Raw genomic sequence first — 57,876 nt, 5'->3', positions numbered from 1 at the left:
CGCTAACATTTATGGCTTGTATATTTCCACCAGGGTACTATAGAAGTCCAGAGTAACAAAGCATGATAAACAAATCTGTACATTGTTTTATCTTGTCAGCTGGAACATCTTACAACCTAGAGCTTGCTTGGTAGAGCTTATACTTCTACAGTAGCTTTCTGTTCAGTAGTATGGTATATTTAAAGACCCCAGGGGCACATATGGATTAAAATAGACCATACACATTTAAAAATTAAACTATACTATAGATAAAAACATTAATATTTAATTAAAACTAAAAGTTGTATGTGTATTCAGATTTCTTCGATTTAAACCGTTTCTGTACGATTTCAGTTGAAAGCAACTTGAAACTTAGATTTTATAGGTAACAACGCCAATCGGCAGTGACCTTCTGTTACTGTGCTATCAATTGCATGGACGATAATGGAACCTAAAGACCAAGAATTGGTATTGTATCACATGTATACTTGAGTTCGACGGCTAGTCATTATTTTACATATCTATAGAGGCGGAAGTAGCCATGGGTTCAGATAGCGATAACATACAAGTTACCAGGGTCTCCTGAGTCAACGTTCAGGCAATGAGCTTTCGAACTTTTATGATATTTTAGGAAAGTAACATTTAACTTTCTTTAGATTCCTGCCTTCGAGAAAGTTGTATTTATGATCATTGGCTGAGCATTAGTGAAGCATAAGTCACCTAACACTGTGACCTACGTACACCTGAAATCACCCGATGAAGTGATGACTGGAGCACAGAAACATGACTACAACACTCGGTATGCTGCAAACTACCATCTTCCAGCTCACCACCTAGCGTCCACGCAGAAGAAGCCAACGTATGTCGGAGCAAAGCTGTGGAACGCCCTCCCACTAGAACTGAAGAGGAGAGACCGACTGCAGTTTGGACACTAAAAACTAAAACTCTGGCTTCAAGACCATCCATTCTACACAATAAATGAATTTTTAAACAGAACTTTCTAACCTGCTGTAACAAAATAAAATCTGACGATTGTACTGTTCTCTACGAATATGTTCAATAAAGAATATTCAATTAAGCCGGGTATATTTTTCGAGTGCTATTCAAGGCACTGGAAAATTTCCATTTTAGTATGTCTGTCCGCCCGATATCTTGAAATTTTGCACGAAAATGTATTTATATATAGGCAACGCCGTATTTGATCATGTCCATGTCACTCCACAGGATTATTTTGAGAGTTTACATGGCCTAACTATCCGAAGGATACCTCAAGAACAATTTCAACAGCTGTAGACTGCAAATTTCTATCTCCGTGATTTGTCTAGACTTCATTGAAACCTATCTTACAGTAGGCTGACGCGATTTCCCTTCTGTCTGCCTCTAGGAAGTAAACATTTCTTTTCTGTCTAATTGTCTGTCTGTGCGCAGAACATTTCGAGTGTGAAATGAAACACTATAGAATTTACATTTCTCATACAACTTCATTGAAGCCTGCAACACGTCATGAGGACTCGCTTAGCTATACCTTGTAAGTAATCTTTCTTTATATTAAAGTTTATTTACTCTTAGTACATAAATCCTTGAAACGTAGTAATATATTTCTTTAAACACATAACAAAAGAAACTGTCCGAAATCCGAAAATCCTTTCAGTACTATTTAATATTATTTATAGATGCAACATCCACGGTTATTTTTAATAATTAAAATATATAATAAATACATTGAATAAGCTTCTAATTGGGACAGAATATGACATGAGTCTAAGAATATTTCTTGTAAATTCGTGAGCATAGGTAAAGAAGAAAGAAGGAATAATGTATGGCGCAGGACAGCTTGGATAGGGCTTGTAAAAAGTAGACCTGAATTTTATAGATCACTGTCTAAATACAAATTTATATTAACCAAACAACTGTCATAGTGTTTATTTTACATCCCAGGTTTTTTTTTAAACCGTTTAGTTTTCGCGTGTTTTAGTGACTGTGGCAATTATTCAAGATATTTTTGGATATAGCTTTATGTTTTTTTGTTTACGGACAACGCTCTATTGTACAATTTTAATGTTGTTACCAAGAAATTGAAATGATAAATAGTAGTAAAATTATAAAAACTAATTATTTAATGTTTTATATAATTTGTTATTCATTATACGTTGTACAACGAAATTTTTTAAAACATAAAAACATCGTATTTTTCTATAAGGTGGCTGTTTTATTAAATGGGTCACATTGTAATTTTGGAAAATATAAATCTGACAATAAGTTTTATGGGAAACCTTCACCTGGATTTAGACATTATGTACATACAAAAAAATGTACATCAAACTTTTATAACTGTTAACATTTTCCAATATGGTAGTCAACTTTATTTTTTCTTATAGAACACCATTTGTATTAATGTGTGTTACTATTATTTTTTATAAATAGATTTTATTATTATTGGCACTATTATTATATTTCAATTAACAACAATGCAATATGATAGAAGAAATGAGGGCTCAAAGTGTTGAGTTTCCGAAATCTAACATTGAAAAAATGCCTTTTTAAGCACGAATTTACAAATATTAGACCATTTGAATACCCTAAACTGTAAATATATCAACTTAATTTTGAGAATTTTTTTATTAAATTTGTAAATGTGCATTAAAAATGTATGTTTTTCAATCACAACTATTTATTTACTGTAAAGAGCAGATAAGAAGCTTTGACTGAAAAGCGTGTCATTCCATATTCAGACTCTTTGAACGAACGGAAACCCTCTTTAATCGAATAAGTCTCTTTTCCCGTTGAAACATTTATATATGTACAAAACCAAGCAAAGATTCTTAAATGTAAGACATTAGATTTGTTATTAAGAGTATTACAAGGGACGCCGATTATAAAGGTATTTTCTCACTCTTAAACTCAGTAAGGCATCTAAACTTTTTGAACTCTCATATCACCGTTATTAATGGATATATAAAACAGGTCAAAAAGTTAAACATTCTTAGATTTACTATTCTTTATTTAAGATTTTAAATTTATAGTTTAGACCATTTAAAGGGACGCCTATTTAAAAAGACATTTTCTCAATGTTAAACTCCATAAGGAAAGTGAACAATACTTTGAACTCTCGTATCTTAGTTCTTAAGAGAAATATAAAAAATTGAAGTTTGATAGTGTAATTTATAGACACCCTGTATAATAATACTGTAGTTGTGTATGCCATAGTGATCTTGTTTTTAAGTAAACCTTGATATTGTCGGGATGGAGCCTGAAATAAAAGTTAACTTTAAAAATATGTACTCCAAAATAAAAAATAATATGTTTCTTTAAAAAATAAAATAAAATTCTGAAAGCTTGTTTGTGTGGAGTTCGTGTATTTTGTTACTTTTCCACGAATATTTTCCCATATATTATGAAACCGAAATACGTAGAATCTAATAGTAGGATTGATTTTATTTTTTTAAACGTGTAAGTCTACATAAGTTATTACTGTGAGTTTTAGAATCTCAGTAATACCCATTTACTGAAACTTTCATTAATTAAGTCAAGCATGTTTATTCTAAGATCGCCCAATAAATCTACTGTCCGCTAAAGGTGGGAAATCAGCATATAGAGATCACAGCGGAGAGCTGAATTTGAAGTACAGTATTGAAAGAAATACAATCAAAATACGCAATATTTGTCATTTATTATTATTGCCATGGCTACCTGTAATGTATATTGTTGCTTGACATCCACTGTTATACATATAATAGTTTGTTGATGTTTTATTGTCAGGGAGCTGGAAAGTCCCTGGCACAGGGTAATAGAGGGTTATAACTGGTTCTAATTATGAATTTGAAAGTCTAAATATCATTGAAGTGTACAAAAACCTTTAATAGCCCTAACTCTGCCTCTTTAATAAAGGCATTTTAATTTCATTTAGTAAGCGATCCTTCACCTTCTTTTTTGTTTAAACGTGTATAATTTTTATCGCTTCAATGTGAGGAGTTCGATTTGAACTAAAAAAAGGTAACTGGGCAACATTTAAAAAAGATCTCTTAAAGTGTATTGTTGGGTAATCTAATATCGTGTCTTTACATCGATATTTTATACATTTTATACAATTTTCAATTCTAAGACCTAAACGTAATGTTTCTCAGTTGTTTCTGAGTTTATAGATAACATTTTTATAGTACACTCAGTATTTATAATACACGATCATTTTACAGATAGTATAACATTATTTATAAACCTTTACATCACTATTTTAGTAGATCATAACGAGATAACTATAGTTTTGCCCCCCTCTCCACAAGTTTATGTAGCTCATGTCCAATTGGGTAGCAAAATACACATAATAAATTAACTGAGGGAAGACGATTTTTTCAAAGAATCTAGTTTTGTAATACAGTGATGAAAAAAAAATAGATAAAATTTTGGACTTTCCAACTAATATTGCATTTAGTGATCAGGCAATTCTTCTGTTATTGAATCAGAGTATACAGTCAGCACAAGCACAGCATAATTCGAGTTCGTTTCGCTTATTTCTGCGTTAACTATTATATGCTGGGTTCGTATTGGTATCTGTATTTTTTATTCATCTAGAAATATAACGAAGATCGATATTTTAATAAATGTTCTACATCCTAGATATTGGTGTAATGAGGTCCTCAAGTAGGAAACAAACTGTAACTACCATGATGTGAATTACTTAACTAGTAACACATTGGTTTGTAAATGGCACAGTTATTGTTTAGCTACATGCAGATGAACATGTATGGTATTATTCCAAATTGTGAAATATCAATATCAGCTCTTAGACTTCTAAAATGTTTCCTTAATTTCAGTTTTCAAATAAACTTGCAAGACGATATGGTCTAGTCCGGCACTGATAAACTTCACTCGATTGCAAACTTTTCATCTTTAATTTTTTATCAATAGTTTTTCAATGAGACCTTTAGAATTGTATGCATATTGTTTAATGTTAATTTTTGACGATGGAAAATTTGAAAGGAAACAAGTTTTAGGATATCTGCCATTGTTTATGTTAGAAAAGCAGAACATAACGTTTCAATGATTTGACTTTCTTCTTCAGCCGTCAAAAGTTGTCAGTGTCAAGGTTATTTAACACCTAAAGAAGTTAATAGATTGATTTCCTCAAAGCGTAATGTTCAATTTATGTAGCATTAACGACGGCATATGCTTATTGCCCTAGTTTAATATTAAGCTCTCTTTCGACAGGCTCAGCAGGGTTACTTTAATAATTTTAGGATTTTTTAATTTATAAGTAGATCCAATATAAACTTACTACGCTCTTGGTGGCCTTTTCAGCACGTATGTTCATATGAAACTGTCATATCGCGTTCAGCTTGCTGTTTTGTGAGCTAATTTGATTATTTATGTCTTTTATATTGGTATATTAGTGATTTATATTAACCAGGTGTTCGGAAAAGCTTCTAAGGATGAAGCTTCTTACTTTGTAAGACCTGCCCTGTATCTCTTCCGGAAACACTATTGTTGGCCGATGTGAAATTTTGGACATCTTATCACGACGCTTTCAATCAAGTGGTTGGGGTGTAAATATGTTTAATTCTTGCCTCAAGAAAAGGGTTTAGCCACATGTTCACCTCGGCGTCGCAACCGAGATATTTTAAACTTCGTATTGCGTAAAAAGCACTTGCTAAAAGAACTCACTGCTAAAAGACTCTCTGTAACGACAAACAATATGAAATATTGAAACATTTGAACGTTTTGAACATTTTTGACTGATCCAGTATTTATGCTGAGATTACAGATACAGCATAGGGAGAACACATTTTAAAATAAATTTAACGTTCGATGAAGAAATATTATATGTTTATTCAATTGTATCACATTAAGTAATCCAACGAAATTACTTCAAGACTAAATAAATATATTCCTGAGTTTAATCGAGGGAAAATTCACTATGCTTAGGAATACAGAGAGAGAGGTGGCTTGGCCTTGCTAGTATTTAAATCTGTGATATCATTACTTCCTCATGATACCTATATTAATCACTTTGGATACGTCAAAGCAATAGTTTATTCATTGCCTTCTCTCGCATTGGATTTAATGGCTGGCCATAAATTGAGGAATTTTCAATTAGGGGCAGGAGATAACATTTAGTGACTCTTTCAGCAGTTAATTAGTGCGCCTCCAGATTTAGATCGCAGACGCGATTGTTCTACTTATCCAGTGATTAATGTAAAACAGAAGTAGCTAAAATTGGGAAACACCTCAATTCAGAGCTATGCGCTCTTTTATTTTATATCTGCACGATAAACACTCTTAGAATGCAAAATTGTATGTCATACAACTAATTATAAAATAAATTAGAAGGAGGGAGAAAAAATATAATCTTAAGGCTTTCATACATCAATACGTCAACAATATAAAAAGCTAAGACCGAAGTTAATAGTAATTTTTCTAATAATATGAGTAGAACAGGCTGTGGAGAGACACTGGTCGAGAAGATAAAATGAAATGAAATAATCTTTATTAGCAACGTCTTTGATGAATTTAATAATTAATCTATTGTTAGCACTGACAAATGCGTTGTGTAAAATAATACAAGGCAACATCATCACATATATAACGCTGTAAAGCACTAAGTTAAGCTTTTTATAATAACTATCGATATTTTTCTAATTTTAAATGGGAACAACATTCTGTTGCTAACGTCCAAAGTAAGCTAATATGAATAGATGTGTGGGATGTATAAGGCTCATCCAATTGGATTGTTAAAAAACTTATAATAAATAACTAATAATAAAATTAATTAACATGCTTTTAAACTCAATGTTTGTTCCAAATAGGCTTACGAAATGTGTAGACTAATAACACCCCTGTTTAAGAAAGGAGATGAGAATAATCCTAAATTTTAGATCAGTATGTTTGATGCCTACTTTTTAGTAAAATCGTTGAATCTTGTATAATATGTCAGCTTTATAATTATTTTTACGATACTCGTTATTTATTTAAATTTACATCAGCAACTATTCTATTCTATTCTAATCTACTTCTAGTTCTAATGAACTAATCCATTCTACTACTTAAACTTGAGACTCTTGTTTCTATTACCCTATGAAGAATTGAATTAACAAACATTACATAAAAAACAAAAATATATGGCAGTAAAGACAATGAATTGTAGCTTTGAAAATCGTTTCTCACAAGTAGGGTGCAGCGTGTTATATTAAACAAGTCACAATCTAATTTAAACACTTAACAATCGGTACGCCTCGCCATGCCGCGCCTGTCAGTGATTGGACCTTTCTTAATTTTGATTTATGTTAATGATTTTATTAGTAACGTGATGTCAGCAGCTATTTTATATACAGATGACACAAGTTTCATTAGCTCTCACAAAGATATTATACAAGTTAATACACTTAGACAAGAAAAATATAATCAACCAACCTCAATTGAGGTTTGATGCAAATAAATTGTTAGTTATCCAGGATACAATATTTGTAGTCTTAACAACATTTCTAATATGAATAAGGAAATAATTCAGTTAAATTATTATGCTTTTACTTGTATAGTAGGCTGAAGTGGAATGTTAATAGAAAATATTATGCCTAAAGACACTTCAGAATTATCTATGAGGTTAGTAAAAACATTTACACGCAAGGTTTGTTGACCACTCCTTATTATGCATTCTTCCATTATTTAATAACATATTGCATTTAACAATATGGCGTTGTAAATGCTGCGGATAAAACTTTTATTTTTCGTAAGACTATATAGATTATTAGTTGTCTAAAAAGTGAAGATTAAGGCTTAAAACACTTAATATTAAACGTTTCCAGCACTGAATATTGATTTGAATTTAATTTATTTCAATTAAAATGAGAGAACAATTTTAAATAGAGCTGTAATAGATTCGTATAATACTAAAAGTAGATTGAACTTGCAAGACAAAAGTAGAGTAAGCAATTAGACTAGTCTACTCTGGAAGATGACTGTTGGAGGTGCTGTGGCTCTTTGAGTGTTAAAGGCATAGACATAAGGACGTGCTATACCTGCCCGCTTCCACTGGAAAGTCTGGTACAGAGCTGGCCTCCCATTATTCCAAGGGCTCATGACTGAGCTATAGTGCCCACTATCCTCCTCATGGACCTAAACAGGAGGCGGCTCCTACTCCCAATCTTACCCATCCTGAATATCCTATCACTCCAGAAGCAAGTGCAAAGGTGCTTTTAGGACTAAGTGCAGTGAGAGATTTCTCTGCCTCTCGCCCTAAAAAAAAAAAAACAAAGCAATGACAGTAACTTAACAATGCCTAGCGCAATACCTATTATATAAATTACTTATATTTAGTGGTAATCAATGGCTATTGGCTAGTGAATATTGTCAATCGATAAATTTGTTGCGATAAAAAACGACCGTGTAATTTAATTTTGTAAAGTTTATTGATGTGTATGAAAATCAATGTCAACTTAATATTCTCAGTGCCTTTCATTGACGTAACCTGCTATATGCACAGTTGTGCTGCATAACTTGCATCTACAGAAAAACACGGCGCTGGTAGCAGATGTTTCTTTGTAGTACTAATATGTCAGTTATATATCTCTCAAGGACTAAAATACAAAGAATTGTATATTATTACCACTATATTGCAGAAAAAACATTAAAATATCTTTAATAAGATTAAGTTCGAATGAACTTATAAATAATATTTTCTCAGTCCTGCATACCATCGAATGACTTTGCATGTTATATTTTATCAGTTAATAAAACCGTAAACTGTTCTTTAACTTAGCTCTGTTTGTACAGTTGTTAATGATACAGACTTGACGTTAGGGTATAACTGATACGATCAACGTGTGGTATGTAATGCGTCGATAGTAAGTATGTATTTAAATTACCATATGAAGAACAAGTAGTAACAACCAAACATTTTATATTTTAAGTGGGTAAACAAAATAACCTGGACTTCTTGTAGGTAAAGTTAAGTCCATTAGACGTAATTAACTATCGTTTCGGCCACAGGCAAACCTCCGTGATCTGGGAGCTGGTTGTTCTGGCAGCAGTTTTGGTTTTGGCCTTATGAGAACAATGTTAAACTTCCAAATATTCTAAGACCTTATTTCTAGCCATAGAATAACGGGAGATGTCTTAGTTAAAGATATTATTAATATGCATACAAACGATATTTAGTTTTCGATATTTTATATTGCACAAATTATTTCGAAAAAATCACAAACGTTTTTTAATTTCATCGTTTAAATTATACACTTTACTAGAAAAAATAAAAGAGTTTGGATGCGTGTTAATTATATCTGTAAAAGGAGATATCTTTCATGATTCTACGTCAAAATTTAAAGGCGTAAAAATGTTTGCTGTTTAATAAATTACGGGATAAAGCTCAAGCTGATTTCGTTACAGCCAACTCTTGCTATGAATAAAATAGTTATCTAGCTGAACAATAACTATAAATTAAGTGTTCAATAAATTGTAGTTATATTGATTTAACTGTTATTTTGTAAATTAAATGTAAGTAGCTCTTTCGTACGTCTAGGTCAAAGTGATTTTATCCTACTGAATATTAATAAATTTATAGCCTAAAGCCCAATTAATTCGGATTGTTTTGGGCGAGTTCGTTCTTAAATCGTCCTTCTTCATGGTTTTAATGTGTCAAGTTCTTTTTGTTACTGGACCTTTAACGTTGGGACGAGTTTGCAGTATGTGTTTCAGTTTTCACCATCTACGACCATCCAGGAAATCCAGGGATGGAAGTCCAGGAATTAAGGATATAATAATTTCAAAGTAGTTCAAAGTAGTTGGAATATCCCGGATATTTGAGAAGTGCTCAATAGAACTGTTCTTGTCAGTAGGTTACATTGACATGAAAGAAATTCTCGTCAGGGCACAATGTCAGTGTACGTTACTGCGGTGCAACTCTAGATTTGTTTCAATGTAGGGTTAAGCTCAAATTCACCTCCTCATAGAGCAGGGTCTGGGATCTGACGATGTTATAGACTTGACTCCTGAAATCTGGAGTCATATTTGTCTGAAGAGATCCAAAAAAGTTGGCTACGAAGAAGCTCAAACACAGAAACTCATTAAGAGACACCTATACCACGTGATATAGTGTAATATAGGTGGAGATACATTCTCATTATATCAATTGTGCACCTGGCGAGACAATGAGAAACACCATAATGTGTAAAATCAATTCCACTAAACTGCAAATCTCAATCGGAGACAATGAAAAATATCTGAAGTCTCTTTTTTAGTATTTGGAAAAGTAAGCTATGGGTGAATAATGTTCACATTTATAAGCACTTATAAAAATACACAACAAAATCCGACTTATATTATTTCATCTCAAACGGACTTATGACAATACTGTAATATTTGTCGAAGTTTGTTAATTCTTTTCAGTCTTAGATTAATTAAAAATATTGGAAGATTCTAGATAAAATGCCTTCTATTTAATCTTTTATTTAAATGGTAGATAGTCTTGCGCCGAAAAATAATAGTTTTGTACACTACTTGGTTCTCGTAATTCATTGGCCTCTATCACTAAGAAAGTTGTATTTTAGTGCTTACCTGGTACTCTGTAACTTCTCAGCCTCAGTACTCCACTCCACCAATTCGTAATTAAGTTCACAAAATGTGTATTTTCTCCTTTAAGACTAACCGTGATCCTGTACGCTAAGACCAACATTATGTCTCAATTCCAAGTTCAAGGTCTGAACCGAGCCTTTCCTCACACTGAAGTCGATTGCGCTCATCCTTTTAATATAACAGCACCAGGAAGAAAAGAAGCAGATAAAATAAGAGCATAAGGTTCATGCCTGTTTCATCTCGGAAACTGGTCAAATTGAAGTATTAATGTATTCAAATACTTGATGCCAAAGAAAACTATGCGTCCAAACTGTAGAACAATTGGGGTAATCAATAAATTTCATCAATCAATCTGTTGAGTTAAATTGCTTAAAGTGTCTTACAATGCGGTGGAAGATATGGTTAAGATTTTATTCAGCACCATTAATTCGGTGTCCTGAATAAAATTATAATCCACCTTTTGCTCTAAGGTTTGAAGGTTTGGAGCTCTGTAGAAAAGTGACATAAAGAGTATAAAAATCCATTTCAAAAGAGTGAACAGATTACAAAATTCTACGAAATATGAACATACAGGTTCATTGTTGAAACTGAACCTCATTTTAATAGTAGCGTACATGCCGATGCATAATATACCCAGTACATTATATTTGAGCACACATTGCGTTAAGTGTTGTAGTACATTATCGAGCCAAATGTACAGGCGATAACTCATCATAAATTATTTTCATTAGGAAATTAGATAATTGCACTAAGATTTCTTGGAATTAAAGTTTTAGATTCTGGCGTAAATTGCTAAATTTCATATTATATTAATATGATAACTATTTAAAATACAGCCAAATTAGTGGGAAAACTAGGCGCCTTCAGTCAGAAGTAGGCAATGAAACTTTCCTGCTCGTATATTGCTTCATCCTACCTACAGGGTTAATTCATCCTATCACAGGATTTCCCCGCATTTTTCGGGGACACAAAACATTTTTTAAATCACCAAATGAAACTTCCTTTCCCCATTGCACCACTACCAATATTATATCTCCTTATATGAACTTTAGAACAAAATGGATGGGGGGTCCTAGCTTTTTATTCACGCTGTATATGCACACACACCACACACGTATAGACGTTGGTATGCGTTGCCAATGCACACTAGGAACTCATAGATGTGTTATACTTAGTAAAAAAAAATTGATCCAAACAAAATAAACAGTTTTATTTTAAGCATTTGTTAAATACATATTACAGTTCTGGCGTAGTAAATTTTATTTCAGTCGAACCAAAGAATAGTCTATTATTTTTTATACTTAATTTACTTATATTAATTATATTTTATTGATACTTTCAACTTAAAATCCTACGCTCACATTTTGATAAGATTTGTAGCTGTATTGTATTTTATGGCATAATAATCTATTTTATTGTCATTATGGTATAATATATTCCGTATATCGCTAAATGATATAAAGCTATGATAAATAACAGCATTATTATAAAGTTATATTAAATATTATAAATCATATAGTTATAGTTATGGTTAGTTATAGTTATCAAATATTTGTCATGTTCAAATCGCGTCGAAACATTTGCTTATACAGTTCTCAAAATGTGTCGACCTCACTGAGAAAAGCCTGTCTGCCTTCTTCAATCAACAGACATCCATGAGAGACTCCAGTTAAAATTCAACAAAAATTGTAACATCTGTTGATTAAAATGGGTCTTTAGAGTGAAACCTAAATATTTAAAGAATTTAATTATATAATAAATTTTTCCATTACAACTCTTAGACAATAGTTATGACACTGGCCTATGATAAACGTACATTTTGTTACTTATAAATATATAATTAAACTAATAAGAATACGTGTTTTGTTCAATCATATATTGCATTCGACTCATAAGAGGTGAAAACTTATATCTTTATTTTTTTCTGAAAGATGTTTAAAATTAAACAGAAAGATAATACTAAAAATCAACTTGATAATAATTTAAAAAGTAGTATTAACGCTTGAATTTGAGAAATAAACACAATTATAAGAAGAAACACCAAGAATGTTGTCTATACCAAAGACATCTAATCCAGATGAAGATGTGCTGTACCTGTATTATACGATAATGCATTAAAGCTAAAATCTTAAAGTTTGATATATGAGTAAAATGTAACAGCGGTGTGCAGACATAGGGGTAAGCTAAGTGGTCCACATTAGCACTACCTATACAAGTTATTTGAAAAGGTGAAAAAAATTTATTGCTACAGTAAGTATACCGTTTGTCCCTCGGTGGGGTATTAATTTATAACAGCCACCAGATTACCTATACGATAGATAACCTATACGTCAGCCAACTTTTAGGAATGTTTTACCAAGTTCGGAAATATATTAAAAAATGTATTTTAAATTTTCAATGTTGGTATCTATAATGGTGTCTGCCAAAGACAACGCCTAGCTAAAACGGCAGCAGACACTAACAAAAAAATGGCGTTTTATGTAAACCAAATACAGATTCTGGTGATTGTTGCTTATCGTTTAATTACTACATTATAATAATACAACTTTTTTATGGCAGAACACTAATAATAGAAACAGCAATTATTAAAATGTCTAACAGATAAAATTTCATTTAATTGGTGCCGTTTCAACTCTGGATTGCAACACATGGTGACTGTATAAAATGAAAACACCACCGAGGGACACAGTTACTATAGTTGTTAAAAGATAGTATTTACTATCCGATAAAATTTGTATCAAAATATTGAGGAAATTAAAAGGAAACATGGATAAAGTAATAAATTATTTTCAAGAGCGTTGAAAGTCAAGGGTTTTAAAATTTGTCTTTAAATTAAAACAGTTAAAAATAATTTTAACGGATAGTAAATAGCTTATTTAGTGGGTATACATTCAATTTGTGGTTCTAGGTTGTACGGTTCTAATTACATAAATAGTGAATGAACAGGTGGTATGTGAGACCCAGTATATATAAATATAACTATATTAAAACTAGGTGTGCTATACTCAGAGACATACACACATAAAGTTATAATAGAAATTTCCAGATATCCCGATTATGGTCCCGATTGTAATCCCTAAAGTTGCAACGTAAAGGAGAAATAGTACCTATACAAGTTATTTGAAAAGGTGAAAAAAATTTATTGCTACAGTAAGTATACCGTTTGTCCCTCGGTGGGGTATTAATTTATAACAGCCACCAGATTACCTATACGATAGATAACCTATACGTCAGCCAACTTTTAGGAATGTTTTACCAAGTTCGGAAATATATTAAAAAATGTATTTTAAATTTTCAATGTTGGTATCTATAATGGTGTCTGCCAAAGACAACGCCTAGCTAAAACGGCAGCAGACACTAACAAAAAAAATGGCGTTTTATGTAAACCAAATACAGATTCTGGTGATTGTTGCTTATCGTTTAATTACTACATTATAATAATACAACTTTTTTATGGCAGAACACTAATAATAGAAACAGCAATTATTAAAATGTCTAACAGATAAAATTTCATTTAATTGGTGCCGTTTCAACTCTGGATTGCAACACATGGTGACTGTATAAAATGAAAACACCACCGAGGGACACAGTTACTATAGTTGTTAAAAGATAGTATTTACTATCCGATAAAATTTGTATCAAAATATTGAGGAAATTAAAAGGAAACATGGATAAAGTAATAAATTATTTTCAAGAGCGTTGAAAGTCAAGGGTTTTAAAATTTGTCTTTAAATTAAAACAGTTAAAAATAATTTTAACGGATAGTAAATAGCTTATTTAGTGGGTATACATTCAATTTGTGGTTCTAGGTTGTACGGTTCTAATTACATAAATAGTGAATGAACAGGTGGTATGTGAGACCCAGTATATATAAATATAACTATATTAAAACTAGGTGTGCTATACTCAGAGACATACACACATAAAGTTATAATAGAAATTTCCAGATATCCCGATTATGGTCCCGATTGTAATCCCTAAAGTTGCAACGTAAAGGAGAAATAGTACAAAATATCTTGAGTTTAACAAAATATTTGGTTAAAAATGGAGAAAGGTTTATTTCTAAGAATGAGATGATCCCAGATCTTTGCCATATTTAATTCGTACAGTAAGAGAAATACAATTTTAGATTGCTATATGTATGACCTTCAAACATGCAAATTGTAAACTAACCAAACTCATAAGTGAAAAATACTATAAAGTCAGAATTAACAACACAAAATATGCAAGTGAATAAAATTAAACACGCCTAAACCTAGCACTACGCCAGAAGAAGCACAGACGTAATAATATATTTTTAGATTATGTAATTATTATATCATGACATTTATATCACAGATGATAGGTTTATACGTTTAGGCTCAGAGCTATGTTTTTCTGTCAACGTATGGTAATATTCTGTTTATTCAACTCGTAACAATGTATACAGTGTTAGCGGTATGACAATCAAGCTCGATAATTGTAAACACGATAGTTTAAACTTGCAAGTATTACACGATTTGTACAGCTTATGAATCAGTAAAACTAAATAAAGGTATTATGTCATCATGGTGATAAAGACAGGCATTATTTCATCATGGTGATACAGGCAGACATTACGTTAACATGGTGAATAAGCTAAAATATCTATAAGTCTGTAAAATAAATAGTAACTGATTTTATGTACGTCTAATACAATATGAATACATATGTATATGAAATTGCTGCGCACTGAAAATTATGTAACAATTTATCTAAAATAATTTACAACTTCTTTTTAAATTTGAATTTGAAGTACCATACATTCAATGTTTTTATATTGCCATATCTTCTTGAACGGAAAAGAGGGTGTAGATTTTTCAAAGACTACTCGCTAAAACAAATCACATCGTCTCTACAATTCACATTTTCAATGGATTCACAAAGTAAGTTAATAATTATTAAAACTGCACACTGTTTAAGTGTCACAGGAGATAGATGTCTACTGGTCCTCTTGGGGCGAGCGGGTCTCAACACAGATGGGGTGAGGAGGCACCCGGCATGAACAATGCCACTCACCTCCCCCGTCCGTCACAGGGTTCAGCTTCTCGCCCACCCGCATCGTCAGAGCCCCAAACTTGCAGCTTTTCTCTGAAAACAGCAATAATAAAATGAAAAAAATGAAAAATTGTTTATTTAAACAGGCAAAGTTAGGGCCTCATGGCCATTTCTTACACTTAACCTGTCCGAACAATAATTATTAACAAATATTAACCAAATTTATATTACCACTAATCTGCCTTACTAAAGACATTTAATTAAACATTAATCTAAACACTAAAAATTATAAATATGATACTTCTAAAAAAAAATATATAGTTATACAATCATAACACAAAATAATATTACAACTTCCATTTTTAATAAGAACCAAAAACTATTAATAATACCTAATAACAATAATTTTTAAATAAATAATAAGAATATTTTAGAAATAAATAATATATATGGTGTTTTATCTCACTCACACTCCTCACACACAATGCCAGCACCACACCCACAGACCCCTAGGACGGACCCGCCCCGACCAACCGTTCATGGTACAAACGTCTCAGTGCCGCCACAAACCGTCGATCTCCCTCAATGGAAGTGATTTGTGGGAGGAGGGAGTTCCACAGACGACAACCCATCACTTTAAAAGATCTATCAAATACTACAATCCTGTGTTGGGGCATTCTTAAGGTACGAGGGACAGAGCGAGTGCTTCTTACACTATCATGAGATATAAATTGGAAATAGTTTGAAAAATATTTTGGAAATCCAGATTGTAAAATTGAATGAACTAAATTTAGTATTTTGATTGATCGTTGTTCTTTTAATTTCAAAATATTTCCCTGAATATATTACGGTGTAATGTGTTGGTCTCGTCTCACATCATAAACGTAACGTAAACAGTAGTTTTCAGTCTTTTGCAGCTTCTCACTAAGTGCTACCATCAATAATAATCGATATCGACATTGGATTGATTCAGAAATGTGAAAATATTAACAAATTAAAATATATTACTAATTTACTGTTGGCAAGAAAGTGTTACAATAAGTATTACATCCACATCACTTCAGTTATCTCAAAAATTAAGTGGTACCTAATAGAAAAATCTGAGGGGTGGGGGAATCCATGAAACTGACACTTTTTAGATGAATAGAGATACAAATCGAAGTAACACATGTCTTAACCCCCACAATTGTAATCCTGCAGTATTTTTGCAACACAAGTTGGAGTCGATAGTTGATTGATAGATGACTGGCATGAACTTGCTGCATGATTTTTTTTCTTTAAAAAAGGATTTTCAATAATAACCTACAAGTAACATTCTATAACGAGTACTTCCATTTTATATTAATTTTTCTAATTCTGTATACCACAACACTATAATTTACTATGTTTTTAAATAAACTAATCGTGAACGTAATCTCGTATGGTCATTATCGTTTTTAAATCGTTAATATTATACTATATCATTCTAATGCAAATTTAAATGTATTTTAAAATTTATATTTGATGTTTTTAGAGTATTTCTTGGTCAATTGTTGTACTGTATGTAGCAATTTTAGTAATAATTTTTATTTAAACTTATTATTTGATGCTTTAAAATATTGTTTAATTTCCATACTTAAACTAGGCTTGAATCATTACCACGCTCAAGCCGGTTATGGCCCATGTTGGAGAGAGTTATCACACATACGAAAATACAGGCTGAAGGACTGCCCTATAACCTTTTGACACTAAAATCGGAATCAATCATGGGTTGTTCCTTGGACATCGATGAATCTATCTACCATTTTTAAAGTCTCTACGACCTTTCTATCAACAGTTATCGCACAGATTTTTGGTTAACTTAGTCATAAAAGGATCTTTGCACTCTTTTTAAAATAAGGAGAAGCCGATCCCCTTTTATGCCTTATCTGTCCGTCCTCATGGGCCACTGGCCTGTGCGAGGATTTATCAAACAGAATAAGAGGGAGAGTCGATACAGTACAAGGTCGATGGTACTGATAAAAGGTCCTTCGGTGACAGACAGGACTTGAACCTGCGCTACCTCTAACTCAGACCCAAACTTCCACGTCTTAGAACGCTCCGCGATCGGCACTCTCTAAGTGACAGGCCAAGTGGCAGTGAGTGACTTCCCGAAGTGACAGGATATTCAGGATTGGTAAGGTCTCAAGTAAAGGCTGCCTTCTGCCGAGATCTATGAGAAGGGATAAGGGATATCAACTAAGGACATGTTTTTGAAATTATCCTTGCCTGGGGCGAGGCTTCAGCGTTAGCATCAGGAGAACTGGCATTCCGTAAAAATTGACTCTGAACAAAAATAGAATAATTTTAAGACATTCAAAACCATTTAACGATGTTCATAGTACTTTGTAAAGAAATATCACGAATAGTAACGGCCATTTTGATATAAAACGAACAATTGTAATGGTTGCACTATAACAGAGAACTACTCATACTTATACTTAGTGACCAAGGTTTCTGAGAATTTAATATCTTGAGCATGATTCAAACTCCTAGAAATTGAAACTCCTAGAATCGATTCGAGTTTTGAGCACTATAATCATTGGTTTCTTTTTACAAGACAGGTTCTTATTAAAATAATTAAAAATATTGTAAATGCATACAATAAAACCCTTTTATTCATCAATCAAATTTACATCCGGAAATTATAAAATAATCTATGGCATATTTCACTGAGTATACAAAATGCCTGTGTGTATAACAATTCTACGGACTTACCTTGTTTAAACTTCACTGATTGATTTTTTTTATAACTAAATAAAAACCCTAGGTGATATAAATATTACTTTTATGTAAAGTATAAACGTTTCTTAGACTTTAAAAATAAATTAAAAATAGCATTATACGCAAATTAAAGTTGACTGTTGTGTTGAAAAATGTATAAGCAAAAATCTTCAAAAACATGGTAATAAATTAAGTTAATTAGTACTTACGCAACCATAGCAAATATAAAGATATAAAATCATTAACCAAGAAAACTAAAAATATACTGAATGGAGAAAACGAATCAGTTGAATGAGTATTCTGTTGATTAAACGAAGATTTGATTAGCATTTCTTCAGCAGTAGCAATGATACGCAGCAACTACTCACGGACCTCCTTCACTACACGTAGTCGCTGCTAACTCTTCGCTTTAATTATTGCTATAGACAATCTGCGGTACACCTGATGGTCGGTGTGCATACAATTGGCGAATATTAATAACTGGAACCTCTGAAAACAGTAAATAAGTAGGGTATCTACTTTCATTTTAAATGTGGTTTTAATACAGATTCTTTGCACAAGTTTGCAGAATTAAGAAAACCAACCCTCATCTTTGGGTTCTTTAAAATACTTTAGATATAATTATAAGACTATATGTGAGTGTTTGCAAACATGAAACCGACTTTGGTCCTAATTCAGTAGAGATAGACTTGGCATTGCTATTTGCTGCATTCTATAGCTTTTATGGAAACACTCGTCTGGTGATTTCGAGGACACCTTGGGATAGGTTTGTTATATTGGATTTGCTAGTGAGCATGCGTGTATGTGAGTGTATGCATTTGTGCGCGTGCGCGGTGTTGATGCAGAGTTTCCTTTTTGGTGACATTTAGTGATATCGGAGCAATTTATTACCTTAGCATTACGTGCAGAAATTGTCTTTTGAGAGGTTCTTTCGTAATTTTGGGAGTTGAATTAAGATGTAGTAACGTATTAACTAATAAAGTGACCACAAGGCATGCTTAGGTTGATGTGTTGTTGGTATTCGGTGTTAGTTTTGTCCCATATAAACCCTTCTATTTTTATGATTGAGAATAGAATTTACTTCATAATTCTTAATTTGTAACTTAATATTCTACATGGTGGCTTTGCAACATTAAAAAAACACAGCCTGGCATAAAAATCTTCCTATATTACAACTAACATCAACTTACCGGAAGCTGATACTTCTTTAGTTTCACTCCCTGACTCCGACGGCATTACTGAGTCCGATAGGTCAGCTGAAACAGAACATTTCGTATTCTAAGTTTCTATATTGCAACAACAAAAATCGCTGGAATAAAGTAACAAATATACACGTTTAACACTACTGTAGAACTAATTAACTTTTCAAAAAAACCTATTGAAGAACAAAATCTTTTTATGTTAACATTACTGATTTAATAAAGACTTCAACAAAAGTTTTACGACTGGGATACGTACATCGATGACAATAATAATATAAACTGAGTTCACAATTTTGACAATACTTACTCTATTCAAAACACTTTTGCTAATACTTTTTGGTTTTTATTCAAGATGTGATATTGGATATTTTTTATCCTGTATTACAATATTTATATGTATCCGTCTACGAGATACTATGGTTCCTCAGATATGGTTAACACTCTACAGATAATAAATAAAATTACTGTACCGCAACTGCATACACTACCCCTAGTTCACCACCCGAGGTAGTATTTCCTTCTTACATAATATCCTGCCATCTTCATCATGCCCGTCGGCGTACTAGTTTGATAGCTTCTAGCCGCATCCTTAATCATACGGTGCTACAAATCCCATATATTTGACCTGGTGTTTCGGGAAAATCCATATAGAATGTTCATCTCCCTATCATCACCATGTCTTCCGTATTCTCAGGATCTAGATTCAATTTTCTCCAGTACAGTCATAGATAAGTTCTGTAGTTGATGTTACAACCAGCATTAAAAGCATGAGCCACCACTGTGACGTCCTCTAGACGACCTTAGCTCTCCATCGTATGCAGTACACCAGATAATGAGCCATAACACCGTGCACAACTCATCTTAAAACTGGCCATGGCACTCCACAGCTGCCCGATTCGTTTCGCCACAAAGATAGATCTTGAGTATCGTAGCGAAAAAGTACTATTTAACCTATTAAGCAGTGTCTTCGACAATACAAAAACCCGAAATAGTCTGTAAAAAGGCAATTACCTGTAAGTTGACATTCGCATAGTCTACAAAGATTATTTAGTGTTCTCGAATTAAGTGGAATGTAAGCCTCAAACTTACGATATCACCAGTACTTGAGGATGTCGCTGTTCCTAAAGGGTAAAAGTCATATTAATTTTTGTGGTAAATAATCAATATTTACTTCCTAAATAAGACTGTTACCAATCCTCAGTTGAAACACGGTGGAAGCCTACTGAACCGAGATACACTTTTGTGAACAAATGTATTTCCCCCTACACGATATATACGAGTACTTAAATCAGAATAGAATAAACCATTACAGTATGATGAATATTTTGCAGTTTCTTAGATAGCTTTTTTGCATTTTCTCTGGTATGCGATCGGAAGAACCGCGCTTAAGTATTCCTAATTTTATACATTCCCATACACATTCTGTAAGACCATCAAGCCTTAGAGACCATCTTGAGAACCCTCTTAAAACGCTTTAATCACCTATTTGCTATAATGTTTGCTTGGCGAATCCTATTGCAATGCTTCCGGAGATCCGTAATATCTCCAGTTCCTGCTTCTAATATAACCTAAGCTTCTGCGCCTACATCAATCAGCCTTATACTATTTTGTAAATTAACACGCTGTAATAAATATACCTTTGCTCTGTAACTTATTTTATTCTACTCGTTAATCTCTAAAAGATTCATTGCCTTCCGAGCAGAATATGTTTTGATTTGTATTATAAATACTCTCAAACTTATTCAGACAACAAAGAGCCTGTTACCGAGCTATAATAAATTGGAGCATAATTTATAATTCGGTTCAGAGATTTTTGCATTGATGTTGATTTGCACGTATTGCAAATCCGGAACGCAACTAGTAAAACGCCTGGACGTAAAATGGGCCGGTGGTGTAAAGTTGCCCAGTAAACTGGTGCTGAGCTCAGTCTAAACAGTAAAAGGTGAATAAAAATTTCTGTATTTGCAACAGTTTTAGATGTTAACCTATTATGTTAGGTCATGCGCGTGCGAATTGCTGAAAAATTCAAGATGGCGAGTTAGGAAGTTGTAAACACCCAAGGACGATAATGACAAATCATTATTGACTCTGTAGTTGAAGCACGGAATTGAGAAATGTGATCGTTGCGCCGGTGGTACATATAATGTACGTAAAGGGTGCCTAAATTTAACCGGTCCCTACTAAATTTTCTTTCTTGCACGTTCTTAGAATGAACAAAGATGACACACTGAATAAATTGAAAGCGCAAGTCCCAAATTTAGGAGTGGGTTTGACAAAAGATTCCTAAAGTACATAATGTTTGTATTTTTTCAATTAATTAAACAGAATCCAATTAGGCTTGACCCCTACTCTGTTTAACCATACACTGGACTATCATGCACATGTTTATGTTGTTGAACTGTAATAGGGTCTCTGATTGGGATCGGTCTAGGACATCAGACTCTGTATCAGAAATCCAATATAGTGAAGGTTCCGATCCTGCCTGTGACACTTTTTAGCACCATCCACCTTATGCTGCACTGACTGCTACCCATCTACCTTGGCTGCATCCTTATTCTGTTTGGCAAGATCCTTGCACAGGCCAGTGGACAACTAGAACGGACAGGATAGTGCTTATATATATTTACTATTTTTTTATGATTATTGTATACCACTGAAGTACAACTAGAACTGGGTTTGTACTGTGAATCATATGATATGTTATATATGTCTCCTTATGGATGAGGAACCAGAGGTAACCGACAAAACTAGCTGATGAAATTCTTCTGTTTGTAAATGAATTACGAGGGTGTTTTTTTAATCCTATGTTTTTACATGTAGGGGTTAAGGTCTCCCTACTAATAAATCATCACTATGAAAACAGACACTCCTGGTACAAGAATGAATCCAACGACAACATTTGCTACTGCCAAAATGACATTAACTGTTCAGACATTTGTGATGTGGGCCATTGAATTTTGACATTCGTTTCTCCAGTCATTACCAGAATAAACTTGCAACGAGACAATTGTGTTTGAAATGACCTCACCGGTTTCACGCAAAAGAGTTTGAATTTTAGCTCCTTTAAAAGCTTGCGTGAGTTTTTTAAAATTTACTAAATGACAATGAAATGGGTGTTTTTGAGATGTAGCGCCTCAGAAATGTTCAAACTGGGGCTGCAGGCGGAAAGTTCCCAAGGATTTAAGAATGAGTAATTTAAAAATATTACAGAGTTATAACCCTCTAAGATAACTTTTATAAAGACAGGATTAATTTTTAAAATGTTTGATCAAGCAACAAGTATTTATATTCTTTCAAAATAATATTTTTTTGTAATTTTGTAAACACACATAAATTAAGCCGGTTGAAGATAAGGTTATAAATTATTTTAGTTGTATATCAACTATTACTTAAGGGAATGGCATTATTTAAATAAAACATTACTTATGAAAGTTGTATTTTTGTAAATAAATAGTATTGAGTTTCCTTTAGTCCTATTTAATATTGTTGTAAATATTTAACATTTCAAATACTATTTTTGAATATTATTGATATCGTAATCTATATACATAGTGTAAAATCATACATATCCTTATCTTCAACAATGTTGTTTGGGGGACTGATTTCAGGATGGCCAAAATTTTTCTTTTAAATGCCTACAATTTCCTGTGAAATGAATAATAAGGTTTAACTTCCATGTATTTAGAGAAGGGGAACTGTGCCAAAAGTATCAATAAACTAGCAGTTACTCGTGGCTTTGCACGCGATTCAGTATTAAAAAACAAGTAAGTCATAGGGGGCATCCTTTTTAAACTTTCCTGACAATATGTAATAGTCACTGGAAGATATTCAAATCACCTGATCCATTTCAGAATAATTTGACTTGAAGTTTATAAAGCAATGGCTGGGCCTATGCAGTCGTAGAGTAAACAGTGTTTATGAGCACCAATGAAAACTTCTGTGTAATAATAATTGGACGTATAATTACATGTTCTTTTTTGTTTCATGTTTTTTTAGCTTATTTTCTATTCCCAATATTGTTCTTTAACCATTAGTTTGTATTTAAATGTTGAGAGTGATGTGATATAGTGTTGGGGCCGTCGACTCACTTCTGATTCAGTGCAAGTCTTTCTCGTTAGGAGTGTTGTGCAAGTCAATTTTTGTTGGGAGTGTTGTGATCTTGTAGTGAGTGTTGTAAGTTATTGGATTAGTTTATCTATTGTTATGCTCTTTTTATTTATTGGTATTATTTCTCTCTTGCGTGTCGTCATTAGATCTTTTCCCTCCTTGTTGCGCTTGTTGCGCTACAAAGTATTTTAATTTATCTCATAAGTTATTTATTATTCTAAGTTTAGATGTTACTTTATATACAATATTCATACGCACAAATTTATTGCTCTTTTTAGACTTTATCCGTCTTATTGGCCATCAGCTTTTGCACAAATTTATGTAAAATGTTGTTTACCGTGTAATAATTAAATAATGTCAGTCACATATGAACTATATTAGGCCTGAGAGGAGGAATCCTAAGTCCATTATAACCTTAGTGGAAATGCAATGTTATAAAGTCCTATCATAATTTAGAGTCGGAAGTAGACATGTTTAGGGTATATATTATTTCAGTGTTTACTGATAAGAGGGTTGACAAAAGGTAAAGAAATACCACTGGCTCTGCACATAAATTACTATCAAAGGACCATATTTCGCAGCTTGGTGACTACCGATTTAAGACGCTCAAGGCAAATGCATTATTATGGAACGTAATGGTAAGTACTCACATTCAGAAAAGCATAATTTTAACCAGTATTACTAGGTCACAAGGGGAGATCAGCAGGTCTTGGCAGTCATTCACAAACGTTTGTCATTTCATGTAGTGACTTTCAGAATGATTGAGTGGTTGCTCAATTCGTTTAGCTTTTATAAAACGGCTAGCTATAGTGGGATAAGACCGAATTGCTTACAGTGGAGATAGGGTTGTCCTAAACAGAGCTAATCCATCTTCAATGATCCGTTAGGCTCTAAGGCAGGTTGTCCTAAACAGAGCTAATCCATCTTAAATGATCCGTTAGGCACTAAGGCAGGTTGTCCTAAACAGAGCTAATCCATCTTCAATGAACCGTTAGGCACTAAGGCAGGTTGTCCTAAAGAGAGCAAATCCATCTTCAATGATTCCTAGGCATTAAGGCAGGTTGTCCTAAAGAGAGCTAAACCATATTAAATGATTCCTAGGCACTAAGGCAGGTTGTCCTAAAGAGAGCAAATCCATATTCCATGATTCCTAGGCACTAAGGTAGGTTGTCCTAAAGAGAGCTAAACCATATTAAATGATTCCTAGGCACTAAGGCAGGTTGTCCTAAAGAGAGCAAATCCATATTCAATGATTCCTAGGCACTAAGGTAGGTTGTCCTAAAGAGAGCATATCCATCTTCAATGATCCGTTAGGCACTAAGGCAGGTTGTCCTAAAGAGAGATAATCCATCTTCAATGAACCGTTAGGCACTAAGGCAGGTTGTCCTAAAGAGAACAAAATCCATCTTCAATGATCCGTTAGGCACTAAGGTAGGTTATCCTAAAGAGAGCTAATTCATATTCAATGATTCCTAGGCACTAATGCAGGATTTCCTAAAGAGAGCAAATCCATCTTCAATGATCCGTTAGGCACTAAGGTAGGTTGTCCTAAAGAGAGCTAATCCATATTCAATGATTCCTAGGCACTAATGCAGGATGTCCTAAAGAGAGCAAATCCATCTTTAATGATCCGTTAGGCGCTAAGGCAGGTTGTCCTAAAGAGAGATAATCCATCTTCAATGAACCGTTAGGCACTAGTGCAGGATGTACTATAGAGAACAAAATCCATCTTCAATGATCCGTTAGGCACTAAGGTAGGTTGTCCTAAAGAGAGCTAATCCATATTCAATGATTCCTAGGCACTAATGCAGGATATCCTAAAGAGAGCAAATCCATCTTCAATGATCCGTTAGGCACTAGTGCAGGAAGTCCTAAAGAGAGCAATACCTTCTTCAATGAACCGTTAGGCACTAGTGCAGGATGTTCTAAAGAGAGCAAAATCCATCTTCAATGATCCGTTAGGCACTAAGGTAGGATGTTTTAAAGAGAGCAAATCCATTTTCAATGATCCGTTAGGCACTAAGGCAGGTTGTCCTAAAGAGAGATAATCCATCTCCAATGAACCGTTAGGCACTAAGGCAGGTTGTCCTAAAGAGAGCAAATCCATCTTCAATGAATCGTTAGGCACTAAGGTAGGTTGTCCTAAAGAGAGCTAATCCATATTCAATGATTCCTAGGCACTAAGGTAGGTTGTCCTCAAGAGAGCTAATCCATATTCAATGATTCCTAGGCACTAATGCAGGATGTTTTAAAGAGAGCAAATCCATTTTCAATGATCCGTTAGGCACTAAGGCAGGTTGTCCTAAAGAGAGCAAATCCATCTTCAATGATCCGTTGGGCACTAAGGCAGGTTCGTTCTAAAGGGAGCTACTACATTTTCCCTAAATAGAGGGCAGGGATTTCACAAATGACTACGACGAGAGGGTAACAAACAAATGGTGGATCGAGGTGGCATATTTGGAAATCTTTGGGCTATAATTCGTGGTAAGACTTCGAACAGTATTTGCTTTTAAAATATACAACTAACATAATCGATTGCAATCGATAGTAAAACAAAACCCCATCAGCTGGCGCAGGACTTTGCAGCCACTGCCTGAGGTTGTAGCATTTATATACTCTTTATATGTCGAGCAGCTCCATACGAATTTGCAATAAACACAGTTTGATTTGTGAGTCTTTAACTAAAAAAACGTCATGCCTATCAAACAATTTGTAGGTATAGTAAAAAGAAATTATTTAAATGTGTTTTATCGTCTAAATCACAGCAACAGCAAACATTTACTGTATAAAAAAGACGATTTCAGGTTCCAGGTCAGACGTACGAGTAAGAGTCACGTTTTTTACTTACGACATCTCCAGCCGTGAGGACAGCAGTCATTGTTGCCAAAATAAACTGGCACACATCCATCCATGATGCGTTCTGCATAGTTCAACTCCAAACTACAGTTAATCTTTCGGCAAAAGGGCTCTTGAAGCAAGCCTGAAATAGAAGTTAAAATCTTAAATTTCTGGTCTTCGGTTTTAGACCACACTCTTAAAACCAACTATACATTTCATATTTCGTAAAGAAAGAACTTCACCTACATTCAGTCGTAATGTTTACCTTACTCATTGCTTTACAAAATTTAGTTACTAAAAGCTATTATAAGTAGACAAAGAAAAATATTCCGCCTCACCTTAATTATTGTATTTTATTTTGCTTATTCCATTCATCAGGTATAGGGAGTCAAGAAAGGTATTCTTTTCGAGCTTCATCTAACTAAACATATTTATAGGCTTTTACAGTTTTAGGATAATCTAGCTTCCATATGAAAATGATAGAAAGATAGAATAAACATTAAATTAATATTAAAAACAATAAACTCAATTTTGATAAAGTACAGCACGTATTTTTATGATTGTGCCCGTGAAAAATTTTGATATAATGGAACATTTACGATTTTTAGACTGAGAATGAAATAATTTGCATTGTTTTACTGAGGAATTTTTCAAAAAGCCAAACGAATCTTTTTTTAATATTTCAAACTTAGTAGGTTAACTAAGTAAGATTTTCAAAAGAGGAGTTATATTGGTAGTACAGTAAAAAATGGAAAACATCAAGTAAAGTGCCACGATTCATAACCCGCAATTACATATATTATTTATCGAATATAAAATATAATATAAAGTAAAATAATAATAATATAATATAAAATAAAATAATATAATATAAAATAAAATAATAATAATATAATATAAAATAAAATTTATATATAGTAATATAATATATTTAGTCTTACAGTACTATTCTATATTCGATTATATTCTAGAGCTCCCGTATGAAAGGGGAGCTGTTGTATCTTCCACTCCTGACAATCGCTGTTACAACGTATTGCCTATAGGTAATACGAGTACGTTGTTATATTATGTATATAACAATAGTGTTATATTACATCCTTTGGGGGGTAGTTATATAATGACAAATGATGATTTTTGCGTAACATGAGAACTTAGCCCCTCAACCCAAAATTGAGGGTTGGGGGGTCAAGTCAAAATTTTTAAATACAAACCCCCATAAAATGACAATTCATTACCAAGAAGTAAATGGAGCCCATTTTGAACATTTACTTGAGCTTAAAAAAAGGTTGAGGTAAGATTTCAACGGTAAGTTTAATTATTTTAAGATTAATTTAGCACTACTTAGTGTTAAGAGTAAGTCTGAACAGATGAGTTAAGAAAAATAGTGTATTTTAGAGTAGCTTTTCAATAAAACTTTGACAAGCCGTTGTTTCGTAATGGATTGAGATAGAGACCTCTTGTTTGTGGCATTGTTCATCTTTTATAAAGATATTTAAAATGAAGTGTCATTTGATGGGGGTTTTCATTTAAAAATTTTGACTTGACCCCCCAACCCCCCATTTTGGGTTGAGGGGCTAAGTTCTCATGTAGCGCAGAAATCATAATTTGTCATTATATAACTACCCCCCAAAGGATATTGGTTTGTTTAATTCCGTTCAAAAGTTAGAAGGGGGGGTGGGACTTCTGGGACACCCAGTATATAACACTACCTATATAAGAATTTATATCAGATTTAGGCAGTAGTGCCATGGATCAGTTTGGAGGGAATGTTTTGTTACATATGTGTGGGTACTATATACAGTCTCAAAAGTACTACCACACTGGTAGAGAGAGAATACTCTTCTCAAGTAATAAACATTTTTTCATGAAACAAAGCTTGAAAATTCGCGTACAGTTAAAAAAAATTGCGAATAATTTGTATAATCCTTTTTAAAATTCCCATTAGACTTTATCAACCATGTATTCTGTTTTTTTATAATGAAACAATTTTATGTGTAAGAATATTAAAGTGTAATGCTATATATCATACTATATAAAACGTTTTATTTTTTATGGTACGAAAAAGAAGTATTTTTACTTTATAAAAAAGAGAGAGATTTTTTGTCATTTCATTTAAGAAACACACGTCTACTTCAACACTACGACTTTTATAACTTTATTATACATCTATAGTGTAATTTTGTAAATAAATACTTGTTTTTGTATGTAATATTAGGTAAGTTTCTTATTAAAGTCATCAATAATAAGCTAGAAGTAAACCCTACTTGGAGTATATTAGAAATTACTGGAAATTACTGGTGTGGGACTTAGATCATCATTGACCTACCGACGAAACCGGGTCCACAGATGCATTCTAAGCAAGAAGACTCTTCTGGATAAAACTGCTCTCCCACTTGGTAAACCTTATTATTGTATTCACACATTTCCTTCGGAGTCTTCCCTTCCGCTTCACCTTCTTTTGAATTTGAATCTAGGGAAAAAATATAAATCAAACTTAGTAAAATCATGATAACTTTAGACAAATTACACAACAGGCATAAACCTAGCATATTGAAATAAAATCACTAACTGAGAACCAGAAATTGATTTTTAACTTAAAACAGCTAGTGAAGGGAAAAATCTGAACCAACGATATCATAAAATCCACTGCCACATAATCATACAACTATCACATTATCAGGGATTAATCCATCTTTTATCTAAGGATTGAAAACCGGATAGGTAACCGGGCAAATCCGTGGCGGAATTCGTAGTGTTTTTTGGTAGTGAATCAAAAGTAATAATAGTTTGGTAAACTCACAACATCTTTCTCTATACTCAAGTACAATTCTCAACAATACAGCGGTTATGGTGAGTTAATATAATTAAAGTAACACTTAGATCAGGTCACTATTAGACAGAAACATTTCTTAGTGCATCATACAAAGTACGCATGTCTCGAGTTTAAATATTTAGGGCAATACGGAATTTGCTTGGCAAGCATAGTTTATTGTATCGAATTAGGAACGCCTAAACTGATAGCCTACTCGAAACTAATTTTTCTTTAGAATAGAATGGTTTTATTTCTCTCAATAAACAACACAAAATACATTTTGTAAATAATATAAAAACTACTGCATTGAAAAACAAATCTATACTACTCATATAAAGAGAGCCCTCACATGGGTTAAACCTGTTTGTGAGGGCTGAGTTGAACCAGTACACAATGTGTATATTTCAAAGTAAAACAAATAAACATTTACTTATACAGAATATAAAATAAATTTAAATTATCAATAAATTACTACAAAGTAGAGTGTCTCTCAACCTAATTTAACAATTCAAGTCAAAATAAAGGTAAGAAAGTACTTAAAAGAGAAGACCAATTTGTACAGCTTCTTGGTAAAATTAAATTAACCTATACACTCTCTTTATCCTCCTTCCAACCCCCCTAACAAAAACAATCTCCACGCATGAATCACACACACACACACACACACACACACACACACACACACACACACACACACACACACACACACACACACACACACACACACACACAACCACTCACGCAATACTAACAAAATTCCTTTTTTAAATTTTAATACAGCCAGCACATAAAACCCTCACATAATCACACACACACACACGCAATATCCATACATGCAAAACTTTTGTTTCTTTTTAGAAACATTGTTAGTTAAAGCAAACCAAAACTAGAAAATACAAATCTTATTAAAATCAAAAGAGAAAAATATAGCTTTTATTAAAGATTGTACACGGACATAATAATTGCACTAATATTATCCCTTTCTTTCCTTTATAGTTATAGTTCCAACGTAGCTCCCTATCAAGTAATATTACTTGTAAAATTGTAAATATTACTGATAGACATTAAACATTTAAATTTATAGCAGGAATAATAAACATAAATACGACCAGTGCGAAACCTAAACCACGGCGAACATTAGCCATATCCAATATGAAGGACATGAAGAACATCAAAGAAAACAGTACCGTATAATACTTTCAGGCTAGCCAAATTACTACATGATTTAAAGAATTGGATTATTGATCGTACACATATCTGTCAAAAATGTGCTGTTTATCTTTTGTTGTTCGTCAACAAGTTGATGTTTCTTAATAAATTATCTCCTCATTGCAACATAATAGTCAGGGAAATGGTATTAATAAACACATTCCAAAAGTTGACTACACATTTTACAGTTTTTTTTTTTATTTCCGGCAACTTTAATTCAATTTTATAAAAAACTTTGTTTTATGATGGAGAAATCAAGATAAAATGCTGACTACTTGGTGTATGTTACTTATCGAGGGAATTTGGTACCCAAACACTTTGTTATTGACAATAAGATCGAAATTTATGTAGAAATAAAGAGGGAATTTGAATTTTATCTGGGTTCTAGAAGCGACCTACAGTAACTAGATATAGATAACTTTTGAGGCTTCCCTAAAAGTGCGGTAGGAGCCCTCAATGACTAAAGACCTGAAACCTAGGATTAATTCTTTGTTCTTTATTAGTTATGACTGCATGAAGGTATGTAGATGCCGGAATACTGCTTAAGTAATTACCTATTTAAAAGAATTGTTTCGTTACTTAAAACATATGCAGATGCGTATAGTTTTATTATTGCAAAAATAATGTCATTCAGCGGACCATAAAGAAAGGATATCCTCATGCACTTAACTGTGGTCGATTATCGAGTAACCACTTTAAATGATATACCTTTCAATAAAAAAGTCAAATGTTCATGTTGAGGTTCAACATGAATTAATCTCTATCTCTCATAAAGAGATCAACGAGATTGGGCTTACCACAAATCTCCTTGACACTGCAACATTGGCCATGCTCGTGGACGTTGTAACATCCGGGCTCTGGAGGTGGTTCGAATTCTGAGGGACATTCCACGCCCACGCAAGAGAAGGCCACTCTATACAATTATCAAACAAGTTAGTATTAAATACCACTTTTATAAATGTTATACCAGTAAATTAACTTCAACTGATATATTTTTCAAACCTAATATATAATACTTCAATATCAGAACGGTTCAAAACAAATACATTATTGTGTAAATTGATAGAAGTTTTTTATGAGTACTAACCTTTATTATTACTACCAATAAGTTGGGAAATCCGTGTTGTGAAAAACAGATTCTAGCTATAAATTATCACTATGAATATATTTTATAGCAATGTTAGAAAGTCCCAAACCCAACACGTATTTATTGATTTCTTCTCACACCGCATCCAATTGATATACTATCTTGTAGTAAACAGGTAGGTAGTATAAACTTTCCCGATAGTTTCAAAAAGAAGCTTGAAATCATATTAAATCATTCTGAACAGCAGTCGAAAACCCTCTTATCGAAAACTATAACTTAAAACTTTTTACTAGAAAAGCTGCAAGCGGAAAAACCCTAAAGCCTATTATACACTTTATATACATTTGTACATATTCCCAAATCTCAGATAACAATATAATGAAACGGATACCAATAACAAATCAAACAAAGATATTCTTTGAATTCGTCATGGAGGTCACTTGTAGAGACATTTAGCGACGAATTAAATTCATCCCCCTTACTACATAATTTGTGGACTAGGCATAAATAATTTGTGCTACATTTTAAACAATAAATACAACAAAGGTGTTTGACTAAGTCTAGACTATTTGGGTAGCTCCATTCATTTCATTGTAACTGCTAATATTAGTGGTGGAGCCCTGGGGTGGAACAAAATATGTTAGTCCGGCCTTAAAGCGAAGTTCATGATCCGGATCCAAATATAGAATAGCCTATGCAGTGTGAGTTAAAAGTATGGATACACTCTGTTTAGTTTTTAATGGATAAAGATGGAAGGATGGATTCGGGACACCTTTCGAGGAAATAGAAATGAAATTGTTATCACTGTTACAGCTTACAGCTTTGCCCATTTCCATTACGGGCACTCCATCACGGCTGAAGTGTAACCGACACTCAGCTTCGTCATCTCTCTCTCTCTCTCTCTCTCTCTCTCTCTCTCTCTCTCTCTCTCTCTCTCTCTCAAGCTGAGTGTACGGTTACATGGTTTTTGCGGTAGCGAGTCTAGCGGTTTGTGGTTAAAGCGGTAAAAGATAATAGACACGCGTTGGAAGTATATATGGCAAACCGAGAACTGTCTGAGTCTATTGTCAGGACGCTCGTGTTGGAAGTGTATGTATATAACAGGTAAAGGACAGCCCTTATCGTTCAAAACTATAGTGCTGTGATCACAGTCACGACCAATTACGGAGAAGTTGAAATTAGACATACATTTTCCACTAAACTCTTTCTCCGATCGGAAAGAAAGTTCGCAGAAAAATTTAATACAGAAAACAATTACTACGTAATCCATAAAGTTTTCCTTCACCAACTACAATATTAATTAAAATAAACTCAGGATAATGCGTTACTGTTTTTATAAAATATCCCACACAACTAAACTAGTTTTTAAAAATACGGAAAAATACATTACCATACATTATGTACAGATACAAAACACGAGTTTTCCTTTTTTTTATAATTAATTGAATCACACTATCAAACAATGTGATAATTTATTGCTATTTTAAAGATTAATAAAATATACAATTACGATATGCTTAACTACAATGACATTTATTCCCTTTCACATTAAATGAAAAATACATTAAATCTCTTTCTTCTGAAAATGACCTAAGCGAGTCATCATCATATTTCAAAAGGAAATACAATTCTTAATAAATTCTCTATTTTGGACTTTCCATATATTTAGTAGTTTCATAGAGCAAAAATGTTGTAAGTATAAGAGACAGCATGCGAAAACTAAATAATTTAGAGGTTTTAATGGAATTAACTTTAAGGAAAAATCAACCGCGTTTATGGTATTATCTTATAACAATGACACTGTAATATACTTTGGAATAAGTATTAAACCAATTTGTATGTTTCAGCATGGTAGTAGAGCTGTTGAGTGCGAGAGTCACAGTGCTCTTACCGGCTCTCTAGACAAAGCTGCTTACGATATTCACGAAGCAGGAATGTACACGGTGAATGAGATTATCATGAGTGTGAGAAGTAGAGAAAATTTAGACGACAAAATATAGCACACTTCCATTTGATTTATTTGTAGTTTCTTTTTTATATGATGCTTTATTTGAAATAAATAAAGATTGAAATACCAATCTATCTAAAAACAATAGATGCATGCTCATATTCTTAGACCTGAAAAAGGCATCCGACTCAATTGATCGCAGTATTTTATTGGACAAATTAGTATCTATAGGCGTCCACGGCACTGCTTTGGCTTGGTTTAGTAGTTATTTCAAAGAAAGTCGTCAAGTGGTTTCAATGTGTAGGCATAATAGTGACCAACAAACTGTCGATTACAGGGTAATCCAGGGCAGTACGTTAGGATCAGTTTTATTTTTGATTTATATCGATAATATGTCCAGGATTAAATTATTTGTGAAGCTTTGTTTGCCGACGACAGTTTGATTTTCATTTCCAGTAAAAACTGGCGAGATGTTAAATTAAATACAATGAGTGACTTAAAGAAGTTAAAAAAATGGTTGACCAAAACTTTCTTTCATTGAATATTTCCAAAACAAAATTTATGCCTATTTCTCTGCATTCTAGTACAGCATATAATTTGACAGACCTAATAATCCATCAGTGCGGTAGTTATTCGAATTCGACATGTGGGTGCAAAGAAATAGAGCTCGTAAAACGCTACAAATATCTGGGAGTTGTGTTGACTATCGCTTAAAATGGTCTGAGCACGTTGATTATGCACTTACAAACATTAGAAAGTATGTTTATGCATTTAGAAAACTAAGGGAAATTTTAGACGGAAACAAGATAAAATTAGCGTATTATGCTTACGTCTAGTCATTCTTTCCTTCGGTAACATTGCGTGGGGCGATGCGTCTAAGACGCTTCTCGAACCTCTTTTCATTACGCAAAATAGCATAGTAAAGGCAGGGTTTAGGAAAAACGTACGTTATCCAACTGACTCTCTTTCAGGAATCCCCCCTATTTAAAAAAAATTACTAATTCACATTTACAAAAATGCTTATACAATATTCCCAGAAATTTTGCACTCTTACCAAACAAGATATTCAAAACATGTTGGTATCTATGTAATTAGATTAGATAAATCCTTTGCAAAAACCAATTCTTACTATATTTCACATATTCTATTTAGAAACATATGTAACAATTTTCAGCATTTATATTTATTTGAATCAGGTATTATTGCTAATTTTATATATAATGTCATAGAGCTATTACAAATTGTAGTCCAAGGATCCGAGTCTTTCGTTCACTCAGACTGGGGACCAACCTGACCTTGACCCTTCTCCCTCCCCTCGTGCTTGTCATATCCTAGTCTTGTGTATGTGGTCTTACTTCTACGGATGGTTTTGTCTAATACTACAGTATTATCAGTTGATCTCCTCCATCACGCAACTAAATATTTCTACATTTTATGCCCTGAAACACACCGACACGTAACAGTAACACTTTTTTCGAAATCTAGATAACATTAAACTTTTTAGTACGACTCTAGCCTACGCACAGGCCGCTTGCCCATGTAGGCTAATTTCCATTGTAGACTATATGTTTATCTGTAATATATAGTTTAATAACTCATACTTAAATTATATAAATAATATTTATACTACTAATGTACTTAAAATTCAACGGTTTTATTTTATCGCCGCTTTGTAAGTATTGTAAAAGGGTAACTTACAATTTATCAACTGTATATAGGTGTATATGTTTTTGGAAATAAATAATTTGTCTATTCCATTCTATTTAGTCATTCACGTTTCATTACTTAAACGCTTTGAATTTAGTGGAACTATTGCGGTTTTATAACCACTTTAATTCATAATAATATCTTTATTATTAAATGAGTACAGATGCGTAGTTAGGGCCACATGAGCCTTAACCTCAACAAAAACCAACTAATAAACAAATACATAACTCCAGTAGAAAAAAACGAATCAACTAAATTCTGTTTTAATCTTTTTGAATTTGAAAAATTTAAAAATAAAAATTTAAACTAATATTACTCTGCATAATAACATGTACTAAATGAAAAAGAATATATATAAACTCGCAAAGAGATGGATCATGTTGCAATGTCTATCAAGGTCTTCTTAGCCAGGAAGTTTCAGTAGTTGAGTTTAATCTCCTACACTGACTGAGAATGTACTCGAAGAGAGAGAGAGCAAGCCCTCTATCTTCATTTGAGTATGCAGTTACACAGTGACATCTGAAATCTGTTGTCTATCTATGTCTGAAGAGACGAAACAATGTTGAAACAGTTTCACTATGTTCCGAGTGACTACTCCTTTGCTCAAACTGGCTTTCACCAGCAAGCCATAAGCCATGGCTTATGGGATGAACTCTTCTAATTTTAGTTTGTAATTTTCTAAAAAATTCTGTCTCTAGATATAATATTTTTATCCACAGCATTCCTCATGGATGGAATAATGTTACAAAATATTAGTGAAAAAAGAATATAATTCCAATCCAAGTTTTCAAAAGAAACAGAATTATTTTGCTGTGACATTTTGAATTCCCCCTATTGTAATGTCACTCGTGTAAATGGGTTTAGCGAGAATTTATCCTTAACCATTATCCACCAGGTAATCAGGTCAACAACCGCTCTACTTCCGTACGCAATATTTCCTTATAATAATGTATAAGGTTAGGAAGTTACTGCAAGATTGATCATTTATAACGAAAATAGTAATAATTAGTACTTTCACCATTTCTATTCTCTGTTGTGTTGTGTATCGTTCCCTATATTTCCAAAACGTCAAGTAATATTATATACAGTAATTACTTGACTTACGAGCTGTTACCGGTAGGCTCACATCGACATTCAACCAGGCACGGGGCATCCGGTGTCTCATCTAGCTTGTGGCCTTCCTCATAGGCCCTGCCCTTGTAATAACATTTGTCCAGGCTCCTTTGTGTCAGCGAATCTGAAACATAAAATGAATCATTATGTGTGGAAATATACATTAAATTGTTTCAGTGTATATTATTTGGTAGTTTTAAGTAAAATTTTATTTGAACAATAACAGTAATTTATTCTTTAATGTACATTCTGTTAATACTAAAATTACACGTCTCAGGTTATTCTAGTTTTTTTATGTATATGCGGACCAAAATATATGTTTAGTTTAAACAGTATTATTACCATTAGTTATTATTATTTTGCCTGTCATTGTAAGGTATTACAAATATCTGTAATCTCGTCACATTCGATGCTAAAATATACATAGATCGATATACACAGATAGATACTACATATAGATATAGATCGGTACTATTAGTTACAGCATTACGATGAAGTTACCATATGAAGTTCTGTAAGTACCTTGGAGCTGCTTCGAGAGTAACAGGATATTCAGGATGAGAAAGGGTAGGGGTTGGTTCCACCTCCTTTTGAAATACCATGTTACGTACCACAATGAGAAAGGATAATGGGAACTGTCCCAGACTACCAATTTTTAAGAAGGTGGCTCTATTTCCATCTATTTTAGCCTCTTCCACTCAAAGCGAGCAGGGGAAGGCTCTCTATTAATTTTGGGCTTGCAATAAACTTAACAGTAACGGAACTAATTTACAGTGTTGTTGATGGCTCCCAGAAGAGAGAACATATTCCTCGATATAAAGATAAGGGACAGTAGGATCAGCAGCTAAGGAATGCTATAGACTTTATGTGGCTAATACATTGCGAGAGTTGAGGCTAATTCTGCACCTCTCCGAGGTACCATTTCCCGAAAAATGGTGCCTTTGTCGTCGTGTTTTGTTCAGACCATTGGAAATTAAATATAGAGTTAAAATTTTGAATTTTGTGATACTCAATAACTTATTATGACATTGGAGATGGCATGACTAACAAACAGCAGGGAAAATCTTATATCTTGGTAAAATGTAAAACGAGGAAATCACGTTAATATTCGACATGAATATGTTAGGTAAATTACTACATTACATTTTGTATTGTATTTTAGCTTTGCCTGGCGAGAAAGTTTGAGTCTGTAAACCATATCTTATCGAAATAGTTTTTTTTCATATTTTGTGGTGAACAGTTTATTTATAATCAAGATAGGAGTGAAATGTAATTTACAATGCTCCTGGTACATGCTCGCTTCAACCCAAGCACCTTATTGCTAGTCTATTGATATTCATTAGTCGCTGCATTGCATCGACAGAACTTGCTTAAAGGTTGCTTCATGTATTTGTGTTACTCAAACGATACAAATTTGTTTCTGTGGATGTGTTAAAATGGCCTAATTTGTTCTGATACTTCCACATTCGTCTTATTTTGAAATGTAGGGCAATACTTAGTTAGTTTGTTAGTATTTAGGGCTGCCAGAATTTTTTAAAACGAAACTCTAGAAATTTGTAAAAATATGCCTTTAGGGAGCTTAAGTTGTTAACTTTGTTATACTCTTTCAATATTCTCAGTTCATCTTGTACTGCTGACTCAAAAGCGAGTAGGTCGAAGGTAGGGGCGTACACGAAAACAAAACTAGAGACAGGGACGACATTTGAAATGAACATAGAACACATTTGAACACTTTCCGTCCCAAGTTGACGTGAAACTAATAAATATGATCCCTGAGGATAGTAGATTGAAGTCCGTTGAAATCCAATAAAATGGTCATGTTGGATAAGTGAATTAGAAAAAGAAAAAAAACTCAGTTCAGTTTTACAAAAATCCATATGATAAACTGTAATTGTGTTAATATTCGTATTAAATATAGTAATGAAAACACATATTATATTAGTTATTTTATAATATATTATTGTATCATATATAATATTCTTTTGTATTGAGCAAGATAGTAAGTTTAATAGCAAAACCTTTAAATTTAGTGACCAACAAAGTAAACATTGCTCCTTGATCAATTTAGTCTAATGTGAATTAAAACACTCGCAAATATAAAACCTACCTGAACAAAATATTCCTGTTAATTTAGAACTCTCTTCAGTTATCCCACACAAATTTGCCAACAATAAACCCTCTGACCGCAAAGTATAATACCAGTATATATAATTTTCCATCCAACTGTAATCGTAGAAAAGCTTAGTATACCGATTGAATAGATATTTTGACTAGTTATAAATATTTATTTTGTATTTAAAAACGTATAAGCCAATGTCCTTTTCTGAAGACAAGAAAAATATAAAACTATCTTAACATGAAATAATGAGTTGCAGGCATTTCATTTACAATTTCGGGATATTCTAAAGTTACGTACAATGAGGAACGGCTTAGGATAGTACGACATTTTGTAGTGAGTATATGGAAAATAACTGGAGAAAATTATTTTTTTTAACTTCAAAAGGTTTATTATTGTTGAATAATGTTTTGCAATAACACATTAAATTGTATTATATTACAAATATATATTTTTCCTTTAACGATTTTAAACATGTGTCATTTTCTATAGCTGCAACAATTTATGTACTCTTACATACTGTTATATATATATATATTATATATATATAAAACTGTATATTATTCCGGTTACAAAATTGTTCAAATTTCTGACTTTAAATGTCTATAGGCCTAACTGCTTGTGGGGTATGTGACGGACATGTAAAAAAAACATTGATCCGACATAAAACCATTGCACTACATGAACCCTCTGAAAAGTCGCAACGGTGTATACTGATAATTATATAACTAATTTGGGGTTGAAGACAGTTTAAAGGTTTAGTCAGTTTTTTTTACGAGTATCAGTCTGTATGTCACGTATTATTCAATAATTCATTACAAAATACTACACAATATTAAAATCTGTGTTAGGAATAACTTTTATTTTTTCATGATTACAAACAGAACTTTCTATGGTAACGTAGCTTTGTGCTACTATTTAACAAATCCAAAACTAATTACATATATATTTTCAATCAAAATAAAGGTATGCCGTATCAAGAATTCTGATCAATTTAATTAACTCGTTAGAATTTTTGTTGGGTAAATTCTTTCTACGTGAACAATATGAATGAAATGACATACAGTACGCATTGATTATTTGGTGATTGATAAGGTTATGAAGGAAATAAACTATTATTATATTTTTTTAGTACAAATGCTGCACGAGTACTTACTACAATCATAGCTAGTGGGACATCCGGAGTCGTCTACAGCTTCCGGGACACAACCGATATCCGTGTAGTAATCCTTCTCGTAGGTGGGACATTCTCCTGGAACATATATCATAATTAAAGTTCACGTAATTACCTGATCTTTACTTAAATGGTTCATGCTCACCATTTTTAATGTTCAAGATAAAAATTCAGGTTGGTTTCACAATCGTATCCCAGATACTAAACAGTAACGCCCCCTTGAGATATCATCACTGAAGAAGATAACTCCATTTCTCAAGGAGGTATGACGACATAGAGAAAAATGGATTAATATAAGGATTTGAGTAATTAACAACGTGTATATCAACAAAGGACTATGTCAGGATATTAGATGATTTTTAATGTAAAAACATTTTCTTAAGTATAGTCTCATAAAAAATACAATTTTTCATTATAAAAAAAATGTTTCCTTAAGTAACAATTAATTTAATAATATGACTGTAAGGTATTATCAATATTTATACGTGCTGTGCAAAATTCATATTTTTTATTTTATCCGTGTAAGCTACAAATTGCTCAAAATGAAATGTTGAAAAATCAACCCCATTAAACATTGATTGTATAGAATAAAGATATCCGGTTCAGGATCAACAAAAACTGTCAGAACTCTTTTCTTATGCAAGAGCTGTCTCTGCCTTGTAAACAATTTTAGCTGTGTTTTTCGATGGAAAAGGTTTATTGAAGGTTCTTGTCTGTTATATGGATAATACACATGCGGTTACTATGGTATCCTCTCTTTGGTCCGAAAGAAATTCAAGCAGAAATATTATAAAATTTCGTCTTGAATAAAAAAAAAAAAAAAAATGCAACGATGTGAACATTATAACAATAATCCTAACCCGTGGAATCTACACCGAAACCAAACCGTCCCTCAAAAATGAAATCGCATTTATGCCACACTTTTTAATCTTCCATTAATTATACAACTGTAGGACTAGAGAGACATATCCTATTCACATGACATCAATTACTATGGCTAATACAGAGGTAGATAGTGACCGTACATAATATGTAAAGAAGATGCGTAATGCTATCCATGCACTTTGGGAGTGCCGATGGCCAAGCGGTCTAAGTCGTTAGACTTTGGGTCTGAGTTAGAGATAGCGCAGGTTCAAATCCTGCCTGTGACCGTTGCACTTTTTATCAGTACAATCAACCTCGTACTGTATCGATTCTCCCTCTTATTCCGTTTCATAAGATCCTCGCACAGGCTAGTGGCCCATGAGGACGGGCAGAATAAGGCTTAAAAGGCCTCTCCTTAAAAAAATAAATAAATAATCAGCAAACTGTGGTGGTTTTGGATGGAGTTACTGTAAAACTCCTACTAGTAAGCTAAAAATGCACGCTGGCTCGACGGAACGTGATGTCACGTAGAAAGAGATAGAGAATGTTGGCTGAATACAAAACCATGTTTAGTCACCGTACACATATCTCTCTAGATGGTGTGCAGTTGACAATATAGACTCAAACTAAACTCAACTAAAAATGTATTAATAACATTACACAGACTACAAATTACTGTCTATAAAAATTGAACTAACTGAATATCTTTAACTGTCAATTTAAAGAAGTACTGACGAAAGGCAGTTATATTACACTTAACTGGTTATCAGTTCAATGCTAGCCACAAATTACTGATTGCTTATTTAATTCATACCTAAATAGTATAATATTAAGATTGTATTAATCCTACAAATATACTTCCTATATATATATATATATATATATATATATATATATATATATTACGCCATTATAAACCAGTATCTTATCACATGGAAGCCATTGGGATAGTACATAGTACATAGTAATGGTACATAGTCCGGATAAGTTGCATTCTTAATAGATATCTCAAATAAAGCATGTATACCATTCTTATATGGTATATATTTAGGCTTACGCATTTAAAAATGTGGTGCTACCCGTGTGAGTAATAATTAATATGCTTCATATATATATATATATATATATATATATATATATATATATATATGACAAAAAAACATATTTAAAAGGCAATAAACGACAATACGTGTGTAATTCTGATAATATTGCAATGAACATAACACGTAGTCGACGGGTTTAGTGCATGTATTAATGTATGAGTTTTGTATGAAGGATAAAATTGTTAATGGTAGGCAATAACAATTATTACCAACGAGTGTTGTTGCGAGATGAGTCACAGGCTTATGATATGATTGCCTAATGTTTGCAAAAAGACCTTCGCGGTGAGCAGATTAGTCACAGCACTCACTGGAGCTCAGCTAACAACATCCGGTTGGCGCCTATTAATCCAGCCGTGCTTTGCTTACTCCAACTTTAACAAGCATCAACATCCGGTTTTGGGTCATATAATGCTGGCCCTCAATTGAGTGACGAAACTGAAGGTGTGATTGGAAAGGGAAGTAGTACCAGTGGAGAGTGTTGAGTTTAGCTCCAATTCACCTTCCTTTTATTGCAGCGTCTCGTATCTGACTCCAGATTCCAGGCAACGTCAAATACTAGACACTACAATGAAAGGAAGATGAACTGGTGTTAAACTCAAAGTCAATTGAGTCAATCCTTTCTACCATATCTACGTTATGTGGAGTGGTTCCTCTTATGCAACCAGGTATCCACTGAACATGTCCAAACATTATTTAAAGAGGGGACGCCCTGAACCCGCATGTCCTATAGCGAGAAAAGTTTTCCTAGAGGACATTTGAAGATTGGTTAATAATGTGGTACATGGTAGAAACTGATAAGAGGTTTTTTCGAACACCAATCAGAAAATACAAGAAGAGTGTTTAGTAATGTGTCCACAAATCATTGTTTGTTTTGAGCTTAAAGACTTTGTGTTGGTACATTTTATTACCTTTTAAACACAATGTATAAAAAAATAATGGTTTCACTTTTTATAAATATTTTTACATATAATTTACTATAGCGAATAATTGTTATTGATAATTTGACATTCATCAAAATTTATTCATCAGCGACTCCAACTATATTTTTCTAAACATCGAATTCGATCTTATATTAGAAATACATAATGCCAGTGAGTTAATGTTATAGCAAGTTATAGCAAGGTGTACCTTACTTCAAAAAATAAATCTACTTAGTAATATATTATGTTTTACCAAAGTCTTATAAATTTTATTTAGTGTGCTTCCTATATTTTCCCACTTTCCGTAATTTTATTTTCTCATTTGCTTCTGTTCCACCTTCCTCTCTTCTTCAAATTCTCCTTCTTCTGATAATGTATATTGTTCTAATTGTTTCTGGAATTTTGTATAAACAATAGAAATTAAATATTACACAATTGAAAAATATATTCTTTTTTCACTTATAACTAATAACTTTTCTGAATAGGGCCGATCAGTTTTTATCACTGAGGTACCTGAAGAAAGCCATAGCAGTGTTGTCATTAATTTTAAAGGCATTATAACGACATGACTGTCTTTACCCACTGTTATAAAGGTACCAAACGGAGACTACAGTCATATGTCAAAAATAACCTTGCGCCAGCAAGTTGGGTGTGCCGATGGCCGAGCGGTCTAAGTCGCTGGACTTTGGGTTTGAGTTAGAGATAGCGCAGGTTCAAATCCTGCCTGTAACTGTTGCACTTTTTATCAGTACCGTCAACCTCGTACTGTATCGACTTTCCCCCTTATTGTGTTTGATAAGATCCTCGCACAGGCCAGTGGCCCATGAGGACGGGCAGAATATGGTTTAAAAGAGAAGGGGGGGGGAGAGGAACAACAGTTTTTACGACTAGTTGTCACAGCGGCCACTCCTGCACTACTGATTCTTACTTTACTCTTACCTTACTCTTACCTCTTTTCTGTACTTGTTTGAATATAACTTTGACAGCCTCTGAAGGGTTTACTACTCGTAGCTGTCCAGCAGAACTGGGTACAGTAAATAAATGTTGTGTTGTTTCTTACGTGTACGCAACACAAGAAATGTCTGAGTGGTAACTATTAACAGTTACAAACAGTTATAAAACAGTTACACTATCCACTAGGTAACTGTTTACCATGACGGTAGATGTTGGTGGTTCATACCTCGGAGCAAAGACTGTTAGTGATCACGCTCTCCAACTGGTAGGTACTAGAGGTTGGTTTATACAGGCTGGATGAATTTGGTAGAGGTAATTGGTCAACAGTCTATAATTTCATTTGCATAACATAATTATAACATTAATTAAATGTGTAGATCCTATAAGATCCGAATACATCCAAAACTGTCTCGGACTAATCTTACTTGTAGCTGTTACAAAGTATAATTATAGTCGAAAACTCTCATCCAAAATCCAATAACAAAAATAAAATGAAACTAACGTGAGTTAAATTTATCTTAAAAATTAGATTTTATCTATGATAAATCAACAAATTTATTCAAAGTTATTAAACTCTGATTAATTTAATAGTAACTTTGAAAATAATCAACTTAAAAGTAATTACAAGATTTAACTTTGACCATGAGACTTACTGTAATTAAACAATAACTCTATTTGAACTGTTTTGGTGGATGAAAACCATAGTTACAAAAGAAAAGTAAGTAAGGAATGAAATTGGAGGGCGGCTACAATAAGGACAAGTCTCAGTAGAATTCTCTAGCTCGCGAAATTACAATAACACAATTTGAAGGCAAAAATGACTACATCAATACAATGAAGTTAGAAGCATGGTACTGAAACATTTTTTTAAAGGTAAAAGGTCTAACAAGAGTATAAGATTAAGTTGATATATTACATTCCACCTAACATACTGAAACTTGGAGAACTTTCTTAAACCGAAGTTCGATGAAGTACCACTGAATATCATCAACAGAAAAACGGCCATAGGATACCACCACACAACATGAAGATGTAAGAATAGTTAAGGTTTTTGGTCCACTTTCTAGAACTTCATTGTCAGATCATCAGCAGACGTGATTTGTAAATGTATACTAGTAGTGTGAATGCAACCTATCCAGTTAGACCAAATTGATTAAAAACTATAACGCTTTGATTTGTTTATTTATATCATAAAAATAAAGTGAAAAATATAATAGTGAACGCCAACCCAGTACACAACTCCAATCCTATATTTTCGTGGCGTAGAAAATATTTCCACAGGCTGCAACTAGCTTTCACTGGAGCAGGTCACAGAACAAAACCAAGGCTGCGGTTAACGCACCAAGACGCCACGGGACAACAATGTCTATAGATATAATTACGCGTAGTATAATGTTAGGTTTCCGCTTTCTCTAGGTCATTGTCTCCTTGCTGGAGACACTCACTGTAATCTATCAATGATTGACATTTTTACTGCCGTGTAGCCTAAATATGATCAACAAACTGAATAAAAATTATCGTATAGTTCCCAATTACTTTCTTAAAAAAATATATGAACCACCATCACTCGTTAAATATATTACTAAAGAAACCAAGATTTAGCTACCTAGCTAATGTGTTTTTGTGATCTATAAAAGCACAAGATTGGATTACAAAATCATAGTATCACACTTGTTTTATTAATGAGCTGGCGGTACCCCTTATTGCTTAAATGGTGAGAAATGGTTAAGAAAAACTTACTTAGTCAATACATTTCTTATATTTTAAAATAATATTTTAAAATTGCACCGTGCTATTTTTTTTCTTTTTCAGTATCTCCTTATTGTTCTTATTTACTCTGTAAGGTTGAACTTGACAGTGTGATGAACCTTTATATATATATATATATATATATATATATATATATATATATATATATATATATATATCCATTATATGATTGACGCTAGCTTTAAACCCTAACTTTCAATTCAATTAAACTCTAATTCAATACTATCTGTCTACTATATTAGTGCAATGGTCACATCACAAAATTTGTTCTTTCTGTTCTGCCCCAAATTGCTTATTTCCTTTTCTATGTATAGGCAAAACGGAAAATAATACAAGTCCTTCAAATTATCTGGCAATGAATGAATGGTATGGTGAGAGTCCTGTATATTTTACTGAGTTCCAATGTAGTGGGTTTGCTCCGAATTTAACAAATTTAAATTATCATTTTGACGATTGCTATACATTTTCAATCTTCTGGCAATAAAGTATTTGACTTGGATTGAAGTGGTTTGTTTCTTTATTTTTCAGACATATTTTAAAAGCATAAAACAGAAATAAAAGTAATATAAGTAGAAAGAAACAAAACATCCTTCAAATTATCTGGCAATGAATGAATGGTATGTTGAGTGTCCTGTATATTTTACTGAGTTCCGATGTAGTGGGTTTGCTCCGAATTTAAAAATTTAAATTATCATTTTGATGATTGCTATACATTTTCAATCTTCTGGCAATAAAGTATTTGACTTGGATTGAAGTGGTTTGTTCCGTTACATTTCAGACACATTTTAAAAGCATAAAATAATAATAAAACGAAAATAAGTAGAAAGAAACAAAACATACCTGTAACACATAAAAACCAATCATGTCAAAAACTAGCCTTTACCAAAAATAGAAAGAAAATAAATACTGCCCTTCTTCGCATTCTTATAGGCAATTAAACATGTGGTAATTAAATATAATACTATTTCCTCTTCATGCTAGTTCTCTGTCCTTATCAAATGCCCTCTACCACTTTCACAATGTGCGGGTCCCCATCCTGCCTACTGATAACTGGATAAGGCTGGGGTCAAGGACGACTATGATAACACCCGCATAACAATGGCTCCGGTGTCAGTTTCTACTCTTAGTAGGTATGTATCGATTTACAAATAAAATGCGTATATATATATATATATATATATATATATATATATATATATATATATATATCGACAAACCCCTTTCGTGTTCAAAAGGAAACAAAATAACTGATAGAAAATTCCATATGGTTGAATCTGTTACTTGGTCATGACCACAATATAACACGCTTCTTCCTATGACTAAATGACCACATATGTGATTTCCCTGTACTTAAACATGGTACCTTAAAAGCAATTAAAGCAATAATAGAAGGACGATAAAAACTGAATGATTATAAACGTTTCGCTTTCAACTCTTTCCTCATAAATTGCTTCATGACATAGCTTCTCCAACCAAATATGACTAATAGCGTTTATAATTTATTAATGAAATTAATTGCATGGTTTATTACTTTGAAAACATAAAAGATGTTATTATGATGATATGGACCTTATACAGCATTGTTTGAAGAATTATCACAAGCCAAAAATAAAGTCTCATCATGTGAATTGTCTCATAAACTGTTACAGAGCCGAGTACATTATTCTTAAACCTTTATAACGTCAAGTCTCTTCATATTAATTGATCTAAGTTTTATATGCAACATTTTAGTGACAGTTAGTGACTATTCGTGCAATTATAGAGACTATATAACTATTCTATTTTAAGTTATATTTACTTTCATGCGTTCTTCATTTACGACCGTTTCAAGTGAACACGAATAACTTGGAATCTTGCCCAGACTGCAGTAAAAAATATTAATATTAATTTTGTACTTTTGTTTCAAAGTTTATGGTTTGTAAAGTGCAGTTTGTGTACATTCAGTGTTAATACGTGATTGGAAATAGTGTATACAAGGTTAATAAAAGTCAGGACCCACTTCTATTTGTTGTAAATGTTATACATGAAGATATCCTTTGGTTAGTGGTGCAACGTGGTAAGGTAGTTTCATTTAATGATTTTAAAAAGTTTTTGTGTCCCCCAAAAATGCGGGATTCTGGAAGCAATTCAAAACTTTCTAATCTAAACCCCTCCCAAGATAGCCCTTATTTTTAAGAGCATAAACGAACTTAAACAATGGTGAAAACCAGAGATCGCTATCTATTTCCAGTAGTAGAACATTGCCAGTGTTACTACAACATTTGCTTAGTCAAGTCAAATGTTCAAACTGAAGCCCTCTTACTATTTGGCGGTGAGACAAGCGTAGGATGAGCTCCTCTGTCACGTTTTGGAAAGTCTGAAGTGGTTTTTGGTTTCTGGCCTCATCAATCATGTTTCTTAAATGTTCAACGTTTTCAACTTGTGTTTTGTAAATGTTACTTTAAAGGCTTCACTACAATTTTAATGACCTATCATATTGGATGGAAAATAGATAGCGATCTCTGGTTTCAAGTATTATTTAAGTTTCTTTATGCTCTTCAAAATAAGGGGTCACTTGAGGGGAAGTTAATATTTAAATTTTTGTGTTCTCCCCAAAATCCCGCATTTTTGAGGGGCACGCAAAATTATAAAATGAAACTGCCTTTCCACATAGCACCACTACCCAAAGGATATATCTTTGTATAAACTTTAGAAAAACGTAGAGGGAGAGGGGATCCTGACTTTTTATTCCTTGTATACTCCACATAAATTTCAAATTTTTACTAGGGACCGTTTTACCAGGGTCAATATATAAAATACCATGAAGATAAAAAGTATAACTATAATAAGTATAACTATATATAACTATATATAACTAATAAATATAATAAGTATAACTGAATGAACTGCTGATTATAAATCAATTAGTTCAATAAAAGATAAATCATACATGAAAAATCACGCGATACCAATGAACGTTTCACGAATCCACGGTTTACACCGTAATGGATACATTACACTTCTAAAATGTGTGTATTTATTCCCACTGGAGGTATTCTTGTGGACCATTATTCAATAAGTTAACTTCTGGAAACAGTTTAAAACGAGTATACTAGTTATATAATTAGATAATAGAATAGACCAAATATTCTGTATTCTGGTAAGTAGCCACAGAGTCCCCATCTCCTCGAAAATATCGTTGTCATTCCAACTTGTAAGAAGGCTCAGTTTGTTCATTCGGCAATTTACAATATTTTTCTGAATAGATTTAAATGGATGCCAAAGAAAGTAATAAATTCCTGTTTAAATACGTAAAAAAATACACTTTAAGAAAACATAAAATGATACAGACTAGATCCAATACGGCACTCATTAAATTCATAATTAAGTAAAATGTAATTATACTGGCATTAATGCAAGGGAAACAAAGTCACTGAATGTTTTCGTATTTCAGAACAGTAAACCAGAAAATAAATTTTTTTGTTGAAACAGAGTCAGAACAATGGGTATTCCTGGATTGATTTGAACATTTCCTGAACATTTCCTTTACTCAAGTGAAATGAATCGATTTTTAGTATTTGTACAAGCAGTAGCAGTAGGTTCAAAATACATCAAATGGTTTATTTATCATGGCTTGTCCTTGATACAGTTTGGTTTATTTTTTTATCCAAATTTATTAGCGACGTTGGGTAATTTGTTAGAATAACAGCCTCTGAGACATTTCCACTGACAAAATATAACACTGTTTTCTACATGTTGTAACATTAATGATATCAAATTTCCGAAAAAATTTCATTGTTTGAAAAATGTAGGGAAAAACTTGAAAAAATAATGTAATGAGTTCAACGGAAATTCTTATCTCATTTACTGTTAACTAAATTTACACTTGATTTGCCTTTATTGCGATGTTATTATTATTTCTTTTTGTAACTGTTATTATTCTATTGTTAAGACTCATAGATGTGATATTATTTCAAAAGCTAAAATATCTACCCAATCCAATCTGTATCATTTAGTATACTTTCAAACAAATTTGTTATATATTCATGACAGATTAGAAAACTATATATTAATGTTTTTTAATAATAACCGCGTTTTAAATTAAAAGACATGCAAGAAACCGAATGAAATTGAATTTAAATGTTAAAATTCAATTGAAAAGTTTCATTGCAATCCAGTCTACATTAAAAAGCACCTTGCTTTAACGATTTATACTCCGTCCTTTCAAGATTAGTGACCCAAATCATTCTGTGAAAGGACAAACTTATTTGATTGGTTGTTAAGTCTGTCAAGTGTGTTGTAAGCTTTCACATTGCAATAACGTCGCTTATAAAAATATTAAGTACCCATCACTCTGGCACATAAAGCTTAGTTATAATTATACATATATATATATATATATACACACACACACACACACACACACACACACACACACACACCCATCTATTTATAGTTTTGTTCGAAAATTAAAATGTATATTAAAACGATCATTTTTTCATACCTCATCGAAAAGTTTATATTTTGGCACATCAATAACGTTTTGTAATATTAATAATTTGTGGTATTTGTGCGTTAATTTGCCTCACAGTAAGGTAAGTGCCTTATTGATTAGGTGAACAAATATTAGTGATCGGTTTAATGACAAATTTACTTAGATTCGCTTTCTATTATTGGTATATTGTGGTATATATGCCAGCATTATTATTTGAATATAAAGATTTGTAAAAACAAGGCATTCAAATCCAAGCAAATAATAAAAATAACTGACTAAAATGTTAGGATAAACTCATCTTTAGTTGGCTACAAATAAATTACGTGATGTCACAAATGTTCGTCCGTATATTAATAACTAGTTCAGCATAGAGCCGAATCTTCTGAGTGGCTATAAGCATTGATTCATACATACATCTCATGTGTCGTAAGGCCTCATCTCATGTGTTTAGCGTACAAACGGGCAAAGTCAGGTGACATCACAATTCAACATAAATTCTATAAACAGTTTATTTTATGCTGCGAGCATTTTACTTACTTGGACATTGTGAAACTAAACCAGAATGCAGAGAATATGTTTTGAATAGTTGAAATAAAAATATTATTGAAATATTATTAGTTGAACTCCTATTATATTATTTTATAGTTAGTAATATTAGAAGCATATAATATATAAACCTTTCAGTTACTTCAGAACACTCGTAAGTACATTGTAAGTATTGAAATTACTATACGAAATATTATGCATGCTGACCTTCGAGAGCTAACACAGAGTTTAGTTTTCATGAAATTAATTAGTCAACTCAACGTTATACATTTTTTTAATAAACTGGATCGTAATTTAAATAACGATGCCTTCTTCTTGGTTCTAAAATGTAAATATGTAACTTTTCCCCGAGTTAAAAAATAAACATTAAAAGAAAACGTGTTGGTTAAAATATTTTGAAATAGTTTAATTTATTGTTTTAACATAAATATCTTATGCAAACAGTAAAACATGCATGTTAGGAACAAGGCAGAGGTCCAATGTATAAAATCACTGTCAATGTATATATATCACTTCGGATATTTTTAATCTTGAGATACGTGTTCCGAAAATAATTTTACGCCCTAAAATATTTTTAATTTACCATTAAGGTTATTAACAAATAGGTAATGTTTATACACGAACAGAATTATTCAACACTGGACATTTACACCCAAGAGTAACACCAAGAATACACGGAATGTCTCACCGTTGGGACAATTTGCCAAAATATGAACATTGTTTTTTTCAGGGATATCATTTAATATAAAATAAAATTACACATCCATTGTAAGTTCGTACGAAAATGTTTAATATAGTATCTGTTTTATTAGATCATGCTATTTTGCTGTTTAGATCATAACAGTAACAGTTTGCTTTATAATAAATAGACAGTGATACACTCGTATGAATGATTAACGGCTACATTGATAATCTTTAATTTCAAGTATTTAGTCACGCTTAATTTACATTTTTTTAATAATATAATACAGTTACTGAAAAGGCGATTTTTAAATGAATTATGTTAAGAAGTTAAATGATCTAAGCGTCTATGACTAGTTTATGTAAATAATGCCTATAAAACCAAAGCAGAAGTTTCTATTTCACAACATCTTCATTTAATATTTCAATGTACTGGCTTCCAAATGAATATTTATAAAACAAAATCGTCATTTGAATTGAATAAATAAATTCCCTTAAGAACATAGAAAGAAGTGATTTGTTGTAAAACTCTAATAACCTGTGATACACCAAAATTAAGGTTTGAAAACTATAATAAAATTAAAGCATATCAGTAAAACTAACTAGCTAAGTTTAGAAATGGTTTATTTAAATTTTGGACGTATCATTGCATTAAGTAAAGATGTGCATTAAGAATAACACTACACACATATTGTATATAAACTAATCATCTAAAAAAGCTCACGTATTGATAGGCAGGCCAAATGTTATTCTATAATTTCTGCCTAATCCATTTTTGAATTCGCGCACTGGTAAAGTTGCACTCCTGTTCTTACCTATTATTAAGATATACAATATGAGGTGAATACATATTTTCAGAGATACATACGATTGTATATTATTTATTTTGATACTATTACCGATCTAGAAGTTAAATGAGTGACTATGGTGGTATAGAGATATTAGATATACTCGCTTACCATTAACAAGTGTGAATGCAGAGGAAGACAAGGCCAACAAGAATGTGACACACCACATCTCGGTTATACTCTCTAGGACACTACCTCTACAGCTCGCCTCTGGGTCTCTATAACTCTCTATCCCCCCTCTATATATCCCCCCACCCACCCACAGTATAACAACATACCGGCAGGGAACCATAAACTAGTGATGTCAATGCGGGTGAAACGTTTACATTACCTTCGACAGATCGAGTACGTTTGGACCCAGACCACATCCGGTTCATCCGAACAGGACACAAATGCTTACCTGGCCTATATGTGCTGCATTACTTTCCCAGGAATGAATGTTATTTCTTTCGGTACCAAAGTCTTCAATATCACTTATATTATGGTCGTAAATGAATAATAATCTGTAATCTGTAATCGGTAATCTGTCAAAGTTGCCAAAATGAACATAATATCTTTACGTTTCTTAAAAAAATGAACTAAAATGTTTAAGAGCTTAAAGGAAGATATAACGCAACAATAAGCAACATTTTCAAGCTATTGTATTACAATTATATTCTTATCTTCCAATTTACTTTTAATTTATGAACATGTATTAAATTAGGCAGTGATTTTATTTCAAGATACATGTACCGAATGGACGAAACACATGGGGTTGGAGATCTCTGTGGTTGTAATAAACACTCTGCATTGCAAAGTTTACTTATAAGTTTAATTATGGCAAATAAAACTTACAAGCACTACTTGTACATTTTAAACTTAAATTGTAACTTTCCACGTAGTTGCAAAAATAGAGTAATAATTAACTAAAATGATATCTTGAGAGGCGAGTCTTGTGGTTCCAATGTTCTTGGAATTTTGCGTACGAACTTAATCAATTAATAAAACTTTAAATCGACTTCCCTTCACGTTGATGTCGACTCACACACTGCGGCGTCAGCATCTTGGCTCGATATTGCAGCTGTAGCCACAAAAAGAAAGAAAGAATAAAGGTAGTAGTCCTCAGAGAAGAATCATTCTAGGACTCAAGAAGTGGCACAAGGACTTGATCTCGAAGTTGTACTTAAAGTACAAGAGAGATGGTAATAGGTGAGCTGTCGAACGGATGTAAAGTTCAAGAGAGAAAAAAATTAATACGTGTGCCAATTAGATTATTATTCCGCCTAAATTCTAAAAGAATTTTGTTTCAAGAACGTCAAGAACACACACACACACACACACACACACACACACACACACACACACACACACACACACACATATATGTATATATATATATATATATATATATATATATATATATATATATATATATGCACATCCATTTATAATTAAAGATGCTAAAAGTAATGTTACTCGTTCGGCGAGTGGAAGGTCTACCACAGACATTCGTCAAGCTGTCCCTTGAGGTGTCTTTAGTTGGATGGCAGGTGATTTTCAAGCTTTGGGCCATTGTATGATGGCTAGATGGTAAGAGAGATGTTAGGGATGTTAGATTGTAAGATTGTGCAGAAAAGATACGCCGGGACCCATGCTCACTGCCAAGAGAAGCCAACCGTGGACACTGTTCTCGAAGGGTGTCCTTGCTCACTTTTACAAGCCATTAAAATCGGTCATTGACTTGGGCACAAGGAGCAATATCAGTCACTCTTACAATACCAGCGCTCTTGTTCGTAAAATGCAAGCAGGGCCATTAGTGTACTCTACTAAACTTTTTCTGCCCATAACACTTTGGGACCGCCTCATTCACTGAGTTATGTTTATTTTTTATACCTCATTCGCGCAATAAAATGAATTACCGGGAACTTACAACAGTTTTTCTACAACAGTGTGTGTGTGTGTGTGTGTGTGTGTGTGTGTGTGTGTGTGTGTGTGTGTGTGTGTGTGTGTGTGTGTGTGTGTGTGTGTGTGTGTGAAGATAAAGTATATCGTATCCACTAAAAAAAAAACAAAAAATGGTTTAAAAATACCCTTAGATTGTTTCCTAAGGTCAAATTGTCAGACGTCAAATAAGATTAAAATTCAATGTCCTAGCAACATTCAACAATCCTAGTTTCAATTTATATACATAGACCCATGTATCATCGTAATGTTATTTATATTGGCCAAATAAAAAAAAATCACTTACCGAAATGTCCAGACCATTCATTGAGATTTGAATGCTGTAGGTTACAGTATTCATATCACTAACTTAATGGGAAAAAAGTGGCATACATAATATGGCGTTCATATTACATCTTTAGACTTTTCACAATTTATATTGCATATTTGGCTTAATTTAACTATCTATCTATATATTAACTACCTACCTACAGGGACTAGTTTGTGACAGTTTAGATTTGATCTAATTTATGATACTGTTACTTAGCTTAATTTCACATAGGAACTTTTCAAAAGAGGAAGAAAAATGTCTTTTAAATATTTTTTTAAATGCAACACTTCTAAAAATTTTCACCGCTTGACGCTCAGAAACGTAATTATTTCACTTCCATTCAAATTTTCGAGCTATTTAAATTATTTCTTCTTTAAAAAATTTGTCATTGATTAAGTTGCAGTATTAGTATCCGAAATAAATTACGAAGTATCGAAGTACTTGACAGAACGCTACAAAAGTCAGAGGTTGCAACTTTACAACTCTTTTATCTTTTGACCGCAGAATCAATAAAGTTCTTCCTTGAATTAATAGGAACCTATATACCGAGTTTTATGTCACTAGGAATCTTCTATCAAGAGTTATTGCAAAGACGGACAGTTAAAAATAAGATTTGTAGTATCGGCTCCTCAATCATTTCGCTTAGGTGTTTGCTTAACGTACCGCCACCCTTTACTTCCAAAAGTTTGTGTTTAGGGGATATCTTAAGTTTAAAATTTACTTTACTGAGTACTATACAGTTTGTTTTTAAATTTTATGTTACATGTAGTAAATGTGTAATTAAAATCTCGCCCAAGAAAATATAAGGGCAAGTTAGCTTCAAATATATTATTTTTATAGTTAGTATAAATAGCCTGACTGACTTTTAGGCTTCTTCCCGAACAGTCTAAGCGCTTCGAGCGATTCTAGTGGTGTTGTATTCAATGAACAAGACGGTTTTGGTTCTAAGGACTTTTTTCTCTATGGTTATATTACACATACGAGATCTCAGAAATGTGTTGCTTTTCTTCTTATTCCAGTCCACCTACTAAATCAGAAATGTGCAGAAGAAACTAGTATCATCTAAAAATAGTATTCTATAACAGCGTTTTATTGGATTTTGCAAAGTATTTTTCAATGCATTTAAAACATGTTTTTGGTTTTCGAAGCGATATTTATTAGATTCCCTATTACAATATAAATAACCTAATTTGCAAACATAAGAAGTTCGCATTCAAAGCAGGCCTTTATCGTGTTACCGTCATCATAAAACCACAATGAGATGAGAGTCCGAGGAAGAAGCCTGTGAGTTGGGGTACAGTTATACATCGATTTAAAGGTCTCTGTACTTTGAAAGTTTGATCCAATGATCAATCCTGTAATGAAGTAACTGTTATGACTCTCTTTTCGTTTAATACCGCGTCAAATCAATGCTAACACAATTTTGATTTTACATTTTCTCGTTGTGCATAACAAGACATCTTTCGGGCAATATATGTTAAACCGAAATACAAAACGCTAGTTTCACTTCTAAAGATGACTCTCCACGGCGAAGTCGAAATATCTGAAGGTTGTAACTATATTAGCAATGCTTTGTAAACGGGAAAATTAGAAGAGGAGATGCAGTATCGCATCAGGAAGTTATGAGAGAAATATTATTTGTACATTGGCCTCATTGTTATTGCTTAGTAGATTTATTTTGTTTAGAATTTCTCTGTACGTATACTCTCAAGTATACGTACAGTAGTATACTATCTGTATACTCATCTGAGACTCTATCTGTATACTATCTGAAGGCTCATGTTTCACCTATACGATATCCACAGTGCATTGTTAATCTGGTCTTGAGATGAGTGAGAATCAGTTTTACTACCTCGATGTTACTTAAATTTTTCTATCAGTGGAGGGTAAAATGTGAAAACCATTGAGATCTAGAACATTGGACTTGTTTTGCTGGTTGTGAATGTTTTAACTAAGGTATGGTTGTTTATTATTTCATTCTCATTGAAGTCTTCTACACATGATATTTTGAAACGTAATAATTTAATATCTTAAAAAATATAGGCGGGTCATTCCTTTGCCTATACTTTCCTATTATTATCACAACCGTTCGAACCTCAGTCATCCATAGTCCACACCAGCAACCAGCAGTGACCACGTCTTGTGCAGAATAACCTGAATATTACTCGCGATAAATATGATACATTATATACAACAAACCGCCATGTGCGTAAAATTTATATTGTATCAGCGTCAACCAAAGAGATATAGAGTGATTGCTTCGCTGAAAATGGTGACTTTCAAACTCTTTATATCATTGGCTGGCGCTGATATAGCTATTATTTGCGTATATGACGGTTGATTAAAATTGTGTAAATATATATATGATTTGACGAAAGAAAACGGTATGATTTGGTATTTTATACGCTTGTCATGTATTACATACACTGTGACACTATGTTTAGTACTTTCAGCAAATTTATGAGATTATATATTGCAGCAGATGACGGATTAACATTTTACTCTTGCTCTATATATTCCACCAATTTCCGCAATACTTTAGTTATGAAAGTTGGCAAAATCCATAATCCTGTAAATACAAATGTACACGAAATCCTAATCCCAATTATATTATCATCAAATTATATTATCAAACTATATTCCATATTTTAAGGTTTACCAGGAAATATTTACGACAGTTGAGTTTTAAGTGTGATACATAAATAATATCGTAGATTTCCACGAATTCTCATAATTCTTTATGAAAAATCGTCATGATAATACCTGAAGAATTCTGCAGCTTATAATAATGCCAAAATGACCCCTGTATAGATCTCTTAGTTTTTGAGAAAGATATGTGAATATCTAACTAAACTGGTAAGTAAATAAGGTTTTGATATTTTACTAATCTGTCTTTTCTTCAAAGTTCATTGAAGGTGAATGATTGTGAAGGCTAACAGGATTACAGACACTGTTCACCGTTATGAAGGCTCTAAGTGCAGGGTGAAATTGGGCTGAACTCAAAAGTTCACATGAATAAACTCTTCCCACCATGGAATTCGTTATGTGCACCGTTATAAGTTATAGTAAAACACAATATTGTTTAATGATAGCCTATAATATTTCATCTAAGCAGCTTATACCAGCTTAAGCGTTGGATTATTTGTGGGTCGTGGTTAAAATGTGAAAATTTGCAACATTAGTTAATTGGGAAGTAAATTTTACAACATTTACTTTCTTTGTATAGTTAACTTTGCAATATTTAATATATAAGGTATACAGACCTCGCAGTTTTAGAAGTAAGTTTGAAAAGATTAGAAAATAATCACAAAAAGATCTAATAAATTATTAGTTTTTCTTTCTGTATTTATTAACTCGTTCTTTTCCCTTGCTTAACTAGCTATTGATATAAATAAATAGACGTCTGATTTACAATTATTATTGTGTTTATTTTTCACATGTATGATACAGGGTTTCGTGAATTGTACTGCCATGGGCACATAAAAAATGTATATCCAACATAGAAACAGTTTTGGTGCATGTTAGTTTTGAATTTATACAAAAAATAGGTTTGAATTTTAAAAGATTTATAATCATAAATTGGGTAGACCTTACTTGAGTTCAAGTCCAGTTTTACTTTGTGTGTTCCATTGGCACTTATTCATCTTCCAATCATCCTTGTCGGTTTAGTAGATTAAATAAATAATAGATAGATTAAATCCATACTATATAATAATAATATATATTATATTATTATTATATAGTATGGATTTAATACTGGCAATGGTAATTCTTGAAGATCTGAGAGTTCTGGTTGCCATCGAGATTCGAGTGGTCATCATCTAGTAAATACCTATTCTGTTATTTTACAAAATC

General features: G+C 32.7%; 1 protein-coding gene across 2 annotated transcripts; it reads right to left on the bottom strand.

Annotated features, from left to right (window-relative positions):
- Positions 1 to 11,728: 11,728 nt before the first annotated feature.
- On the bottom strand, positions 11,729 to 51,983 carry LOC124368966 (kielin/chordin-like protein). Of its 2 annotated transcripts, none has more exons than XM_046826545.1 (9): positions 51,882 to 51,983; positions 39,593 to 39,688; positions 36,312 to 36,444; positions 31,263 to 31,378; positions 28,771 to 28,914; positions 26,455 to 26,586; positions 19,488 to 19,553; positions 13,647 to 15,648; positions 11,729 to 12,746 (listed from the first exon to the last, which is right to left on the bottom strand). In XM_046826545.1, exons 1-8 carry the CDS (start codon positions 51,937 to 51,939, stop codon positions 15,500 to 15,502), a joined length of 894 nt encoding a protein of 297 aa, XP_046682501.1. In that variant the 5' UTR covers positions 51,940 to 51,983; the 3' UTR covers positions 11,729 to 12,746; positions 13,647 to 15,499. The 2 variants fall into 2 exon arrangements, with proteins under 2 accessions (XP_046682501.1, XP_046682502.1); XM_046826546.1 differs by having other exon boundaries at positions 11,729 to 13,646; positions 14,548 to 15,648.
- Positions 51,984 to 57,876: the final 5,893 nt, after the last annotated feature.

Source organism: Homalodisca vitripennis, chromosome X (genome assembly GCF_021130785.1).
Source record: "Homalodisca vitripennis isolate AUS2020 chromosome X, UT_GWSS_2.1, whole genome shotgun sequence".
NCBI classification, from domain to species: domain Eukaryota; kingdom Metazoa; phylum Arthropoda; class Insecta; order Hemiptera; family Cicadellidae; genus Homalodisca; species Homalodisca vitripennis.
The sequence above is the reverse complement of the archived record's forward strand: the minus strand, read 5'-3'. Positions and strand labels throughout refer to the sequence as shown.

What these genes read in the sequence shown, in the direction of transcription:
- LOC124368966 (XM_046826545.1), bottom strand. Translation starts at nt 51,939, where the DNA reads ATGTGGTGTGTCACATTCTTGTTGGCCTTGTCTTCCTCTGCATTCACA. An exon ending in CAGTGTCAAGGAGATTTGTG is followed by an intron (nt 28,915 to 31,262) that starts GTAAGCCCAATC and finishes TTTTTTCCCTAG; the next exon opens with ATTCAAATTCAAAAGAAGGT. An exon ending in TAAAGAAGTATCAGCTTCCG is followed by an intron (nt 15,649 to 19,487) that starts GTAAGTTGATGT and finishes TGCTGTTTTCAG; the next exon opens with AGAAAAGCTGCAAGTTTGGG.